Below are 60,948 nucleotides of genomic sequence, written 5' to 3'. Positions count from 1 at the left end.
TGTTACCTGATGCACTGAGAAGTACCTCGCTCTATTTCTCTAATATATTAATGTATAAATATATGCCAGTATTAATTTTACAATATTTAAATATCTAACTTATTTCTCCTTTTTTCCGCAGGTCTTCCTGATAAAGTGCAATTGTACATGTTGTTCTGTCTTTCCTGACGTCTCCACTCCAACCAGTCAAGGCAGATGGCTGCTCTCCCTGAGCCGGGTTCTGCCGGAAGTTTTCTTCCTGTTGAAGGGGAGTTTTTTCCTTCCCACTGTCGCCGCGTGCAGCTCAGGATGCGGGATTGGATCAAAGTCATGACTCGATGCAATCAGTTGGTTTCTATTATAGGATATGTATGAATTGGCTCGAAATGATGTGTATGTTGATTTGTGTATGTAAAGTGCCCTGTGACAACATTTTTGTGAAGTGGTGCTATACAAATAAAGCTGAATTGAATTGAATTAGGTTGTGATCTTGACTGATTGATTGACTGAAATAAACTCAACTCAGCTCAAGACCTCCGTCTTTTTTGACCAAAATATGCACATTACAATGTGGAGTCTTGACCACAGGAGCTGGCTGTTTTGTGTTGTGCCATGCGTTTATGAAGTGGTTGTGTCATTTCCCCTCTATGAAGGTCTGAACTTCTTGCTGAACTATATGGCACCACTCAGTTTGGATTAACCCAGCTTCCATCCAAGGTGTTGGGCTAGAAATAAATCTTTAAAGCTAAATTTGGAGAACATTGTTTATGTTTTTTTAAATATGTAACATAAGGTGTTGTGGATGTTGGGCTTGAAATGCACCAAAATGCATGTTTGTATAGCACTAATTCACAACAAAGTAATCTCAAGGCATTTTACTGACATAATCTAATTTAATCCAAATAAAGTGCTTGTCTTCTCCTGTCATATCGTATTGTATTGTATCACATCGCATCGTACTGTATTGTGTTGTATCACATTGTTTCGTATTAATTGCATGATATTGCATCATACCTTTTCTTATCTTATTATCTGTAAGAGGAAAAAAAGATCACTATTTAGGCATGTTAAAAATTATTTATTTAAGTAAAATATTTATCAAACATTTATTTCACACACTTTTTAATACAATAAGATCAAATTACGTCAGCCACATGTTTTTGTGAGATAAGGCAAATCAAAATCTAGAAGTACTTTTTTAGTCTTTTGGTCTCCACTATTATGATAAATGAAAGAATAAAGAAAGTATGAATCATTTTGCACCAAAAAGGCATCTGCAAACAGTCATGTTGAAAACATTTTTCTTTTCCTTTTTTGTGTGTTGAAAATGTCTAAAAATCTGAGTGAGAGTGAATCTTTATGGACATCATTGATCACATTTGGCACCTTCGAGTCTTTAAACAGTTGACCAAATTTCTTTTAATCAAAGTAGTTCAGACAAAATTTGTAAACTTTTGAATTCTTTATACTGTGCATCCATTGTTGTGTAGTGTAACACAGTAGTCAGTGATTGCTTATAGTTTGAAGAACAAAACTGAACACAAAAGTTTAAAAGTTACTTTAAAATACTAAAAATATTACATTCAAAATGTTTTCATAAGTTTCTCACATTTGCACCTCCATCTCAGCTGCACCACTTCCCTTGTAGTCATTGCCAGAAGGCGTGAGAGAGTTGTCCGGGTTCAAAGGGTACTGCTCAGGTTGCTTTGCTTTGTTGCTTGTCTTGTTTTCAGGGCGGCAAAGCTGCCTGAGTTTCTGTGGAAACAGGATCCGTTGAGTCCATTCACTCTAAAACTACATGCTTCCAAAACTAGTCAGAAACTAAACTTGAGTTAATTATATATTAATTAAATTATTAAACAATCCTTGATAGTAGGCCACTTATGCAAGTATAATACTCTTAGTGCACCATTATGTTTCTATTGCTCCACTTTCTTCATCCTTCCAACTTTGTGGATGTTTAAGTCCGCTCAAGTGGAATTATAATAACTTTTCTGATCCCTTGATTTTTCCATTATTCCTGAATGTTTTCTTAAAGATACTACCTAATCTTCTTAATTTTCTTTGACTTCTGACCTAAATTTTGGCAAATCTTATACAAAGGTGGATTTTTCATGGCCTTAGTATGTTTGTACAACACAGCTTATTTAAGATTAAACTAATCCACAATATGTTTACCAGATAAGCCAATGCAGTGTATAGCTGGATAAAGTTTTTGCAAAAGCTGAATTCAATTATTTTTCTCTTATCTCTGTGTTGGTAGCTGGTTGTAGCAACACAGCAGCCAGGTTAAGATAAAAGGGAAGGCTGGAGTTCATAGCACTGCTTCTGACAATCCTTGCAAATTCTCCAAACTAGTATGGATAAAGTGTATGCTTTAATTTAATAATGTCACAATCTTACTGCAAGTTGCGTATCAACAACTACTATAATATTTCTGACAATATCTTGGCCTAAGTATTGATTTTTTTGATTAATGAAAATTAATGTTTTTAGGAGCTTGGTATGCCGAGATTTGGAATGTACGTCCGTTCTCCTTCTCGCCAAGAAAACTGAACTAAAACCTCACAGGTCTAATAGAGAGTGAAAGAAAGAGAAAACAGAGTCACAATGTTCTAACTTTACAAAACAGCTCCAGTTCTGCAAAAGAAAAAATAAGCTGATACAGATAGATTTTTAAAGCATCTATTATCATTTTACCCTGCTGAGTCAGGTCACTGTAGGGGCTTCCAGATGCAACAGTGAGAGGTGTTGTTTTTAGCAGCAGTGTTTTAAGAGGGAAAGAGGTTGGAGGGTGGGAGGCAGGAACTATCAAAGCAACATGCTGGAGCAGACATTTTCAAGCAGAACATTGCAGTTTGACAGAATGATCAAAGTTTCTCACTTCACCTCTCAGGTGATAAATGTTATGTCTAATCAGGGAATGCATATGCACATGAAAAGAGCTTGATGGCTTATCTCACATTTTCAAAACTGATTAGTGTCAAGCTTGATTGAGCAAAGTGACATGAACAACTACATAAGCTTGCCCAGCATGCTTTCATAACTTCTTACCCTTGTGTTAAAACTATACATGTATTAGTGAGGACATCTGGATTGTGCTCACTGTTGGACTGTTGGACAGAATATTGGCTTTTTTTTCTAAGTGCATGACCATATACTTCTTATATGGCAGTGAATAGCCACTTTACATAATAATGTTAATTTAAAAAAGAGGATATTGGAAGTTTCTCATTTATTTTTGTTTTTTCTAACCAACATTTAAAATCGAAGTAAAATGCACAGCAAACTGGATCAATGTGTTGCAGAAAAAGTCTAATCAACAGTTATTTCTTCTAAATCCTGTTCAGAAAGTCAGAAATTACAGAAGGCAATGTATCAAGATGGCAATATAATGGCTGAGTGACTGGAAAAAACATATATTGAAACCCAAAAAAGTTTAAATAGTATGTGACGCAATCAAGTGCCTTTCCATAGAAAATGTTTCATATTCATCTGAACTGATCCATGTCTGTAAGTGCATTTGATTTTAATGTGTACATACCTGCCGTAATGTCCCATTCATCTGAGTGATTTTAAAGATAATCCACAGAGGAACCAAAAGAACACAGAACAGTCCCAGGAACCAGCCCAATGCATATGCCCAGGTTGGATAGATGTATGTTTTGTTGAACTTCAGAGGCTTGTATCTCACCACTGAAAAAATGAAAGTACCCTGAAAAATCAAACAGACAGAAAACAGAAATTCAAAAATTCTTTATAAATAGATAAATAAATACACATACATACTACATATATATGTATGTATATATATATATATATATATATATATATATAGCAACTATAACCCAATCACTGAGACTTCCCGATTACTGACAATCAGGAACGACACCTTTCCCACTCCCACTACGACCCTCTGAGCAGGGTTCTGGATCTTTTAAAATCCAAAATTTGACAGGTATGCTTTTGTGTACAAAACAATACAGGGCACATTCACATCAACCTTTTTTTTATTAGAATTTGAGTTTTTTGTTTAGAAAGTCCTCTTCATTTGGGGAAATGTGAATGCACCAAACGACTTCTGATTCAGACCAAAGAAGCTGACTCACACCGGCTACAAACACAGGTCTTGGCCAATTTCAAGCAGAGCAAATACAGAAAGCGGACTCCAAAAAAAAGTCACTTCCTGCATTTTACGTGGCATTGCATTGTGGGTAAATACATAGCAATTAAATTAAGGGTCCTCTGCCTCGTCTATTGTTCAAACTGTGGTCATTGTTGCAGTGTATTTCTGCAGTATACTTGCATAAAACAACATTAAAAAAAAAAACAAAATAGCGATAATTTCGTGCTCCATGTTTAATTCGCAACAGTGTTTTCTTCTTCACGTGGGTCTTGTTCTCTCTTTTGGTAATACTAGTGCAGCGCTACCTTAGGTGGGAATGGAATTATATTTTTGGAAATGTTTTGTGAAGTGCAACGTGAATGCAATCTTGGTCTAAATGGATACAACCCCCGACAACTGAGCCGAATCCCCAATCGGACCGAGTCTAACAAACGATCCTGATGTGAATGCACCCTCAAAGTACTCTAGATAAAACATTAAAAGGATTACAGATAGTATTAAAAAGCATAAAAGAAAACAATAAATAGCAAAGTTCACAATTCACTGAGAGTTTGCTTTATGTGATTGCAGCATAAGAGCTAAATGCTGCTTCTCCGTGTTTAGTCTTGACACTGGTCTGGACTAGTTGACCCAAGTTTTTGGATCTAAGAACCCATTTTTATTTTCAGCTTACATATCACCAGTATTCTGGGTCTAAACCATTCTGAGATTTGTAAACCATCAGTTGGCTTTTAAAATCTATTTTGTGATTGACTCGGAGCCAGTGAAAAGATTTTAAAATTGATGTGAAGTGTATAGATGTCTTAGTCCTAGTTAAAGCTCTAACAGTAGCATCTGGATGTGCAGGTGTTTCATGCTCTTTTTAGAAAGTCCTGTTAAAAGACCATTACAGTAATCCAGTCAACTGGAGATCAATGCATGGATGAGTTTGTCCTGGTCTTTATGGGACTAATTCTGTTGATGTTTCTGAGTTGGCAAAAAGCTGTCTTAGTGACAGCTATGATGTGGCTTCTGAGTCTCCAGGTGACAAATGCTGACCCTCATGAATATTCTCAGTAATATTTTTATTTCATTTTCTACTTAATTATTTAAGTAGAAAATTCTCTCTAATCCAATATTTGATCAAAAACACTGACACAGTAAGTCTATTGGACTGCAGTCATCTGGTGACAAAGACCTATAAAGTTGTGTATGGTCTGCATAACTATGATAATGGATGTTAGAGCTCTGTGTTATTTAACCCAACAGAGCATATAAAGGTTATACAGAAGAGGTAGAAGGAATGACCACTGATGTACTCTACAAGTCATGGCTACTTACTCAGATTCATAGCTGCCAATTGTAAAAAAAAAAAAAAAGAAATAACTCCAGCATTCTAAGTAGGACCTGAACCAGTTAAGGACCACTCCAGAAAGTCAACCCAGTTTTGCAGCCCAGTTTCCAACCCAGTTTTCCAGCCTGTGCAACAAGGTTACAGTTACACTCACAAGACAAACAGCAGGGGTTATGTAAAGCCAGCAAATCTTCATTAGAGGCCACGGACGGTAACCTGTCATGTCTTCAATATTGTCGTAGAGACGATCGGCACCTGTTCAGAAAAATGAAAAGTTTATTCAACGATGAAAAGTTATACCTAAACTTTTAGCAGAATTCAATTGTAGGTTGCTGCCAAAACGTATCCTTTTACAATAATGTATAAAAAATGTAGTACAAATGTCAAATACAGTGGCTTACTTACAGAGAAATAAGAACTAAATGAGTTCTAACAATAAATTAATTACCAATTGTAAATTATGGTTTAGAGATTTTCTTTTAAATTGATTATCATGATTAAGGAATACATTAATGTTGCAGAGGTGAGTTATAAAACATTTTCATCTTCTATTGTGATGATCATTATCACTTGAAGATGATATGATCATTATTATTATTATTAATTATTATTATTATTATTTATTATTATTATTATTAATAACAATAATAACAATAATAATAATAATAATAATAATATATGCACTGCTCAAAAAAATAAAGGGAACACTTAAACAACACAATATAACTCTAAGTCAACCACACGTGTGAAATTGAACTGTCCACTTAGGAAGCAACACTGATTGACAATCAATTTCACATGCTGTTGTGCAAATGGCATGGACAACAGGTGGAAATTGTATGCAATTGGCACACCCAATAAAGGAGTGGGTCTGCAGGTGGTGACCACAGACCTCTTCTCAGTTCCGGTGCTTTCTGGCTGATGTTTTGGTCACTTTTAATGCTGGCGGTGCTTTCACTCTAGTGGTAGCATGAGACGGAGTCTACAGTCAACACAAGTGGCTCAGGTAGTGCAGCTCATCCAGGATGGCACATCAATGTGAGCTTTGGCAAGAAGGTGTACTGTGTCTGTCAGCGTAGTGTCCAGAGCATGGAGGCACTACCAGGAGACAGGCCAGTACACCTGGAGGAGGCCGTGGGAAGGCAACAACCCAGCCACAGGACCCCTACCTCCTTTTTTGTGCAAGGAGTAACAGGAGGAGCACTGCCAGAGGAGCACTGGCAGAGTCCAATGCATGTGGCCTCAAGTCAAACTACGGCCCAGGGAGTCCTGATGCCAGGTGTTCATATGGACACTCTCATGTTGGAACATGGTATTCGTTTTGGACAATTCATGACGAGCACAGAAGTCCAATAACAATGGAGTCCCCGGAAGGATCACCCTCCAGCACTCCCTCCAAGGACTCCAGAAAGGGTGGATACTCTGAACTGCTGTTCAGTGCATAAGCACAGACAACAGTCAAAACCTGTCCCACCACCTGAAGGCAGAGGGAAACTACCCTTTCATCCACCAGGGTAAACCCCAATGTGCAGGCATCAAGCCGGGGGCTGATGAGAACGCCCACACCTGCTCGGTGCCTCTCACCTTGAGCAACTCCAGAGTCGAGGGTACTGGTTCCAGAGCCCAAGCCATGCGTCGAGGTGAGTCCAACTATATATAGCTGGAACTGCTCAACCTTGCGCACAAGCTCAGGCTCCTTCCCCACCAGAGAGGTGACATTCCACGTCCCTAGAGCCAGCATCTGCAGCCAGGGATCGGACCGCCAGGGTCCCCATCCCTTGCTGCCGCCCAGCTCACATTGCACCCGACCCCTACGGCTCCTCCCGCAGATGGTGAGCCCACAGGAGGTGGGGCCCATGTAACCCTTTTAGGCTGAGACTGACCGGGCCCCGTGGGAAAAGGCCCGGCCACCAGACGCTCGCTCTCATGCCCCAACCCCAGGCCTGGCTCCAGACTGTGGCCCCGGTAACCCGCGTCTGGGCAAGGGAACATTTATGCCCATGTTTGTCGTCATCATAGAGGTCTATGAGTCGTACTAGGTCTGGTCCCTTCCCTAGACAGCTGTTTGCCATGGGTGACCCCACCAGGGGCATAAAGCCCCCGACTACATTGCTGCTAGGATCTTCGGGACACACAAACCCCTCCACCACAATAAGATGACGGCTCAGGGAGGGGTTATATACCAATTTACACTTAAATGATTCATAGTTCAATGTTAAGTTACTGAACAAACAATCCAAAAAGAAAGAAACATGTTTCCTTAAATGATCAAGCAGGTAGACAGACTACACTGAAAAATGGACAACAAGACTGATTTGAGTCAGCAGGGTGTGTTGCAGCAAGAATGCTCTGAACACTTGCAAGAAGTTGCTCACCCCTGGGTTGTAATATGAAATCGAAGTATGACAAAGACTTTTACAATGCTTTAAACATTGTATTAATAAAAAATATATACCCTATATATATATTGTATGTATTACAATCCTTTAATAAGACTCATATAATATGTCCATCAAAAGCAGATTTATGTGATACTTTACTGGGGTATTATACACACCTAATAACAATGCTAAAGAGACAGTACATGAAGGATGTGGAATTTGTCCCTGGCTGGATTGAAATCAGTGCCAACAAATTTTTTTTTTTCTTTTTCTTTGTTAATCTCATTTTCCATATCACCAGCTACTGCTACCGATAAAAAAAAACACTTTATGTACCTTGCTGACTGGATATGTAACACAACATTCTGAAAGTACTTTTGTTTAGCATGGCATTGCCTGACTTAAAGTCAAATTTGAGAGCTAAATCTGCAAGGAATTTTTTAATAAAACTTACCATAAATCCATCCAATTGCTATAGACTGGCACACTGACAGAAGCAGAAGATTGTTGCCACTACAAACATAGTGATCAAAGAGTTGAAGGAAATATAAACCCCCCTGCAAGAGGACGGGAAGCTTAGAATTACAGCATATCCAAACTAAAAACAACAAATACACATGTACAGTCTTAGTTTGGCTAAACTAGATAAGAAGTAAATCTTTTCAACATTCAGAAAATCCGATTTAACGTGGAAAAGAAAAGTGATAAAAGTTATCTCTTTGTGTACACTAGTCAGAGCTCTCACCTCTGTGACAAGAAGAAGGCCAAGAAAAAAGCAAACAGTGCAGAGACAAAGCAGCAGCAACTCTCTGCGATAAGCTCTTCGAAACACAGAAGGGAACATGTCTGTGACTGAGGTCATCAAGCACTCCAGACTCACAAACTACAAACAGAGCGCAGAATTACTTTGGGTAATCAAACAAACAAACAAAATATATTCCTAGCCTGTTAATGCAGAGATGTCTTCTTATTTTACCTGTGTGTCTGCTCCCAACAAGATGACCATGATGAAGAAACATATAGCCCACAACTGAGGCAAAGGCATCATCGCTACTGCACGGGGATAGGCGATAAATGCCAAACCAGGTCCTGCATGTACAGTAATAAATGCATCAGAATTATTTAATGCAGATAGAAACATTTTAACAATGTGTGAATCAGAGTTAGGAAACACACTGAAACCCCCGCAGTACTTGAATCCCTTTAAATATGGAATCAACCACTTGTATCCTCGTTGTACTGAGCCCAAGAAGAACAATGACATGCTTGGTTTTTTAATTGCAGCACCTCTCATCAATGCAAACTTGGTGCCTAACGAATGCAAACTAAATAATGACGTCTGAGGAGTCCTGCTGAAAAATGATCACATTTCAGATCAGAAATTTCAGTTCACATCACAGAGAAATCACATAACAGATTTTTCTGTCAAAACTAAAATGCAAAAAAGACTTTTTTCCTGCATGAACATTCACTTTTAAAATGAGCACACATTTTCTCCCCATTTTTTTTTTTTTACATTAAGGAAAATTTTAAAAAGTGACTGGTAGAACGGTTTGTCTTACCAGACGCAGCTACTTGAGATATTGGCAGTCCCTGCTCGTAGGACATGAAGCCCAGAACGGAAAATATTGCAAATCCTGCAACAAAACTGGAGCCACCATTTACCAGACACAGAACAAATGTGTCCCTGGAAAACACACAAAAGCTGTTATTAAGCAGCTGAGCAAAAGTCATTTAAATAGCTAATGGGGCTGTTTCTAATATTTAAATGAAAAGAAGTTATTATATTTGGTACAAAGTAAATACAAAAACACATCCATGTAAATAGTTATTTTAAAACAAATATATTGCTAAAAAAAAAATAAAGGGAACACTTAAACAACACAATGTAACTCTAAGTCAACCACACTTGTGTGAAATCCAAATGTCCACTTAGGAAGCAACACTGATTGACAATCAATTTCACATGCTGTTGTGCAAATGGAATAGACAACAGGTGGAAATTATAGGTAATTGGCAAGACACACCCAATAAAGGAGTGGTTCTGCAGGTGGTGACCACAGACCTCTTCTCAGTTCCGATGCTTTCTGACTGATGTTTTGGTCACTTTTGAATGCTGGCGGTGCTTTCACTCTAGTGGTAGCATGAGACGGAGTCTACAGTCAACACAAGTGGATCAGGTAGTGCAGCTCATCCAGGATGGCACATCAGTGGGATCTGTGGCAAGAAGGTTTGCTGTGTCTGTCAACGTAGTGTCCAGAGCATGGAGGTGCTACCAGGAGACAGGCCAGTACATCAGGAGACGTGGAGGAGGCCGTGGGAGGGCAACAACCCAGCAGCTCGACCGCTACCTCCTTTATTGTGCAAGGAGGAACAGGAGGAGCACTGCCAGAGCCCTGCAAAATGAGCTCCAGCAGGCCACAAATGTGCATGTGTCTGCTCAAACAGTCAGAAACAGACTCCATGAGGGTGGTATGAGGGCCCGACGTCCACAGGTGGGGGTTGTGCTAACAGCCCAACACCGTGCAGGACGTTTGGCATTTTCCAGAAAACACCAAGATTGGCAAATTCACCACTGGCGCCCTGTGCCCTGTGACAGAGTCTGGAGACGCCGTAGAGACCATTCTGCTCCCTGCAATATCCTCCAGCATGACCGGTTTGGCAGTGGGTCAGTCATGGTGTGGGGTAGCATTTCTTTGGAAGGCCGCACAGCCCTCCATGTGCTCGCCAGAGGTAGCCTGACTACCATTAGGTACCGAGATGAGATCCTCAAACCCCTTGTGGGACCATATGCTGGTGCGGTTGGCTCTGTATTTTCCCTAATGGAAGACAATGCTAGACCTTGTGTGGCTGGAGTGTGTCAGCAGTTCCTGCAACATGAAGGCATTGATGTTATGGACTGGCCCGCCCGTTCGCCAGACCCGCATCCAATTGAGCACATCTGGGACATCATGTCTCGCTCCATCCACCAACGCCAAGTTGCACCACAGACTGTCCAGGAGTTGTCCGATGCTTTAGTCCAGGTCTGGGAGGAGATCCCTCAGGAGAACATCCGCCTCATCAGAAGCATGCCCAGGCATTGTAGGGAGGTCATACAGGCACGCAGAGGCCACACACACTAAGCCTCATTTTGATTTGTTTAAAGGACATTACATCAAAGTTGGATCACCCTGTAGTGTGTTTTTCCACTTTAATAATTGTTGTGTGATTTTGTTGTCAGCACATTCAACTATGGAAAGAGCAAAGTATTTAATAAAAATAATTCAGTCATTCAGATCTACAACATGTTACTTTAGTGTTCTTTTAATTTTTTTGAGCAGTGTATATCTGGGATTTATTTGTTATAGAATTTTATTTACTTTGCCTGAATACTCAGTGCTCTTGTTTCCTCCTACAGTCTGTTCTCATGCAGGCTGAGTTAGAGAGGATTCTTATTAGCTGTAAATACAGTATGATTAGGAGTGTGTGTGCATTAGTTGTTTGTATCATTAGCTCTTTGTTCGACTGGTGACCTTGCACCTTGTCTTTGCTCTTTTGGAACTTGAATATAATCTGGTCCCCAGTGACCTTGAACGGGATAAGTACAGATGGAACGTTCTCCCTAGTGATTGTACAATGCAGTACATTGTACATTGTAACCACATAGGCCAAAATGTATCAAACAATCAGTGCTGCAAATAACTGTTAGAGGAGTGACTAATTCGGAAGATTCTTTACACGTATGCCCACATGGGTAATGATGCTCTGGGAAGTATGTTTGTGGGCAAATCTTGGTCAAATTGTGGATGATTTTATCATTATCTGCTGAATATTTCGCTTCTCTTAGTTCTGTCTTTCGCTAGGCTGTAATTCAAGATTGTTAGCCACAATATTTGACCAGAACAGAATGCTTAAGACCATTACAAGCTAACTAATTTATGAAAACCAAAGGGAAACATTTTGCTTCTATTTAATTGTGTATTTAAATGAAATAATGTACTTACTTGTAACAGTCATTGTTATATTGATTGTAACTTCCCAAAGCAGTCAAACTCCCCTGACAAATCCCAAAAGAGAAAAGAACTTGTGCACCTGCGTCCATCCAAACCTATGTAGATGCAAACACAGTCGATATTAATTATTTTAACTGATTTGAAAGAGGAAAAAAAGGAATTGTACAATCTTCGAGTCTCAGTGGGAAAATATTCAGTTTATTATCTAGCACTTCTATGACTGTTGGCTTTTGTCACTTACTTGAGGGTCCACGAGCCTTGTGGGGTCAGGATACAAGTAGAAAGCTAAACCATCCATGGCTCCTGGCAAAGTGAGCCCACGAGCTAACAGGACAATCAGCATCACATAGGGAAATGTTGCTGTAAAATAAACTACCTGTCAACACAAAGTAAAGGTAGGTTGTGATGAAGAACACTAAAATCACAAAAAAACATTACATTAAAGACAAATCAGACTAGATATCCAAGTATCCAAAAACATTGTTGTGGTTGCTGCAAACACAAATTAACCTACAATTGATTTGCCAAATTGCACATACTTCATAGAAGTACATAAATATTTGATACACTGCAGCATGTACTTAATTCTGCTTGACTTAAAGGATTTGTCCTCAGCAGAGACCATTGTTTTGGATACCACAAAACATTTAGCTGTGAAAAAAACAATATAGCATTTATTTGGGGAAAAATGTTGTACAACCAAACCTGGCACAAAAACTGCTACAAATAGGCATAGGCCAAAAGTTTACATTTTTAGCAAAGACTAGTGTAAGACTAATCTTGCTCTTCTGTTTTCAACCCTTTAAGACCTGACCAAGAAAAAACAGACAGAAAGTTATTTTTTGATTAAAAAAAAAAAAAATCTTAAATCAATGCAAAATAAAATCAATGAATAAATAATTTGTGTATATTAACAGTAAATATTTTTAATGTCAAAATTATTGCAATGCAAGAAATATCCACGAGGCAGAAGCCAAATGTATAAACGGAATTTTGAGAAAAATTTTTGCCAAATGGTAATGCAAAAGATGTCCAAAACTATATACCAAATATAATGCATTATGTATTGAAATAGTTAAGGCATGGCAAGTTTATTTGTGTTGTGTTTTACACTATTATGCTGACACCAACCACCTTTGATGTTGTTGTCAATTAATGCTCTGTTATTTCAGCATGATGATGTTTTTCATTGGCTTTGAAACCTTCAACAGGATTTTAAAAGGGGTATAGTGCATGTTTTTCTAAGAAACAGTTTTTGTTGTCTAACTGCATTTTAACCCTTAAAAGAGAATTCTACCAGCAGAAGGCTGGGATTTTTAACATTTTGTTCCTAATACCCTCAAATTAAAGATGAGTCTGTGACTGAAAACTGTATATATGATATAACTGATCATTTAGAGTACCTAACACAGAATCACAGAATTTCATGTGACACACCCCCTATCCCTCCCCTCCTAAAGAAATTAATGTAAATGCCTAAAAATGTTTCTTTACCTTTCCAGTGGATCTCACTCCTTTCCAAACACAAAAGTAGCACAGGATCCATGCCAGCAAAAGGCATAAAGCCAATTCCCACCTCAAACTACCAATTTCCTCAATTCCCTGGGAAATGCCTAGAACTCGTCTCCTGAAAAGAAAAGTAAGATACTGGTAAAGCATGTTGACACATGTGGAAATGGGAAAACAATAGTTTGTAATATTATCCAGGCAGTTCATAGGTGTAAACCAGTTGCACTGTTTCATGGGTATGAGATTAAAAAAATAAGAAACCTGTTGACTGATGTGTGGGAAGGTCTGACATGTCATGACAAAATCAACATTCTGACATGGTGTAGTCTACATAAATGCTGTACCAATTACAGGTTATTTAAATTAACTACAATCTCCTTGGCAGTGTCCTTGTGCCCAATAAAATAATGTCTAATGGGAACATGCTTTGGTGGAAGCTCCAACAGCATCTCTAATAATACTGCATACATTTTACATTATTTTTGCAACTAGCTGCTGAAAACATTCAAGGAAGTTTACCTCATTATGTTATTTTTATTTATTTATTTATTTTTTATTTTTTTTACAAAAACTTGCAATATCCGTAGGTTTCAGTATGTTACTAATGCTGGTTGTTGTTCACAGAGAACATAAAAAGTAGTGCCTTTTTTTGCTTCATGCAGGAGGACTGTCAGGGAAAGGAGAATGCAACTTGTGACTCATAACAAACATGACACATCTTAACCATGTCGTATTGCCTGTTAATGCTAAGCAAATAACTGTGCCCCTGTTTAAACATCATCTGTGTGATACAGCAAAAACAACACATCACATTAGTTTTGTCTTTTCTGCTGAACTGAATGCAGCAGCCATTATTAAAGCTTATTCATTCTTATAATTTGTTTTGTAACTAGCCTAATTTAGTATGTTAGAATGCTACTATTTGCTAATTAGTTCATTTAATCCTTTTCTATACCACTTACTCCAATTCTGGGTCGTGGGGAATCTGGAGCTTATCCCAGCAATCATCAGGCAACAGGCAGGGTACTTCCTGGACCGGTTGCCAGTCCAACACAGAGGGACAAACAGCAATCCACACTCATATTCATTCCTGGGGACAATTTAGAGTGATCAATTAATCTAACACGAATGTCTTTGTATGATGGGAGGAAGCCAGAGTACCTGAAAATAACCCACGCATACAAGGGGAGAACATGCAAACTCCACACAGAAAGGCCACTGTTTAAACCTCCCCCCAGACAAGGCTCAGCTAATCAGTGATAGTGATATTTAACAAATAACTTTTTCCTTTTTTGATGTAAACCCTTTTTAAAAGTCAAGCTGGTAGCACTTGTGCCTTTCCTCTAGAAGGTTCCTTATCTGCACCGTTTTAATCTTCACAGTCCAAAGACAAGCATGTTAAATTAGTTGGTGATCCTGAATTGAATGTGGGATTGTGCATGGTTGGTTGTCTCAGTTACCTTGGTTGACCCTGTTAAAAAATTGGGACCTCTCCAGGGTGTGCCCTGCCTCATGCCTTGATAGCATTTGATATAGTCTGCAGCCCCTCACATCCCTGAATAGGATCATAGAAAATGGACATATTAATAGAAATGCCTATTATGTGGCAGTTGGTCACCCAGGGTGGAGATTGTAATGAAATAAGTGGAATTTATTTGCCAATCACCAAAAGGGTAAACCACCCAAAAATGTGACCTTGAACGTCTCAGTCTACCTTTTGTGCACATCCAGTGTGACCTGTTGATTTAAGAAAAGATAACCCAGGAAAAACACACACCAACCAAATAGGTTGTGAATTCTCCTATAAAAGGAGGCAGGTATGAGTTACACTTACTCCCAAAACTCTGTTGCAGGCGTTGTTGCATTTGCGGGTGCAGTCCAATTGGATGACACATTTGTTTTATCAAATTCAACACAGGACTCTAATTAAAATAAAAAAAAGAAACAAAAACAACAGGAGACAATTCATCACACTCTACGCAAATGAATGAGTCATTCACAGGCCCTGCGCAGCTGAAAGATAAGTTGATGAGTATAATTATTTTTATTAGGCGTGTTGGAGCAGAAAACTTTTATTTTTTTAAGATCCAGCTATAGTAGCAGTATTCTTACAATCATTGCTATTAGAAAAGGGAATATGGCCCAAAAAAGAAAGAAAAAACTTGTGAGGAATATTGTCTTCAAACTAAATTTCTGCATCCAACTGCATACCTGTGTTCCAGGGGTTCTGGCAGCTGGCCCAAGGAACCTCAGCACTGAAGGATGAGAAAAGGTAGAAGAAGGCCCATGCTTGGATAACAATGTATGACACAGCAGCGTATGCAATCACCACCTGAGTGGCATAGCCAATTCCTGAGGAGACATAAAATTGTCAGGATAAATTATCAAAAATTATAAAGAGAATTGTTTGGAGAAAATTCAGACACGTCCTCCATTACAAGGGATTTTGTTGTAGAATCTAATCAATTTATTTATTTGAATAACTTCGGTAAATTGGTTAAATTGAACTTTCCCTTCAATCTTTCTAAAGCTCCCATCACCTAATCTTTTCATAAAACCTGTCTTGACACTTTTCTAGTATTTCAAATGAAATTTTAAGAGTATTATTGAGCTAAAGATCTTTAGATAGAAGATCTTTATATCTTTATACCAACTGAGATTTGATTTAGTGTAAGAACTCCTGATCCAATAAATAAAATAGAAATCATACCACTTGACATGCAAACATTTTCTCTGCATTTACTCGATTCTTTATTATTTGTAAAAAAAAATAAATAAATAACCAAATAAAGGTTATTTATTACTGAGAAAAATCAACTCAATATCATTGTATGTATGTCTGTGTAATACATGGTTTGTAAGCTGTGTAAACTATATGTAATTTAGGGCACTTGTATGTGTAACATATGGATTTCAAAACTGTAAATTGTTTTGTGCGCAACTCAGAGTTCTTGCAAAAAAAGTCAATGTTCAAACACACATGAATATTTAGAAATTACATGCACAAAATAAATAAGAGCCTTTTTGAACATGCAATTTTAAGAATTATGAGCTTGAAAGCAAAGAAAAAAGTGTTTAGAATTGTAATGTTTGTGCATTTTTTTCAATTTGCGTATGTGTACAATTATTTTGTGTGCGTAATGTCTAGATATTTGTGTATGCATTTGACCCACGTATTGGTCAGTATCTAGTATTTAGGAGACGAGTATTTCCTGAGTTGGAGTCCAAATGTACAGGGCCCAACTGTCCAGATTATGCTATTATAGTTAGGGGTAGTTTAGCCATCCATTAGTTATGCAGCCATTGGGACATCACCTGATGCACTGAGTAGTACCTTGCTCCTTTTCCCTCCTGTCCTCTCCACCCCAACCTGTCGAGGCAGATGGCTGCCCTCCCACTTTCTGTTAAAAGGGAGTTTTCCTTCCCACTGTCGCCTCATGCATGCTCAGGATGGGAGATTGGATCAAAGTCAAGATTTGATGCCATCAGTTGGGTTCTATTAGCTGGGCTTTTTATGAATTGGCTTGAAATGATGTGTATGTAAAGTGCCCCGAGATAACATTGTTGTGAAGTGGCATTATACAAATAAAGCTGAAATGAATTGAACTGAAACAAAAAACTGAAAACTGCAATGAGATGAGTTTTACATGTAAACACAAAGTGCAGGGGAAAAAATCTCTGAAGCATTGAACCTTTAGTCACATCTAGACTACTAAAGAGCTGAGGATTGTGACTGGCATCTTTAGATGAGAAACGTCAACATTCTTCTTTTGTACATCAGTGAAAACACGGTAATGCAAATTATAATCACATTTCTCCCCCACATCTCTACGAACACTGAAACTTTGATTGTGCAAATCAGTTTACCAGAAATTTAAATGAAGTGCCATCTCACAAGCTGAATGCGATTGTGCTGTTTTGGTTATGTGACAGTTCAGTTCACGAAAGAGTGGACACCAAACGTAAAGCATGTTTTTGTGTGGTTTGACGCAAAGCTGTGGCAGCTGCAGCAGCTGATCTGTAGCAGGTGGATTAGCTTAGTGTAACATGGATCAATAGTCTGTCAATAATGACGCCAAGCATTTGTGTCCAATTTGCTGGATTGTAAGCCTGCAAAGACCACTTTGAACTGACAGCTTCAAGTTTCTGATTTTGAAACAGCTCTACATGGTGGAAGATAATGTCTGTTTTCAGTCATCCAAACCTGTTTCTTTATGTGAAATATAAGTCCCCATACTTTCCTATTTAGTTTATCAACAGATTCTTCTGGAAGACAAAACCCAATGGTCTCTTGATTACTGTAAAGATGTCAGCGTAAAAATGTAACTTATTTGTTATACAGTTAAGTTATATATGCTCTTGACATTTAGATATATGAACCTGTTACCAGCCTTCATTTTTTATAAAGCACAGTGACTGTGGGTGTCCACGCATTCTGCACTGCAGAGTCTGCAGGTGTGTTCACACACTACACACGACACACTTCTTTGACATTCAGCAAACATTCTTAAGTAAAAAAATAAAAAATTCTTCATCAAAAAACAAGAATTTAGTATATTTATACGTACCATCATCCAGTGTGCGTGACAAGGTGACTGCTTGCAACACGTCAGGAATTTGAATGAAGGGATATGGTTTCAGGCCCCCAGGAAATTTTTACGTGTCTGGCTGTGTTTTATTATTGCTTTCACACCTCTCCAACATTCACACCTCAATAAGTTATTTTTCATTTGGGGTATTTAGAAATATGCACTCTGGAAGCACTTTTCTCTGGTAAGGATAATTCCCTCATAATAATCTGTCATATGAGGTAGCAAAGCACTAACTAATTCATTCAATATTTTTGTTGGAACACTTTCCAGTCTATTTTCATTTAAAGGGGCTCTATTATGCTATCTCTAGTTTTCTGAGCTTTCTACAGTGTTATATTGTTTAATACTCATCAGACATATGAGCCGTTTTTTATTACCTAAATGCATGCTTGAGTTTTCCAACGCTCTCTACATTTGGTGTTCATGGCGACAGAAATAATTGGTTTTATAAATATTTTTCTTTTTCAAAATTTTAGTGGCATCCCGGGGGAGGGACTCAGTGATTGGTCATCTTCTCTAGGTTGTGCACGTTCACAAGAAGAAAACCACACCCACCTTCACTGCTCAGTATGCGCTTATTTTTGGCATAGACTGATCTGAGAGGATCAGTACAAAATGAATGAAGGGGTTTGTGAAAAATGCTTGAATATTTCTTGCCCTTCTGGACTTGCATATTAAAATAAATTAGACTGAAATGTGCATAATAGAACCACTTTAAGTCAGAGTTTCTGAACCCTGATCCTCAGAAACCACTTGCCCAACATGTTTTTGTTCTGACTAATTCCAGTACACCTTATATTGATTAACTGGAATGCTTGTCAACTTCTATGTAAGCCTGCAAATGAGTCATTCATCTGAGTCAGGCGTGTTTAAGTATGGACACCTTTAAAACATGCAGCGCAATGGTCCCTGAGGACCAGGACTGGGAAACATTGATGTAAATGATCAGAATGAAACTAAGACTTATTTTAGTCCAGTCCTTGAGAGCTACAATTCTGCAACTTTTAGATGCAACCCTTCTCCAACACATCTGAATCAAATGGATGTCTCTACCGGGCCTCTGCAGAGCTGTATGGCATGCGGATGGGTGATTTCAGCCAGTTTATTAAATTATGTTGGAGAAGGGATTAATCTAAAAGTTGCAGGAGAGTGGATCTCAAGGATTAGACCTAGGCACCCTTCTTTTGACCTTTTGACTTTGCTTAGCATTTAGGACGTTGAGGAATCTAGTCTGATTGGAAATTTAAGTATTTTCAAAGAAAACATATTCCATGCTGGAGTCTTTACAAATGATGATGAGCATGCATGTTACTTTATTTGATGATATGAAGTGAAAACTTCAGTGTGTGGACTTATGCAATGCTGACTCACTAGCTAAACTACACTACACCAGGGGTGGTCAACCCCAGTTCTCGAGAGCTGTATTCCTGCCGAAGTTAGGAGTCACCCTGCTACAACACACTTGATTCAAATCAATGGGTAATTATTAGACTTGTGCAGAGTTTGATGACGAGCACTGTACAAGTCTGCTAATTAAGTCTGATGTGTGTCAGGTGTGTTGCAGCTGGGAAACTCCCAAAACTTACAGGACTGCAACTGTTGAGGATTGGAGTTAGCTGTCCCTGCACCCTGTCACATTTCATTGATCTGACAGGTATAAACCTGTCCAATCATGTTGCTTCTGACCGCTGGGTGACAAAGACCTCAGGTTTTAGCTTCTAAATACAGCAGAACAGACATTATTCTTATTCTAGGTTAAATACCCACTTGTTCTTCAGTAGTTTTCATTTGAAGATTTTTTTAAAGTACAGTGTCTAACTCATTTGGCTTTTTATTAGCAAAAATCAATTATTGTTTTCATAAATACATATCTTACCTAAGTCTAATCTTAATTACATCCAAATGAAAGTGTTCCCATAACTTAGAAGTTATTTATAAATTCATAGGTGGCGGCACACTCAACAGAAGGATGCCATGTTGCACCACCATCTTTGATTAGAGTAGCCAAAAGGAGACAAACATAGTAGTGTTCATCAGCAGGCCATTATCACATTTTTTGGGAATGCTCCAGGATTGCCCCCTATTGGACAGAGGTGATTAGACAAATCAAGATGATTACAGGATTGCAACTGGAGGAGACCTTTTCAGTGTTCTACCTTGGAAATATACCAACTGGACTACGAAAAGAAGATAGATATCTTTTGCTTATTATGTTGGCTGCAAGTAAAAAAGCTATTACGCGGAAATGGCTGAAAATGGATCCACCGACTGCTAAAGAATGGACAGAAGTGATAAACGAAATACACACAATGGAGACTCTGACATTTTCACTGAGACATACTTCAGAAAAAGGGGAGCGTTTTTGGAGAAAATGGGCAAACTCATTAGAAACTGAAAATGTAAAAGAATAACTATGTAAGATAAGCTAAATGAAAGGGAAAACAAGGAAAAGGAGAAAAAAAACAAAAAAAAAACACTTAAAATATACATACTTAAATATACATGTGTAACCTGTGACAGTGTGCCCTAAAAACCTGTAAATTGGGGTTTGTATGTATCGGTCCATCTATTGTTCTGTTTCTTTTATGTTATGTCTGTATTATTTCTGTTTGAAAATTTGAAAATCTTTCAATAAAAACAAAGTTTAAAAAAAAAAAACATAGTAGTGTTATGCGTTTTATCGGTGAACACGTGTGTGTGTGTGTGTGTGTGTGTGTGTGTGTGTGTGTGTGTGTGTGTGTGTGTGTGTGTGTGTGTGTGTGTGTGTGTGTGTGTGTGTTGGGTGTGGGGGTAATTCAAGACAATCATGGATAATTTTACTTGCTCTTTGTAATTGAAATGGAGGTTTTTGTCCCACTCTTTGCCCCATGAGTGGGAGTAAAAAATAGGCAAGAAAAAACTAAGAAATTAAAACTGGGAGAAAACAAGAATTTATATCTGTGTAGCAATTACTTGCTAAGAGTCGGTTAAATTGTTACTTTGTCAACATAGGAAAAGTGCAGTTGCACATGTTTTCAGTTGCTTTTACGCTTCACAAAAGTAAGTGTCTTTTCTCTTGTTCATTATTTATTTCTGTTGATTTGTAAAGATGGGGTGGGAGTTGACGTCTTCTCACTAGTCACGCCATTTCACACAATGACATTAGCTATTAGCATAGTACCAAATGCATAGAGGGCATGCTTGCAATTCATGAGCGTCAATAATGAAGCAGAATTATGTATTCTTTTGTACCTCACCACCCGACAGGTCACTCCCACTTGAGCAAGGTGTTGACATTTTCTCATGTGTGACTCTCTGTGGCTTTGATAGTGGTATTAATGTGCCTAAGGATGCATTGTGAAACTTTCTGACTTTAAACTCCGCGTTCCAGATTTGTTTGATGACACAGTGGCATCTAACATGTGCATTTCTGGAGCCACTGTTGCCCAGCAACCTTTCAAGCAGTAGAAACCACATTGTACAACTTTTTCACCTGGGACGCTGCGTGACGTTGCTGCGCAGTTTCACTTCACACACTAGAAAAGTAATATAAACACATTGGCTGTTTTGAACATGCACCTGATTCAGTAAAGAAGTGCACCCAAGAACACTAAGGTTGGGTGATTTACCCCTTTGCCACACAGATTTTGGCTAGCAACTCATGCTATGTTAAGGTTGGGTTAAAAGAGAGAAAGGAACAAATCCAAAGTCACTTTAATGTTGTCTTTTGCTGACTGGAGAGAGTCAGTACAGGAAGAATGCAAAATGGATCCCGATATAGCCGTCAACAGGGTGCACATCACTGGAAAAATAGCAAAATTTTGTCTTTAATCAGCAAGGTGCCAGAAAGCACTACCTGGTTGTTTGCATGAAACTAACACACCACAAGATGTGAGTAATTCCCACAAACTGTAGTTTTGGGTTTATTTTAAGTCCAAATCTGTCAAGCTGGATTTCATCGTTATTTTAATAGTTTTTATCTAATGTTCTTTCCTTTTCCTTACTTTCTTGTTTTAGTATTAATTTTTTTTTTTTATTTTGTCATGTTTTATTGTCTCTGTAAAGCAACTTTGAATCACCCTGTTTTTGAATTTGTCTTGTCTTGCCTTACATTTGAGAGGATGACACATTTCTAGCTGTGAGTAGGGATTTGATTAACCCAAACCCTATCATTTTAGCCAGTAGGTAGATGCGTACCGAAGATTTCTGCAGGTAAAGTTGCATAACCATATCGCAACAACTGCCAACAATGCCAAATAAATCAAACCACTTTCCAGACAGTGTTCAACCTGTAATCAGAACAAGCATTGTGTGTACTTTAAAGCCTGGCAAAAGAGAAGATATATGTATGTCTCTAATGACCGGCAGGGGTTGATTCGTCTAATTTAAAAAATGAGACTGAATAGAAATATGAGAAAAGCCTCCAACATTTTTCATCCAACCCCACCCCCCTTCTCGGGTAAAAAAAATTCTCCCATGATGTTTATGGTCTCAGTTTCCAGGTTCAAGCTTCTTCAGCACTGAGTTGTGTTTATTTACTAAATTATGATCTCACTGAGTGTGATAAAAAAAAAAAAAAAAAAAAAAAAAAGGAGACAGCACACTTTAGAGTAGAGCTATCTTGAGATAAACAATGCCACTATTGTATGTTCGGCTCCACGGGTTCTTAGTCATGCTTTCCCTCACTCATGGCCAAAATCCTTTCTCTCTTTTGCTTTTGCTGATTTGTACTTATCCCAGTTTGGGGACTAATCTTTGTCCTCAATGACCATCCAACAATAAGAGTAAATCTGGTTTCTTAGATATGACACACTTCTTTGATAACAAAAAAAGAAGTTTTAAAGTATGCATCTTTAACATTGAGCCCATTTAAATTTAATTTACCCAAAATAATGACAAATTTTCCTTCTAATGAATTGCTGTAAACACAGTGCTCATATGATTAGAATAAAATGCAGTAGAATGAAGGAATGTAATCACACACTTCCATCATGTATTTTCATACCATAAAACAGTTCCTTGTAATAAACTGACCTTCAAACAGAGGGCAGAAGTGTCTCCAACAGGTGATACAACCCTGGGACGTGTATTGTCCCATGGCTGTTTCCAGGAGGAACATTGGGATGCCACACGCAAGCAAAAACAAGACGTATGGAATCAAAAATGCACCTGAAAGACACAAAATGATACTGAAACACTTCTGTAAGGACAAATATTAAGATGAACAAATGCACACTGATGCATCTTCATAGGTTGACAACCTTAATAAATGAAAGAAAGAATTCTTTACGACCACACAGTTGTGTACCCAGTACTTATTTATTGTTTATTTATTTGGACCCTGAAAATATTTTTGCTCAAGTTATCAGATTTATTTAAGTTTCATGAGAGAAAAAAGAAGGCCTGGGCAAAAACAATTTAAAAAGCAGTACAGTTTCATCATTATCATCATTATCTTCAGGGTCAATTTGTACTCAGTCAACACAATATTTTTTATAGGTACTGTTCATAGTTAGGGCATACATTTATATTATTTTCTTTCACTATAATTGTGCTTACCTCCTCCATTTTTGTAGCACAAATAGGGAAACCTCCAGAGGTTTCCCAGCCCAACCAGGGTCCCTGCAACAGCTAGCAGGAACTCCAGCTTGTTTGCCCATTGGCCACGATCCAACAGCTGAGTTTTCTTTACTAAGCTGTTTTCTTGACCGGCCACCTCAAGACCGTTTCCTTTCAGGAACTCCCTTGACATATTTAGCAGCAACAGAAGATACAGTCAATGAAGCCTTACCTAAATACCTCTCCAACTCCTTCACATTTATAGGGCTTTGGCTATCAAACTTTGGTTCCTCAGACAGAAGTACTCAGCTGATCATTTGGCACTGCAGAAAATCTTTATTAATTTACTTCATTGAACTCAAGCTTGCAGGATTATCAGGAACAGAAAGATTTTACTGCCAAGTGTTTATCAGAAAAGCTGCAAACTTATTAGAGCACATTTTAGGGTTAAAGCAACAAAAACGTAGCCAAAGCTTACCCCTCCATCACAAAGACCCCTCCCCTGCAGGGCTGCTTCCAGCAAAATGGCAAACTGATCATTATTCCTCTCAGCTGTGTACAGCGCAGGATCTCTACACAAACAGCATGTTATGAGCAGAACCAAAGCGAGAAACAATGTAGCTATGGTTTCCGTTGGTCCTCTATGACCTAATTGTTGTGGGACTGGTCTGCACAGTATGCTGGCTCACTTTGACATGTGTTTGGCTCTGAAAAGATCCGAGGTAATGCCACTTCTGTGCTGTACTTTTCCACTGTGACAGGACCTTGAGTCATTAAGATTAGTACAGTTGCTAACAAGTAAACCAAAGCAGCTGAGCCCTCTCTGCTGTGTCATTCACAGCAAACAAGCTGTAGCTACCTGCCAAATAGGAATTTGTAGCTTTTGGTTACAAATAAAGCAACACCAATGACAATAACCAGCTCTGTATGCAAATGGTAATTTTGTGTGAATAACTGAACCTAATAATCTGCTCCATTGTGTATTGTTTTTACACTGACTTATTTTTAATGGCATCATTATACTAAAAATTCTGTTTAATTTGCTTGAATTTTTTTCAAATGCTTTTTCTCTGTTAATTGTGTCTCTAAAGAAATTCTGCTGTTCACAAAGGAGCGTATTTTAGTCTTTCTGTTGCATTTACTTCTTTCTTTTTCATATATGTCAATAGTTTTAGTAACAACTGTCCCAAGTTTTTGTTATGGTAGTACAGGGTTAATAAAGTTAAACTTTTCTCAGATTTAGTGTTTGACTTTCAGTAAGGAGTCTGGAATGTGCTACCACTTTACAACTTATTAATAATAGTGAATTAATTATTATAATAATTAATACATTTTAAGAAATACGCTTTTTATCTAAAACTGAAACTAAAACAGTTTTGGTGTTTTATATTTAGAAGGCACTAAAAGATACACAAACTGTTTTTATTCACCTTGTATGGTGTTAAATCTGCCTGCGTAGGTAAAGCAGAGTTGGACTGAAGGCCAGGTAATGCTTTACCCAATTTACAAAGCTAAAGGGACAATGTTATTTGATTATAAATATAGAGGGGTTGTCACAAACAACACAAAACAGCCACCACCAGCTCATGATCATTTCTTCGTGATAAGCTAAGTAATTACTACATGATCAACTGAGACTGCAACTGGTCCAGCTGGAAATATTGGTTTCTTTTTGTTACAATAGTGATCCAGTCAGTAAGAAAAGTTTATTCATACAGCATTTTTCCCAGGATCACAAAGTGGTTCACAGTAAAATATAAAATAAAGTCAAGCAACATAGAAAAAATAGCACAAAGAGATTTTAGAGAATAGCACAAATTTTGACATTCAATTCAATTCAATTCAATTCAATTCAACTTTATTTATAGCGTCAAATCACGGCAATGCCATCTCAAGACGCTTTACAGACAGAGGGGAAAACATAATGAAGGCCAATTCATAATAGCCTATATAAGGAAACCAAAAGATTGAGTTGAGTCCAACTCTCAGTCTCCCATCCTGAGCAAGCACACTGGCAACAGTGGGAAGGAAAAAAACTCCCTTTTAACAGGAAGGAAACCTCCGGCCCAGGACAGGCAGCCACCTGCCTCTGCTGTGTGGGGGGAAGAGGACAGAAAGACAACAGACAACAGGAACTGCTACTCCCGGCCAGGAGACAGGAGACATACATTTTAATGATGCAACGCTGTTATTGGGGGGGGGAATAAAAGAGAGAGATAAAGACAAAAAGAAAGAAGCTCAGTGTATCAGGAAATGTCCCTCAGCAGTCTAAACCTATAGCAGCATAACTAAGGGATGCTAACCATCCCTAGCTATAGGACTTATCAAAAAGATAAGTCTTCAGCCTAGTCTTAAAGGCGGGGAGGGTGTCTGCTTCCCTAACACTAACTGGGAGCTTATTCCATAAGAGAGGAGCCTGATAACCAAAGGCTCTGCCTCCTGCTCGACTCTTTGAGACTCTAGGAACCACAAGTAAGCCTGCAGTCTGCGAACGAAGTACTCTGCTTGGTATATAAGGAACAACGAGGTCTTTGATATATAGTGGTGACTGGTTGTGGAGGGCTTTATATGTAAGGAGAAGGATTTTAAATTCTATTCTAGATTCAACAGGCAGCCAATGAAGAGAGGCTAAAACTGGAGAAATATGATCTCTCCTGCTGGTTCTGGTCAGGACTCTAGCTGCAGAATTCTGGATCAGCTGAAGGCTTTTCAGGGCATATTTAGGACAGCCCAGTAATAGAGAGTTACAGTAATCTAGTCTCGAAGTAACAAAAGCATGAACCAGTTTTTCTGCATCACTCTGAGACAGAATGTCCCTAATTTTGGCTATATTACGTAAATGAAAGAAGGCTGTTTTAGTAACCTGCTTAATATGTGGGCCAAAGGACCGGTCCGAGTCAAATATTACTCCAAGGTTTCTCACTGTAGCAGTGGAAGCTAAAGTAATGCCATCCAGGTTCATTACAAAACCGGAAAATTTAGCTCTGAGTTTTTCAGATCCAACGAGAATTACTTCAGTCTTATCTGAGTTTAAGAGGAGAAAATTTCTAGACATCCAAGTCTTTATGTCTATGAGACAATTTTGTAGCCTATTGGGCTGATTTGTTTCATCTGGTTTAAAGGATAAGTATAGTTGAGTATCATCTGCATAACAATGAAAGTTTATTCCATGCTGTCTAATAATTTTGCCTAAAGGGAGCATATATAGCGTGAAGAGTACTGGTCCAAGTACAGAACCTTGAGGAACTCCATGACTTACTGTAGTTTGGGAGGAGGACTTGTCATTTACATGAACGAACTGAAGTCTATCAAATAAATATGATTTAAACCAGCTTAACTCTGTACCTGTAATTCCAGTCACCTGTTCTAGTCTTTGTAACAGAATGTTATGATCGACTGTATAAAATGCAGCACTAAGATCAAGCAAGATAAGTACGGACAGAAATCCTTTTGTCTGAGGCCATAAGAAGGTCATTAGTAACTTTCACCAATGCCGTCTCAGTGCTATGATGAGCTCTAAATCCTGACTGAAACTCTTCGCATAAATTATTTCTGCTCAGGTGGGCATTTAGCTGAGCTGAAACTATTTTCTCCAGAATTTTGGACATAAACGGGAGGTTAGATATAGGTCTATAATTTGCTATCACCTCTGGATCCAGAGATTGCTTTTTAAGTAAAGCTTGATTACAGCAGTTTTAAATGATTGTGGTACATATCCTGTCACTAAAGACATATTGATAAGACTTAGTAGTGATGCATTAATTAAAGGGAAAATGTCCTTAAAGAGGCTCGTTGGGAGAGGGTCTAAGATACAGGTGGATGGTTTAGATGAAGCTATTATTTTAGTTAATTCAGAGGGTTGGACAGGACAGAAACTATTTAGACATAAGTCAGATGCTGGTTCTAAGGATGCTTCAGAGACCACAACAGGCTCAACATTATAGGTAGAAGGAAGAGTATTGTGAATTTGATCTCTAATAGTGTCAATTTTATTCCTGAAAAAATACATGAAATCATCACAGCTAAGTGAGAAAGGAATACATGGCTCCACAGCGCTCCGGCTCCTAGTAAGCCTAGCTACAGTGCTGAAAAGAAACCGAGGGTTGTTTTTGTTTTCCTCTATCAATGATGAATAATAAGCTGTTCTTGCCGTACGTAAGGCTTTTTTGTATACAATTAAACTTTCTTTCCAGGTTAAGTGAGACTCCTCTAGTCCTGATGAACGCCATCTGTTTTCCAAACGCCTTGACGCCTGTTTAGAGCTCGAAGCTGGGAATTAAACCAGGGAGCCTTCATAATTTTACCTAATTTCTTCTTCTTTAGGGGGGCAACATTATCCAAGGTTGTACGCATTGAAGCTGTTATAGTATCAGCATGTTCATCAATCTGAGCAGGAGTAAGGCTTAAAGGGGGACTCTCAGTCATGCTAACACATGGTAGATGTGAAAAGATTGATTCACTTGATTGTTTAAATTTTGTAATATTATTGTCTGATAAACATCTGCTATAGTATAATTTATTTTTGGTCAGTGAGCAATCAAATAAAGTGAATTCAAAGGTTAATAAGAAGTGATCAGACAATACAGGGTTTTGAGGAAATACTTTGAGCTTATCAGTCTCAATACCATATGTTAGAACAAGATCAAGAGTGTGACCATGACAGTGAGTGGCTCCATTGACATTATGTGAAAACCCAATTGAGTTTAGAATAGAGCTAAAGGAAATGTTTAAACTATCATTTTCATCGTCAACATGAATATTAAAATCACCTAGTACAATGACCTTATCAGTAGTCAGCACTAACTCAGACAAGAGATCAGAGAATTCGGTCAGAAACTCGGAGTAAGGTCCAGGTGGGCGATACACTAATGCTAAAAGGAGCGGTTTCTCTGAATTCCATTTTGGATGAGATAAATTTCATGTCAGGAATTCAAAGGATTTATAGTTAGTTTTGTGCTTATGTAGGTACCTGGGCTGAGCTGCTCTGCCTCTCTGCTGAGCCTGGTCACAGCTGCGGCCAATTGGTGATCAGGACCAGTGACACTATAAAAGACAGTCCTGCTTACCTGGAAAGGGCTGATCTGAGAGCAAGCAGGGTGGAAGTGACAAAGAGTGATAACGTATAAAGTTTTAATGGTCATTGTAATATTGACGTTTACTTTGGGTCCTTGATAAGACCATTAAACAAGAGCCACTCACCCTGGCTGCTCTTGGGGAGGTTTGTTTTATTGTACACTTGTTTTAGTGATTTGCACATTTTAACTGCTTTTATCTGTTCCCTTTTAGTGGTCTCCTGTCGTACAGAGTTGCTCCACCTGCCTGGTGGTCGGGGTATAATTTTAGATTGGATTATATTTCAATGGTTTTATTGCATGTGGTTTTAGTGTTTCACTTTCTTTATTAGGGTTGGTTGTGTTTTTACCAGTCTGGGATTAAAGCCCAGAACCACTGCAGGTGGTAGCTATGGACTACATTTTGTAATACACAGGAGACAATAAACCTCTTTAATCTATTTATCCTGTCTTGCTTGGCCTGCTGAGGTGCTCTGACCAGGGGTGTCCTTATAGGGGAAGCTTAAGGGGGACACAGCCCCTCTTCCCCTTTTTGTACGTGCTACACTTAGGATTAATTAAAAAATTCTGATTGAAAAATAGCTGCAACACCACCTCCTCTGCCTGTAGTTCTAGGAATGTGAAAGTTGAAATAGTATTAATGAAGCTACGCCAGCTAACATAATCCTTTTGCTGTAAAACAGAATAAATCAATGTGGTGATCACCTATCAAGTCATTGACTAAAGACTTATTTGGGAGGGATCTGATGTTCAGTAGGCCACACTTTATTGTCTTTTCAGATTTTATTAGATCCATTGTTTTTATTTTTGTTTTCACGATTAACCTCAGAAGTGTTTTTGTGTTTAATTCTTACTGCTGGGGATTTGTATAGGGTTGGAATGGGGTTTTGGGTGGGCGGCGGCAGGTGGGAAGCTGTAGAAAAGTGTGTAGGACTACAATTCTGCCTCCTGGTCCCAACCCTGAGTTGTCAATTTAGCTGACTAATAAGAGTCCATATTGCTAGATAAGAGCGGCTCCATCCAACGTGGGATGGATGCCATCTCTCCTAATAAGACCTGGCTTTCCCCAAAAAGACACAAAACTCAACTAATACAAAAAACCCACATCTGGCTAAAAGCCTGCGTGAAAAGTTTTTGTTTTTATAAAAAGAGATTAAAGAGTACAAAGATCGGGACAGAGCTCTAAAATCTGAGGGCCGAAGAAAGCAGTTTCCAATTAATCAATTTGAGCACCACCCAAGAACGATGCAGAGCTGAAAGATCACAAATATCTGTCTGAACAGATGAGCCTAGAATACAGAGATTGTGGGGACCCTGTTTTCAATAATCCAACACAGTAATTTGGATCGGCTAGATACTTTGTCTTGAAATCAAGTGTTGGGGGGGGCAGAATAAATACAATTTATAAAAAAAAATAAAAAATAAAAAAAAAAGCTTCTGTCACTGAAGATTTTCATCTAAGGTCAAATCCTTTTGTAGTTTGATGATGGTAGAAACTATTTTATTTAATGTTGGCGTAAGATAAGCCTCCTCTCGTGTCTCCAGTTTGACCACCATGCTGTAGCTCTTCTCTTCACACAAACATGAAAATGTGACCGCATCCCTTCCCTGGCTTTATGTACCATTTAAGACAGAGTTCCAGGTTTAATCTGTTTATAAACCACCTATTGAGCAAGCTTCTTCGTTCCTGATTAAACTTTTGCTACTGATTTATTTCTATTTGTACTTAGGCAGCTGCTTAGGCCACAGAAGAGGCTTCCAAAAAAATCACAATTTATTCATTTTAATCTTTTTTTTTTTTTTTTTTTTTTTTTTTTAAAGCCTTTGTCCTTCATTAATACGGTGGCAACCCTCATACTCACTGTACAGCACTTATTTCAATGGCAGATGTTTTGAAGTCATTAAAAAATCTGCTTATTCAGCGCTATCAGCGTATGAGTACTGAAGGTCTGAAATGAGTGGTTAGTCATTGTACTGGAATGTTCCTCCGATAAGATTTGGAGAACAAGGACATTTTGTGCAATTCTGCTTTAACCCCTTATGAGGCACCCACTGAAATACTTGGATGTTTGCATTCTCAACCATAGAAAAAAAGAGAGGTATTATCATATTGCTTAATATTAAGACTTAAAACTCAGATATAATTTTAATAACAGATGTTATACAGTAATAATTTTTCTTTTCATTTTATATGGACTAGCATGCAGAGGCATTTTATATGTCCAATGAAGTGACAAAATATGGTCATTTTCCACATAAATGACTATTTGAGTGCTTGGTATTACTAAACTTGAGTTTACTCTTTATAGCAATTCCCTATTTCTCAGTTTTAGGAGTTTTCCAAGAACTTTATTTTGCTATGATGGGTGAGAATGTCATGTTTTGACATTACACATCACCTAAAATGAGTAAAACTGGGAGGAAACCAGACACTAGAGAGACCAGCAGCCACCATACAAGCCAGAAATATTAGCTTTGTACTGCACAAGCAGATTCATATTGCACAACATCCAGCGCTACATCTGGATTTCTATTTATAACCCTACAGGAATGTGACTCTTTTCTTCTTGACCAAGATTTCTGAACTGTTGGAAGGATTTTCTGTATAAAGAGGATGGATTCTGTCTAACAGTGGGATACAACATTTTTGTTGGAATACGTTTGTCATGGCATTAATAGCTCACAGATGTCTCATTGAATCCGATTCCATTATATTCACTCTAGTGCCATCACTGACAGTTTCAGCTACTTGATCAGGATGACTTTTAACAAATCTAATACACTTTATCCCTGATTCAGATTTTATCTTGTCAAATCTTTTGACCACATAGCTGCTAACTGCCACTTTAATAAGCTTTTACTTTACAAACATTAGCATGGTATCAAGCCACCCTAAGATGGAGTTTTTAGTAAAAATGATTAAATAAACAAATATGCCACACACCAGCGTGGCTGTAGACTCAAAACATGCACCAGCTTGAAGTGACTTTTTAAATGACAATTTAAATGAGTAGTACTTAAGCAGCTGCTGCTTCCCAGCTGTTAGCTCCTGACTTAAATCCCTTCCCGTAGGAATGTCAGACGAGTGTTAAGGTAATTCTTCATTTCCTCCAGATTTTTGTGAGTGGATAAACTTTAATTCCATCTCTTCGGACTCCAAGTTGGCAGTCCTTGTTCAGATTTGTTTAGCTGTACATCCATGAGACATCAACCTACTACAGGTTAGCTGGATTTTTTCTCTAACTTGCAGTGTATCTTCTGGACGGCATAACCAGAAGTACCAAGCTGATACAGTTGAAAGGAAACTCATCCAACCTTTGAGGCATATATATTTATCAAACAAATTAAACAAGCAGATCAAAATAACAAAAAAAAAAAGCAAGTGGTAGATGCTCAACAGTGTTCTGTTGGTGCACTGTAAACTTCCATCACTTGTCCTTTAAAGGTGGAGTATGTAAGATTTTCAATATTTTAAAGATAAATTAACTAATAAAATAATTACAATCATAATTAGAAAGTTTTTTGAATGACAAATGACAAAAAGCCCTTTTTTTTTACTGGTAGGCAAACATTTAAGAAGGGTCTTTGTCATTAATTAAACTTGTAATTTAACAACACATCAAAGATGGACAAACTGGAACCTACATGTTTTTAAAAAAAAAAAAAACAATCTAATTGTGATTGTAGTTTTTTTTTTTTAGTTAATTTGTTTTGAAAATCTTACATACTCCACCTTTACGCACATGGCAGGGACTGTCAAAAACTTTCACTTAATCACTTTAAACTCCAACTGACAGGCCAATCTCTTCAAAGTATTTTTTGTCTTCATCCTCTTTATGAAGCCCAGTAGCAACGTTCTTTCACATCTTGTCCTATAGCTGTGCCATTGCTTGTTGCACAGCTGAAATGTTTGTGGTGAAATCTCAGGACAAACAGGACACTGTTTATAGATTTCAGCTCCTATAACATTCAAACAACCAAATTTAGCTCAAGTTTCAAAAGCTAGAGAACAAGACTCACCTATCCATGTGTGTATCACAAAATGAAATGTTCCAGATCGAACATTACTAATGCAAAGTAGATTAAAAACAGTTAAAGCTCTGTTTTATTTGTGAGGCCTCTACCCTAATACAGAATTCAGTATCTATAAAAAAGAAAAAAGAAAAAAGAAAAAGAAAAGGCAGACACACACAAGACAGCTGAAACATACATTTTTGTAGGCAGTAAGTCCCTGGAACTGACAAAGAACATATTCCCTCTGCACATCAAATTATTAAAACTACTTACACACAGGAAGATTCTAAGAACATTGCTCAAAGGAAAGTCATATTCAGCTGCAGAAACAACTGCCTAATAAACTCACTATTTAAAGTCTGGGTTGAGCAACAACCGGAAACTTGGGATAATGGGTTCTTTATCCTGTGGAGCCACAGTAGCTTTTCTGCTTCAAGTTTGGCTTCACTTGTATCCTCAGGACAGAGACATCTTTCAGACAGTGCATTAGTTCTCAGGAGCTGCGCCTGGGAATAAATGGTCACCCACGGTGTTTGGGGGGTTGTATTACACACGTAAACAGATCAGTGTCATGTTTGTCTTCTGTGTTTCTGAAGACCATACAGCATAGATCAGAGCAAACAAAGCCTTTCACCTCCACCACTGATTGGGTTTAATCCTCAACAACCCAAAAAGTGCACATTTTTGTTCCTTCTTGGAAAACAAAAAGTTAGCTGCAAAGTTTTGGTTTTTTACAAAATTATACAAACACCTTAAAAATATCTTTCCAATGGTGTTTAAGGTTAAATTGAACAAACTATGAAGAAAGATGGGATCAAGGAGAGGATAAGCTTTGTTCGCTTGAATATTTTTTTTTCATCTTTTTAATACTTGACCTGGGGGGGAAAAAAAAGACACTTCTCGGTAATGAGATATTTTCATAGATTCCTTTTAATATTAGACTTACATTTATTAATTTTTTTTTTTTTTTTTTTTTTTTTTTACATTTGGACAAATCCACACTCTATAATTGATAAAATCCAGGATAAAATTCACCAAATGTCAGGCTCACTGTGTTTTTGGGATGATGCAGAGTTCAGATAAACAACAGATCTCTGTGTGGAACGGTTAAAAAAAAAGACAATGACCCCAAATATTTTCTTCTTTTCTCTGAGAGTCCAAGAAATAAAGTAAATCCGCTTTTTATATTCACCTGTAATGGCAGCATGATAAGACCATCACTGACTGCATTTATAAGCCATGGATGGACACGGAAACATACAACAAATATCTGAAGAAACTTTTTCAAACAGACAAAAATCCTAAAGAAGTTTTTTCTGCTTCCAGCAAAAATATTGAGCATGAATAACCGTTCAGCTGTGCATTCAAGTCTACAACAGCAGTAAGTTACTCGAGTCTCACTTGATGAGTTAAGAGTACCTCCAGCTCCACTTACACACGGGATATTATCATGCTCAGGCATGTTTGGCACTCATTCAATTCATAAATTCATATAATAATCACAAAGTTTTATTCTCACCTGCATGTAAATACACAAATCTGTCACATAAAAATGTACAACTCAGACCCGTACATGTACATCACCCTCTGGTGGCGATTACAGCCTGGACCAGACAAAAACAAACCAGATAAAATGAAAAAAAAACACAGTAATAACATGAGATATTACAGTTTTCTGATACTTTCAGTATTTGACAGAGATTTATCTCACAGCATGAAGAGTTGAGGTTTTACAATATTCCACTGAAATTCTGATGTTCTATGGGAGATCTTCCTTGGTGAAAAGGATGCAGAGAACCACTGAAGTGATGGCGATGGAAGAAATCCACTGATGAGCACAAACTGTTGGCCTCATCTTTCTGCTCTCTTTGAATCCTTACTATCTGTTCTTACACGCCATCCCGCTGAAAATTCTGAATGATAGAAAAAAAGATTATTCCCACAATTTTTCACTCGAGGAAAACTTATCGCCGTTGTGAAATCCGATTGTCATGGAGTTTAACATGAACTGACATTTTAATGGCAGACAACATGCAGTTACCAGTCATGCTTCACACTTTTTGGAGTCTGACCTTTTCACAGTTGAACCCACTTTGAAGAGAATGTTCTGTCATCTGAAATCTCAAATTATTTATTCATTTAGTGTTTGGAGAAATGACTTGGAAGATTTGGAAAATGTGCTCATTTGCTTCCTTTTTAAGAGCTTGAGGAGTAAAATACCACTCTCAGGTCTGTACAAGGAAAATAAGTGGTGTATAATCTGATGGAAACAGCAAGGGTAGTGTTATGAGCCTGTATCCTTAAAGTTAACATTACAGAACCATAGTGGGACTTCACACTCTCCCAAAATGTAATTCTGATTTAATTCTAATTTAATTAAGACAAGTCGTGCTTATATGATGCATTATGAGACGAGTCACTTGCCTAAATAGAACAAAACTGAATAACCCAGAATTTCATTAAGCATTTCTGTGCTATTGGTAATTAATGGCAGCTGCTTTTAGCTCCTAAATGTGTGTTTTAACTTCCCCTGCTGTGAGTTAAAAACTAATATCCTGACTGGCCTGTTTCATCTGAACTGGACAGCACCTGGTACACAAGCAGTAGTTCACAAAAGTGGGCACTTGAGGACTGCCAGTGAGGGCATAGAGACAAACCCGTCTTATTTAGTGTGTGTTAACAGGTCAGCAGATCCGGTTATTATTTGGGAAAAAGTTACATAAACTGCTACTGGCTGGTTTACATGCACACACTGTTGGTTTTTAAACTGGAGAGCCAGGAATCTTCAATGGTGGGGGGGCATGGAGCCAATAACTAAGAGGGAAAATGCGGTTTGGATCAAAGCTGAGCGCATATTTTTCATGATATGAAGATAAAAAAAAAGAATTTGCAGATGCAATCATGTGAAGCATGATTTGACAAATATTTTGATTGGATTCCTTTCAAGTTGCTTTGAATTTTTTTTTTTTTTTTTAATGGGAGCTTTTGATGGTTTTTTTTTTTTTTTTTTATGCCAGAGGCAGTGTAAAGACCTTTGAAAAGCAAAGTAGAAACATGAGAGTGGTATCAATCTGCTCCTCCACCTCCAAGTGAAACAGCAAAAACACATGTATCAAAAGTGTCAAACTTTCTTTTGACATTTTTAGCCCAGTACGTATTAAAGTTGGCACATTTTCAGTTTACAACACAACTTCAGCCTTCAAACCTTCAACAGGCACTGATTTTTCATTTTGACAACAGGCTTCCCTCTCAAACAGCAGCGAAAATGTTTCCACAGCTTGAATTTGCAAGGCACAGTGAGAAATTTCTCCAAATGGGCAACATACACCATCGCATCTGAGCAGTGAACACAGAGCGAGCCCTTTTGTTGAACAACCCCTTCAGTATATTCAGCCTGGTGAAGTTAATGACAGGAGTTGTTATCTCTACTTGTGGATACTTGCCCTGCAGATTATATCAGCAGAACTAATCATACTCATAATCGGTGCTTAACAAGCTTCTCAGCACCTGTGTGAAACAGGCCTCGAGCATAAACACTGAAGGTTATGAAAATCGAATGCTTGAGGCAGCATGCTAATCTAGTCACAATGAGTACTGAGATGAGAGCTGGATTTCATTTGAACTTCAAGTGGAATAAGATCACACTACAGCTAAGAGCCGTATGATTTGAATAAAACAAAATAAATAAATAATTAGTGTATTGATTATTCTGATTATCAGTCAGTAAACAGAAAAGTAGCTGGCAATGATGCTGTGAAAACTGATTCACTTGGTGTGAGGTTACCATTTCATAACAAAGATAGTAAACACATTTTAAATGACCATAAAACCACATGTAACAATATTCGGAGAAATTACATGTACCACATACTGATCCCGGTACGATATATCGCCACAGCTCTGAAAAGATGTAATACAATAAAACCTTACAAAAGCACTGGCAATGGTTACCTATCGTATGGCACTGTCAATGCGAGTTCACTGACAATCAAGGAAACAACTTTTTTTCCCAGTACTTTCATAGTTAAATCCACTCCATGAAGGTTGAAAAGTAAATGTATCCAAAAAAAATAAGACTTTACAGAGAAACAGGTGATAAAATACATTAAGCCCATGGCTTTACCGACTAATTCTCAAATTTCACACTTCACAGATTGGTCCGTTTTAGATCAACATAACAATAGTTCATCCATTATTGCAAAAATGTAAACATCCCTCTGTCCAGCAATGTCTTACTCACAAATGGTAGCTGCAAGTTGGCCTTTTGATAACAAAAGAAAGTTTTATACTTATGCCATAGATTTTTTTTAGGCTTTTGTGCTGAGAATTTAATTGTAAATCAGATCCTTTAAAATTATAGTTATTATTTCATAAGCTTTACTGTAAAGATTAGTTAGACATTTGCTTAGTTATACAAATCATGGTTTGGAAACTGTTCAGCAGCCCATTGAGCAACCACGAGACTGCCTGGGGTACGCTTGGTCTCCCCCTGCCCCCTCTGGACGACATTTACAGTTCAGATAATCCAGGTGAGCAGGCAATATTGTGAAAGACATGCATCTTTTTCCCCTCTTGGTTGCTCTGCTGCACTCTGAAAAATGGTATTACTGAAGATTTGCACTGCCATATTCCAGAGCAGTTTCTATCCAACAGCCATCATCCATCTGGACTCTCATTCTGTGAATATTTTACATTTTAGACTTACTCTAAATGTAAAATCTTACTTATAACACCACAATTTGGGGAACTCATTGCAAATACAGATCAATCCTCCCAGAATCAGTACTTCATCAAGCTACACAGAAGCCAAAAAAAAACTTGTCAGAAGTAGAGAATTTACATTTATGTCATTTTAAGAAAAACAAAAATCAACTTGAGCCAAACACAAAAGGCATCTGCATTTGAAGGCCTGCATGTGTGTAAATCTATAACATCCTGCCCTCCTCGAGCACCTCTGCAGACCAAACTCATGTGAGTGCTCAGTTAAAAAGATGACGCCATCAGTGGGCCTGTGCTTCCATTACTCAGCCAACCAGTAAAGCAGGAAGAAAAAAGAAAACCACAATGGAGTGAAACTTTGATCCAATGAAACATTCTCTGAAATGGTACACAACATTTCTGCTGCTCAAAATTTAAAAAAATCAGAACAATGATACTACTCCTATTAGCAATATGGTAAAAGATCTGACATCACATCATTTTTCATTTTGACAAGTACCTGTAGCTAACATGGGCTACTGTTAGTATGTACACATAGCAGCATAAAACCACCTAAACAGTGATTATCAGACTACAAGATAAGATTCTTACATCTCCCTCCAAAATGGATGTCGATGTGGATGAGGTGGAATGTGCAGTCTTTATTATTCTTTTTCTTTATTATTTATAAAAAGCTGGACCTTTTTTTTTTTCTTTTAAGTTTCTCCCCCAAATCTTGCTCTCATCTTACACCTTTCCATCCATAACTTTTCCAGAAATCCTGATGGCACATTTGATTTTATTGGTCATACAGATGGCAATTACTTTTTGGCACTTAAAATATAAATACAGTCTCTTTTTTAAATAAATTTAAGCACAGTAATACACTGGTGTCCAGTGATAATTTGAGGTGAAACTTTGGTCTCCATATTACCAACTGGACTATAAAACGCTGGTCATTTATGGAGGATAACAAAACTAGCACAATTCTTTTTTTTTTTTTTTTTTTTTTAAAAAAAAAGATTGAATAAATAAACATGGAATAAATAAATAAATATTTGACAAAGACAACTGATAGCCTCTCAGCATGACTTTAAATCATGCTTGATTATTCTTTAAAAACAGACCATTTACACCTAATAACTGACAAATGATCAATTCTGCACAGATTATCACAGCGGTGTCCAAAGTAAGTCCTCAAAGGTTGCTGTCCTCCAGTAGGTTTTGGATGCTCCCTGTTACATGTGAATCAGACTGATGGGTCAACATGCGCAGGCAGAACTTGACAACAGCTGTTTAGGAAAGCCATTTAACTTGAATCTGGCAAACTGGATCAGGGAGACATTTAAAACATGCAGGAATGCAGCCCTTAAGGACTGGCGCGGGACACCCCTGGGTGATAACTTAATGCAACATTATATGTGTGGCCCTATTTATTTACTTGCTTATTTTGATTTTTTTTTTAAATTGGAACCTGTAGCTTCAGTGGCATGGGACTGGTGACGAAGAGCGTTCTAGTGGCCCAGGGTCAATAGTGCAATGTGATGAAACTGAACCCCCACCCCACCCCACCCCACCCCAGGAGGTATGATCGAAGATGATATGCTACTTTTTAAAATTCTGCATGGTGACACAAGAGAGCTGCAGCTCATTTATTTGTGCTACTTTTACCACCATTAATTCTTACGATTCTCCAAATATCTCAATCCAGTTTTCATTTTAACAACCCCAACCCTCCTTTTTCCCCCCCTCAGATTGGACGAAACAATTCCCAAAAATATGATTTAATACAATTCCATAGGATTGTGTGCAAAATGCTCTATAGACATACAGTAACAAATAATGGTCTCTTCAAATAGCCACAACATTAGACTTAAGTGCTTGTGATGAGGTATGAACACTGGTCAGTCCCTGGGAGGAACCATTAACCTTCCTTCATGCCAGCAACTACTTTTCAGTAAGGGCTGCTACTCTGACACTCAGAGTATTTAAGTTAACAAGAAAAGAAAAAAATGATTTAAAGTATATCAATGAAAGGAGTCACAATGTTAGCGTAGATGTAAGATGTTCTGGCTGAAAACTGAGGGGTTTTGTATAGCTAGAACTATACCCCAAAAAATAAACCCTGAAGAAAATGGATAAAATGGTAAATTCTTTTCAGAGATTTTTTCATTTTCTTTTATATGCACACTTCAGTTTCAGTAAGTTTCTATTTAGGTACCTGTACTGGGTTACTGAGCCCGACAGTTGAATGGGTGGGTTACAGTGAAGGGTCCAGTGTGCTAAGATGAGGATAAGCTTTCATCTGTCTTCATCGTTCCTCTTCCGTTTGAACTTTTACAGAGGCAGGTCTGTGCTGTTGTGGCGAGTCTTTCTGGAAGTTCCATCATCCCTGGGCAGCGCTTTCTGCAGGTTGGACATGGCAGCGGTCTTCTTCAGGTCAATTACTGCGTAGCATTCGCTGCGCCGTGGTACCTGTGGGCCGCATTTTTTGGGTGGTAGGCGCTGGTGTTGTGGTTGGGCACCCCCGCTGCTAAGAGCTTGGCACGGAGGTTCACCCTCCAGGTCCACCTGGATGTAATTCAGCTGCCGCGATGGAGGCATGTGACTATGCTCACAGCCTCCAACCCCTGAACGAGATCGTCTGCGGAAATCAAAGCTAAATATTCGCCCCCCTCTGTCAGGTTGACACGGCCGTGGATGGGGGGGACAGGCGTGTCGAAGCTGGGAAGGCTGCACCTGCTCTGTGTTGACATAGTTCTGAAGAGCATCCCTGTGGATACCTCGACTCTCCTGGTGGTACCCATTGGGAGTCCCAGGACCTTCTGAGAACTCATACTCATCAAAGTCATCCTCTTCCTCCTCATATTCCTCTTCATCCTGATCCTCGTCGTCTTCTTCCTGCTCATCATCTCGCTGCAGAGCGCTGTACTCCCACACCGGTGGCAGAGAGGGCAGGTTCTCGTAGTTCAGTAGAGCTGTCCGACGATGACCTCCACCCATGCCCCTTTCACAGGCGTATCCCTGTGGGGGGAGAGATGATGGGCCGTGGGCAAGTGGATGCAAGAGTGAATGCGAGTGGCTGTCTCCAGTGCTGCTGCTACTGCTTGAACCCACAGACTGCGACATGCTGCTGGGGCTCAGGCGCTGCTTGCGGGCGTTCCGCAGGCCATTGATGTTCTCATAAGTGAGCTCGTCACTCTGGCAGCTGTCTGGGTGCTCGTGACCCAGATGTCGGTGTGTGTGGTGATGGAAGTGGTGGTAGGAGTGAGAGTTGCACAGGTGCATAGAGGGCTCGTCTCCTTCTGTCTCTGAGCCTGTTGCACCCTCTACTGGCTGGAGGTTGTGAGGATTGTGCCCATGTCTCTCCCTCTCCAGCAGATGGCGCTGCACGGGAGTGGGGCCGAGCATGAACTTGGCCTCCTGTGAGGACGGCTGTAAGAACACCTGAGGGTCTTTATGCTCCTCAAGGGGACAGCATCGCAGATTGGATTGCGGGTTCCCTTGGCCCCCGACAGGCATGGCTCCCCTCGTTGTTTCAGGGAAAGTGCTGGGCCGCACCTCAGGCAGAGAGTGGACGCAGTGACGCATGGAGAGGTCCCCCTCCATACTCACAGTATTTACATAGGTGTGAGTCTGCGAGGTACAACAAAGATCGGTTCAAGCCGTGAACTAGGACATTTTAAGTCAGTTATGAAATGCATGAATGTGCGTTACCTGGTCTTCTAGACCCATGAGGCTATGTCCATGCTCATCGACAAGAGAGGGTTGTGAGGAATCACCTCTGACTGGGTAACCTGGGTATCCGTTGGGAAACGACTGAACAGGAAATGCTGGAGCTGCAAACATGACAATGTACACAGGAACAAAGCTGAGATTGCTCAAGAACATGATGATAAAAACCAAGTGAAAACTTTTTAGAGAACAATTCATAGTAAGGTATCTTGTTTCTCAGCAAAAGCCTCTTCTTAATCAAAATAATTAGCAGCTGTACTTTTTGTTATGATAGTACTAAAATTGAGTTCATCTAAATAAATCAAGGTTTAGGGTCATATACAGCAAATATGTATAGTTTAGTTATTATAGCCCATTCAAACTTAGTTTAACTGTGACAAGTGGAATGTTTTTTAGAGTAAACAACAATAAAAAGCTAATTTTGTCACTAAAATGCTACAGAAATACTCAAGACTACTGTCAACTTGTAATACTCATGTGTTTCTTTTAAATAAACTGAGATTATTTTTTTAAGTGAAAAGTAAAAATGCCAGCAAAATTGCCTCCTTAATCTTAATTATTATTGCTTTGTTCTTGCTGGAGTGGAGCACCAAGCATGAAGGGCAAAGTAATACAGTTATAATATATGGATTTAATGGTGGCACAGTGGTTAGCACTGTGGCCTCACAGCAAGAAGGTTGCTGGTTCAATCCTTGGCTGGGGAGGGGTTCATGTTTACAAAACGTCCAAAAACATGTATGTTAGGTTAATTGGTTATTCTAAATTGCCCCTAGGAGTTTCTCTCTGTCTCTGTGATGGAGGCAGGTGTACCCTGCCTGTTGCCCAAAGCCAGCTGGGATAGGCTCCAGCTTCCCCGACGTTTAGAAAATGAATGAATATGGATTTAACATAACTCTTGTTAATCTTCTGTCAATTGTGGAAATATTTCAATAGCAATAAATCAACAAGAATGTTGTGCAAAATAAAGACAGTCTTACAAACTGTGTTGGCCAAGACAACAGTAATGCAAACATGCTGCAGGAATAAAATCCACCTGCCACAGCTAGATGACATGACGTTGTGTTATTAAGGAGCAACTATCCAAAGGCTGCTGGAAAGAAGAGATTTCTGATTGCTTTTCCATGTTAAAGTTGTACATGACATGATAACTCAGTGCTCAAATTTGTTGCCTGTGAACCAGCATGAAGTGATTTTGCTTTACCACTTGGGGGCAGCAGAAACAAGTTTTAAGTTAATGTGACAAACATGTAAACAGTTTACACTTCCAGCTATCAAAATGATAACTTTATGCAACTGGGTGATTCCATTACTGAATTTAGCAGGTGCTGTTGGATGCGGCATGCTTGCAGAACTGGATCCCTGCTGGTCTTTGCAAAGACAAGCAAGAAAACTGATTTTTGTTTGAATGTACAATGGAGGAGTGACTCTCTCACTCAGAGAGTCACTGGACTGCAAAGATGTGTCTCATAATGCAGGCCAAGTGCCACCACTCAAAGTGCTGCAGCACATCAAAACACTCAAAATCTTGAACAGGATCGACATCCTAAACCCAGTTCTTGTCATTTCAGTTCATAACAAACCAGAACATCCTGAATGTATTTTGGTCCCAAAACATTCAGTGCTTCATAAACTAACTGCAGAAATTTAAATCAATTCTTTGAGAGACAGGAAGCCATTGTAACGACCTGAGGCCTAATGCTATACGCATGTTCTGCATTCTTGGTCTCATTAAAAGTAGTGTAATCTACTATAAGTATATGAACAGACATTCATTCAGTCATTTTTGACACTGTTTATATCAATGCAGGGTCAAGCTTGAGCCTCTTCCAGTAATTAGCAGGCGAGAGGCAGGCACACCCTGGACAGGTTGGCAGTCCATCACAGACCTATGCACAGACAAATTCTTCTAAATCCTGCTGAGTCATCTGTCCTTTAATGCTCAATTTGCTCTCCGATTAATAAAAGGCTGACTTCACAACTGTCTTAATGTAACCGCTGAAATTCAGGTCTGTGCGTGTGTGACTACTCCAAGACATCTGCTACTGCCTTGGTGTTGGTTTTTAACATCATTGTTTGAAGTTGAGAACTTATTTTGAAGCTTTCTTCCTTGGCTCCAAAAAAAAAAGATTTTTTGTCTTTGTTTAACTGAAGGAATTTCTGGAACATCCAAACTTTAATTTGATCAGAGTTTAGATGGGGCTATAGTCTCCTGGTGAACATGGTCATTTAGATTTGTATGTCATTAGCTTAATTATGGTTACATATTTAGCTGATTTTCATCATTTGAGTGAGTGGGAACATGTAAATGTTGAAAAGCAGCGTCCCTAAAACTAAGCCTATGTGTTTTTAGTTCTGAGATAGCTACTGACACAAAGTAGTCCCTATTATTAAACAGGGTTTGAGCCAGTTAATGGTGGTGCCAGAAAGTCCCACCTGAATTTTCAGTAACTCTAGTAAGATTTTATGGTCGACTATGTTGCATGCAGCACTGATCCAGTAGCACCAGGACTGAAATGTTGCTGCCATCTGTGCTCAAGCAGATGTCTTTTAACACCTTAACTTGAGCAGTCGCCACACTGTGGGCGAAAATCTGACTGCTAGACATCAAAACGATTTAACGCCAAGAAGTAGTGTAACTGCTGAAAGACATCTTTATGTATAACTTTACTAAGAAAAGGGAGGTTTGATATGAAACTATATCAGCTCATCAGTGATCAGCCCAAGTGGTTCTATTTCAGTTGTGATTTAATGACAGCTGTTTTCAAGGTCTGAGGGAAAACACTTGAATAGAGAGACATCCTTACAAACTGGAAAATATCTAAGGCTATGCATTCTTAAACAAAGACCGTGTTTGCAAGATATCAAAGCAGCAGGTGGTGGATTTCCAGTGGATTTCACTCATCTAGGGTTTTTAGGACTGATTTACCAGTTTTTCCTCTTTTTTGCTCCCTATGAAATCATGGATAATGTAAATATTGGTGTCTTTTAATAAGGAATATGAGGCCCTGGCTCATCCTACTGAAAGTCACGAGTAACTGCAGCCTGGACACAGCAGCTATCGGTTAGGACTTGCTTAACAGGCTGTTGAGACAGATGACAAATTCTGTGCTGGGGCTATAACTGTGTCAGAGCTCGCCAGGGAATTGCTTGGTAAGGATGAGGTGGGATGTTTCGGGGGGAAAAGATGGGACTGGGGCATGGGGCCAGTTTGGTAGCAACAGTGAACAAGTCCTTCATCTGGGCAGTGAGATTCAGGAGGGTGAAAAAGGTGAGCTGGAGTCTGGGGAGGAGGGCAACCTGACTGGAGTATGATGGGATGAAGGAGGTTGGGTTCTCACCAGCAGCTTTTAGGGTTTGCTGTATCTCATGGTTGGTTCAATTCAATTAAACTTTATTTGTATAGCGCCACTTCACAACAATGTTGTCACAGGGCACTTTACATACACAAATCAACATACACATCATTTCAAGCCAATTCTTACATATCCTATAATAGAAACCAACTGATTGCATCGAGTCATGACTTCGATCCAATCCCCCATCCTGAGCATGCACATGGCGACAGTGGGAAGAAAAAAACTCCCCTTTAACAGGAAGAAAACTTTCGGCACAACCCAGCACAGGGAGGGCAGCCATTTGCCTCAACTGGTTGGGGTGGAGAGGACAGGAAAGACAGATCAACATGTTGAGACGGTCTTAAGAAAGGGGCTGAAGTGGTTTTAGCTCAAGGCTTCAGCAAAGTTGTCTTATCCTGTTGTTTTGGTGTCTCTTGCCTGTCATCCTTGTCCGAGGGAACACAGTACTGTTGTACGTTTGCCACAAGTATCTCATGTTTTTCACACCAAAGTCACTAACAATCAGAGTCTGACTCCCAGATGTTAGCTTTCCTTGTAGCCTTTTACCTTCTGAATTGTTCTTGGTTCTTATCCTGTCATGTAGCGAGGAGATTTTATCCAGATCAGCAGATAGATCCTGCAGTAGTGGAACAAATCTGCCTCTCACTTAAAAGAGGTAAACCTGGATGATTGTGCAGACCAGCTGGTTAAACTGCTAACCTTAGCAAACTGGGCTCTGTCAGTTACCCACGCTTTACCTTTAACGCTTTTACTCTGAAAGGACTGGCTCTTTATCTTTGCACCCAGTGAATCCCAGGGAGAACCATCGGTTGAAAAGTTTTGACATTGTACACAATCATCTTCTTTCTTTCCAGTCATCTTTGCGCTAATTAGCTTCATGACAAGATCATAAAAGTGTTGAAATATAGTACCAGCTAACCAAATGTACCTCAAAGTACAGCCCCAGTGATTAAAGAGTACATCCAGCAGTCGTTGCTTATATATTTCTTTATATGAAAATATTGGCAGATAAATGCAAGCTGAGGGGGGAGTGAAGCAGCAAAGCCTCAGCAGGGAACAGAAGCAGGAAGGAAAGAATCCTAACTACTGAAAAAGGCTTCTTTTTCTTTGTTCTTGAAGATGTTTCACCTCCAAAAAAAGCTTTTTTTTTCCTTTTTAGTAAAAGTGGAAACGAAGTTTACTAGTCTCTCTCCACTGGCTCACATGGGTTAGAGGTTTCCCCGCTCCAACACACTTAACTTCAGACAAATGGATTTTGTTTTATCAACTTGTCATTATGTTCAGCAAAAAGCCTGTTGGTCACCTATTAATTTATTCCAAGTGTAATAAGATTTATAGGCTTAAGAACAGTGGGTTCTGAGGTCCAGGATGAGGAGACACTGGATCATAGGACAAAAATCTGTTGAAATGAACTTTCAGTTTTCTCTGCCTTTCCACAACATCCCATCTCTGACCAGCAGAGTCATCTGATAAAAGCAACAAAAAAAAATTTCCTGTATTCATAAGCACTCGTGCTTTACTGCTTTTACAAAAAGAATTGGTACTTTGGAGCATGGGCAGTGTACAAAGTCCATTTCAGTCTATCTGAGTGTTTCTCTGCAACAGGAATGCAGCCTCCAACCGCCTTTTGCAAGTGTGTTACACCAGCTTTCAGAGCTTCCATTCATATGATTGTTGTCAGCCCAAAATATTTAAAAGCATCTTTAATAGTCCAGGTATACTCAGACGTACACCTTCATTTATCCTACTCTAGTATCACGTAGACAAGCGTATAGTTTAGTTTATGTAATTATAATTAATAACAAACTCTGGCCATTTCTCATCTTTAACAAATCGTCTTTCTTCATGTATTACTCTGGACACACAAGAAACCACTAAATGAAAAGCAGAGAAGAGGAGCTGTGTGAGAAGCTGTAATATCAACAGAAAGATGCAGGATATAGTCAGGTGTGAGCTGGGCCTCCCTCTCTTAAACCTGTGTCTATTCATAATTTACTTCTGCTACATTCACTGCCTTACTGCTGCATATATGTTCTAAAATCACTCTCATATCAACAGTACCATTTAAGACTCATCTACTTGTGTTTACATGTGCGTTTGACTCACTGTTGGGAGTCTGTGGAGTGCGAGACATGTCCATCTCTGGTGTGTGGCCACTGCGACTCATCATCATTGACTCCTCCACCACGTTGATGCTGTTACATTGCATCAGCTCCTGCAGCAGGTTGAAAATCTCTTCTGCCCGGGAACACTTGAATGCAAAGATTCCTGAACGAATCCACAAAATATTTACATATTAATAACAATAACATCATAAGTATCAACTAAAACTTTAACACTAGAAACTTAAAATATTGGGAAAAACTCAGCAGCCTGCGAGTTGGGCATTTTACTTACAATCAAGTGATGCAAAGACCAGCTTTGCTACATCATAACACTGGCCTGTGATCTGTCAAATGTGAACAAAATAATTTCATGGCCCAACAGAGAATCAAAGAAAATGTTGGCTACCTTGTCCTGTTTGACAACGGCGGCCGCTCTCAAACGAGAACAGGTTGGAGTCGTAGCCATAACGACGCAGACAGAGATACGGCCACCGGATGGCATCTCTCTTGCGCGTATGAAGGATGAGCTCAGTCTGGGTGAGCTCCATGATCCCAGAGCCCAGCTCGTTGCCCTCATCATCCACATTGATGACCTAGAAGTAGGAGGAAAAAATATGTAAAGAGAAATTTGATTAAAGCAACAGCTTTGGACAGGAGCATATTTATCTCTGACCTCTTTTAACAAGCTGTTGTTTTACATCTGTTGAATCTGGTTGTAATAGCTTGCTGAAAGAGGCAAAGCTTTGCTTAAAAAAAAGATACCATATTAACTGAATCATGTTTAAATTTAAAATTAGTTATACCAAATCCACTGATACACCATCATTTTATTAAAAAAGAAAAAACAAACAAACAAAACCTTTCCACTTTGCTTCAGTTCATTTCTAAAAGATATCGTCAGCATTAAAATGATCATATATGTTTCATAAAGTTCCTCATTTTCAACATATTACATACAGTTTTTCTACTCTTTTGTTGTAAATCATTTGGAAACCCCAGACCTTAAATTTGGTGAGATGGTTGTCTCGGATGGGGTCTCTGTACAGACAGCTCCAGCAGCTCCCCATAGCTTCAGCAGGCCAGCTGAAACCTGCCAAGTGCAAAGTCAGGGCCATCACATACAGCTCTTCACTAAATAGCCAGTTTAAAGCAACATAATATGCTCCCAAACACCAGAAACGAAATACACTAAAATTCCATTTCCAAACATATATTTTACAATTTCTTACTCAGTCCAGGCCATCGGTGTGAAGGGATTCGCGGCTCAATCCCAGGATCTTCGACTGGGCAGCTGCATTACAAGCCAGTTAGTTTTCTGGACTGACATCTTCAGGAGAAGATTAATGGCATGCCCCCTGAAATCACAACACACAATCGGGTTAAGCCAGAAGTCTTAGACATTATTAAAGGAGTTGTACATAAATATCATTAAATGAGCCACTTGATAAGAGAGAAATGTTAAGATGTTCCATGTATGCTCTTTTGTCTATTTCCCCACCTAATTTCCCATCAGCTATATCATATATTGATAAAATAAGGTGAAAATAAACAGTCATGAGCAAAATAAAAAAAAATATATATATATGTAAACAAATAAATATTTGATTAAATCTGAACTATCAGAAATTAGGAGGGCAGCATTGCATTTTAGTTTTTCCACAGCGGTAAATTTAATGTTAATTTCGAACTATGTGATAAAGATTGTGATGAGTGCCAGCATCAATGCAGCCCCTGAAAAAATATTTGAACTCACCATACAATTAAACAATTAGTTATATTATTAAGAAAAATGTCCCCTCTGTTGGTAAATTCCATAGTGCAGGTTTGTAGCAGGCCACCACAGCAAATACTATGTTACCAAGTAAAAATAAGCAAACAAACCAGATTTTTTTGGCAGATGTCTAAAGTTAAAGTTTAGTAAATGCAAATCTGGTTAAAACTAAGAGAATCAAGTGATTAATATCCTGTTATTCCATATTAAAGCAAGAATAGTGGAGTTATTAGCTGAAGTCAGTCACCTCCATCTGTACATCCAAAGATCAGAGGTGAAAACAAACCCCACGAATCACCGAACATCCTCAGCTTTCCAATTCCTGCTTGTCGTGCAATCTGCTAACACGTTTCACCCCTACACCACCGCATTACATGTGCTCTAACCTGGGCCTCCACATCTGACTGGAGACACCGGGCTGAACACCAGTTCACAGCTGGCTTGGATCAGGGCGAGCAGGCTAAAGAGCTAAGCTACATCACACATTCATCTTACAGTCGGTCAATGGGATTTCCCTCCTTCTGAGCCACTACCAGCTGAAAATCTCTGCCTTTTTGCTCAGAGATCAAACCCGACTCAGTCCCCAAAACAAGCCGAACAGCGAGGCTTCGTGTGCCCCCCCCCCCCCCCCACCTAATGTGGACAGATTTGAACTCAGTCATGCAACCACGAAATCAGCACACTGACACCAAACGCACCACGACACGGTTCAATGACCATTTGTTCTCGCTGGTGAGAGGTTACAATAGCGTGACTACATATCAGTGGAGAACCACAGCGATGGTTTGCTACTCACATGTCTGGCACGGATTTTTTTTTCTTTTCTTTTCTTATATTTTGCCCTAATGCGAAATGAGCACTGAGACTGCGGTGAGGTATCGGCGGCTGCTGCTGGTAGCGGGATGTGGCACTTGTACGGCAGAGACGCGGATAAATGATGCAGTGAGAGCGGTAAAAAAAAAAAAATGTTATTTTTTTTCCTCCTAATACGCCCCCCTACTGCAGCACGGGCCTCTGCCTGTATGACATTTCCCAAGCAGCTGGGGTGAGAGTTCACAGCCAGACAACGAGGCTAAGAGGGGCGACAAGAAGGTAAGAAGCGCTGGAGGACCACAGAGGAAAGGTGTGTCTGCCTGGCCGACGGAGAGGAGGGGCCAAAAAACCCATGTAAAAGTGGGAGAATGGACACGTCTCACCCAAAGAACACAGTGAACTGGCAAAGAGGATTGTTATTATTGTTTTAAATGCAATGATAGACACTTACATGGGCTGCTTTTAATTTAAACTCCCTCTCACTTTAAAATTATTTTCATTTGCATAAAAAAAAAAAATTAAAAAAAACAACAACTGATGAATCAAAATCCAGAAATGCCTGTCTTGTAAAAAAGCTTGTGTTCATTTAAAGGGATTTTTGGTCATTTTTGGGATTTTTCTTGTTTGTTTGTTTGTTTTGTTGTGAGTGGGGTTATGTGATGTTCTTTTGAGTTAGTTTGTTCTCAAAGTCAAGGATAGGATCCTTCATTGCTGCTGTGTAGGGCAGGGGTGTACAAAAAGTCAGTCTTTGAGGGGCCGATGTCGTGGAGGTTTTCGATGCATCCCTGTTTTTCTTTTATTTTTTTTCACATTTTATTTAGCATCGAAACTTGTTTCATCAAAGAACAGCAAAGTTTAAACTGGCAGCTTTCAGGAATATAGTTAAAAGCTAGTTACAAGCCGTAATATATGATGTAATGTGGGCAGTGTGTAATCGATGGCTGGCCAGTTGCAATAACCTATGGCTGCTTGATAGAACAGTTGTATGTATAATGACTTATATTTTTATTTTTAAAACCAAGGAACATCTGTGTTGCTCACTTACATAGTTTAAAGCTCTGGTCAGAGTTTGGCCTGGTCTTTTATTTGGACCAATGTCCTTCTAGTAGAGTAGGAATAAGTCATTGACTGAAGTATGTATGAAGTAATGAAGCAGAACAATACACTGCAATGCCTTTAAGCTCCCATGAGTTGACATGGAGTATAATTAAGCTGATTTTTAGTCACAATGTCTGACAAGTTTTGCAGGCTCATAAAGAAAACAGAACTGTAGACAATGACACAGCTTTATATTATGAAGGGTTGTGAAATTTCTGTCACGCTGAATCAGAATTGAGGTGTGTGGGGTTAAAGTTTAGACTGGGTCATGGGAGTGTCTTAACTGGCTCTTTTTTTAAGTGTTTAAATATTACAACTGCATACCTCTCTTTACAACTACTCAGAAAAAAAACTGTCAAAACAAGCCATTAACTTGTTCATGAATCCACAATTTATGCAGTTTTAGTCAAAACATATGAGGTGGCACATGAAAATTTCTAAATGGCTTTTTTTTTTTTTTTTTTTTTTTTTAAATAACATGGGAATGTTATAGTAGGGGTGAACAAAGTGAGTTCTCAAGCGCTACGGTCCTGCAGGTTTTCAATGATTCACTGCATCAACACGCCTGACTCAAATGAAATGGATCCAACAGTCTATTAAGTTCTGCAAAATGATCCATTCATTTAAGTCAGGTATGTTTGAGCAGGGATACATGGAAAGCCTGCAGGATTTAGCTCTCAAGGACTGAAGCTGGACACACCCCTGTTGTGCAGGTTTCACTGCAGAGAAATCACGCTGACACACCTGGATCACATTAATCGGATCCAACAGCCAATAAAGTTCTGAACGGTGACTGATTCATTTAAATCAAGTGTGTTGGAATAGGGAGACATAGACGTGGCATTTGTCTGCGGGATTGTGGACATCGAGGACCGGAGCTGGAAGCCCTGGAGTAGAGATTTAGTCCGACTCCAAACTACATGTTAGACTGAACTGGAGCTCCAAACAGATCCCAGTTATCTGTATTTAGGAAAGCCAGAGGTGGTGAGACTCTTTTCCTCAGAGAAGAGAAAAACAAATCTGAAAGTCGATGCCCTTTGGACTGCATAAACTTAAAAAAAAATCATGTTTTAAATTTTTTCCCCAAATAAAAACATCAAACCTGGGCGAGAATCTTCTCATTTTAATGTAAATACAGTTATAAAAACAAACTTTAATATGTAACTTTTACATAAAGTGACCTCTGAAACTTTTGCCTCTTTCAGCTCTTTTCACCTCTGATAGAAAAGCAAAAGAAAACTATGAGCAGTTTTTCATTTGAACCTCCCCGAATGAATGAATGGGCTCTTTTGTGATGAACTGGGCCTCACCTTAAAATTAGACAAGAAAAGTCAGCAGCGGCAGGCAAAGACATAATGTTATCATAAATCTGGACCATTTCTAGCAGCCTGCAGACTGAACAGAAAGTCACAAATATGCTAAGATATAATTAAATTTACAAACCCATTTATCAGTTTTTACACAGACTGCAATTGTTTTTATAAAGGAAATCAACAGGGATCAGAAAATCTCCGCTCACCTCCTCATATTTCAACCAAGAATTCGCAAGAATCTCTGTGTAAGCACATCAGTTTATTAAAATTTGCTTCACCAACTTGTCCATCTCTAATGACACAAACAAATTGAAAAAATTTATTTGAAGTCAAATGCAAGAAAAATGCAAGTAATCATTCACTTCTGATGTACACAGTAAAGCAGTTGGGACTTCACAACAGTACAGATGGTATTTTAAAGAAAAACTACATCCCTCTTGGCCTATCAGATTATTTTTTATCTTGGTGTTTAATTGTTTTACTTGTCCAGTGTACAGAGGCTGAGAGCTGTAATTCTGCTGTTTCAGGAATAGTCCATTATTACATGCACAGTTTCTGACCAGACAATAATCAGCCACACAGCATTAAGACTGTAAATAGAATAAACCTTTGAATTAAGACAAATTTAGTCTAAACCAGTAATTGTCATTCCAGGTCCCCCGGACCCCCTGCCATGCGTGCTTTAGACATGTTCCTCCTCCAAAACACCTGAGACAGAACTTCATCAAATTCTTTGCAGCCTGTTAAGTCCTTTGTTTCATTCATCTGTGTTAAAGTAGGGTTGCCTATATACATGCAGAGCAGGGGTCATGGGGTCCTGGATTGAGAAACACTGATCTAAACTAACTACTTCAACAAACTCTGCAACTTGCAGACTGTAAAGAACAAAAATTGTAAAGTCTTGAATGAGTTTCAATAAAGCTGTTAAGCTGTTGCTAACTGTATCTTTCTTTCCAACAGTCTTTTTTTTTATCTGTGTGCATACATTTGGTCTGGGTCTGTAGATGTTCTTTTGCAGAGCTTAGACTTTGATGAAATTGCATAAGAAAAAATGCTGAAAAAAGAAATACCATATTTACATGATGAGAAAACATACATTGTGACACTGTTGACTGCAAAAGTACAAAAAAATTGCACTAGAGACGAAGATTATCTTAAGTACTTTATCATCTTTGTGCAAAATATGACAACAATGCGAGTTTTGGGGAGGAAGGTTTAGATAACTGGCAAATAATGTTGCTCAATTTTTTTTTGTACAGCTGTTTACATTTCTAGGCTGCAGTTCAGCCTTGAAGTGTGGGAGGAATGACTACTCCAATCTGTTGACCTGTCAGTCGCCTGTACACCACAGTCATAAGGTTTGACAGACCTTTAACTAATTATTTGAAAACAAACAAACATGTACACCCTAAATGATTTTATATGATTATTGTGCATGTTTAAATTCTCCTTGTTTAGATAATGTGACCCTTATCAGAGGCCTTGTCTTTAAAAGAGAAGCACAAAGACAACTTTTTTTCCTTTACAAAACAAAAGCTATTGAAAAAGAAAAGAAAAAAAAACTTTATGTATCAAATGTTGAAGAAAATCAGCAGCTGAAACAGATTTAAAAGAAATGTGCATAGACTTTAATTTAATCACAACACATACTGTCTTTCAACACATCTCTCAGACCACATGGCTGCTTTTGATGGGAAAGGGAGACCTGCGATGTGGAAGGGATTTAAGGTGGTTTAATAGGGTGCAAAGAGGTGAATAGGAAAATTATATTACAAAGTAAATACTAAGGAAATCCAGATAACATTTTAGCATGTCAATAAAGAGATTTCATATGCCATAACAGCTCACTGGTTTTCTTTACATGGTGTTATTGTATAAATTCACACACATTCATGATTCACTCAGAGGCTTGAAAAGTATTTACAATTTCTCTTACCTTCTAGAAATAATAGAAATGTTTCAATCACACGGTACCACAGCTATAAACTACTTAAATAAATGCACTGCGGTCTGCAGTGCAACTGTGTAGCTGAATAGACGTCTCCTTGCATTATTCAGACATTCCCCTTAAACTGTCAGCAGTCTATATTTGCTAAAAGAAAAATTTCAGTGACTGTTTATAACTAAGAAATTTCACAACAGCTGAAAAACATTTGGTAAAATTTTAATTCAGCTGCGTCTGACAAACTAGTTTTTTGTTGTTTTTTTTTGTTTGTTTGTTTTTTCTGTAGGTGGTGCTGTCAAGAACTCTTTTCTTAGTTTAAAACCAAACTACAAGAAAAGGGTGGGAACTATCTTGACAGTTTAGTAATCTTTACTGTCGTCGCGTTTCCGGTTTTGTGTGCGGGGACATTTTTTTATTTTTTAAAAACTAGCCATGCAGGAAGCAAATATATAGTTTGCTTTTGAAGTTATAGTTTATCGATTTATTTAACTTTAAACCGCCCGTTTGTATGTATATATTTTTTTTTAAATCTTTTTGTTGGCGACAAATCTTTGGTCACCACGCTGCGACGTCACGTTGCTTGGCTATGCTTTTGGGAGTGTCAGAGGAGTGACCACGCAGATAAGACAAGAGTTCCCGTCCGACAACATATCGCAGCATGCCAGAGAAATTAGTTGTTTGTGTGTAGCATTATTTTGCATTACAACGTACACCCTTTACTTGTGCACTAGGCTCAGAAGAGATGGTGAGTACTGTTTTTGACCTTCGCATAACTCAGACTCAGAGTCACACGAAAGTAATTGTGAATTTTTAACTACCTGCAAACAAAACCAAACAGACGTGCAGCATATCAGTAAGTCTTAAAATAGTCTTTTCACAACAGAGTGCTTGCGACAGAAACCAGAACGCGAGCTTATTTCAACATTAGCATATTGTGTCAGGACAATTAAACGGCTTTCTAAATTTTGACCAGAATAAACTACTAATTCAACGTTACTAAGCTGCACAATGTCCCAGATTAGAGTGGATTTTGACACTCCTCCGTATGCAGGTATTGGTTTTCTTTTTAGGTTATTATCTTAAGGAAACAGTGCTTTTATTAAAACTAATACTTGCATACCTGTTTTAATCATATTTCCTATAATATAAATAACTTGAAGCAGAAATATAATCTTACAGCTGTTTAAAAAAAAAATCACTACAGTTGAACCTGATTAGGCATCTGAACTATATTTATTATGGCTTATTGCTGTATTAATTGAGGACTGAGTTGCATTTTGCATATCTACTAGCAGAATGTGCTGGCCTCTGTGGAGTGTTTTAGGCTCTCTTGGCTCATAGTTACACAGTTTGGCTTGCAAATTGTAAAAAAAATGATCAGGATCAGCTGTGAAACAGGCTTGGAAATAAAAAAGCGTAAGTTATATGGCAGAATAATCTGGCCAATTATTTGATATGATATAGTCAGTGTTGAGTGATTATTTAAAGCCGTGAGCAGACATTTATTTGACAAAGCAGATGATTGCAGACATGTGAAGTGTAAGTCGACGAGACACTGACTGCTGTGGTACAAAATTCCTGGAGGGGGGATAATTGTTTTAAGAAGGGACACATGATGACCTTCAGTGGTGAAGTCTACACGTTAGGGAAACAAAAACCTTTTTTGTTTCTTATCTGTCTAACAAAAAGAGAGATGTTATGTCAGGTATGCCCACCTCTGGTCCTCGAGGCCCACAATCCTGCAGGTTTTCCATGTATCCCTGTTCCAAAACACCTGACTCAAACTGATCACTCACTGCAGAACTTCATTGGGTGTTGGATCCATTTAATCGAAACCAGGCGTGTTGGGACAGGGATACATCAAAAACCTGCAGGACAGCATCCCTCAAAGACCAACTTTGGACACCCCTGCTTTATGTTATCTCATTATGGAACATTTAAGGCAATGGTACCCAACTTCTGTCCTCTTGATCTGCTACCCTGCATTTGCATCCCTTCTTCAACAGACCTGAATCAAAGGAATGGCTGGTTAGAAGGCCTCCGCGAAGCTGAATGGCATGCGGATCAGGAAATTCCAGAGGTGTATAAGTAGAAGTAGAAAGTAGCTCTTACCAACCAATCAATAAACCAGGTGAATTTCATCAGCTCAGTTCCACAGTAAGATAGATGAGCCTGTTAGTGTAAACACCTGCTTTGAATGCATTGGTAGCTTGAAAAACATGGCAGGACTTCTACTTTATTTTTACTTTTACTTCTACTTTATACCCCTCCTGGGAAATTCAGTCATTTAATTCAGATGTGTTGCAGAAAGGATGCATCTCAAATTTGCGGGATGGTAGAGTTTTGAGTTTTAAAAGGTCCTTTATTTCAGCCTACACAAACAAAGGAGAATAATTTGGGATGGCTGTGGCTCAGGAGGAAGAGAAGTTGACCTTGGGCAAGACACTGAACCCCAAGTTGATGTAAGTCGCTTTGGATAAAAGCGTCGGTTAAATGAATAGAATAGGATAATTTACATGTACAACAACCAAAGGGGAGCGAACAAATATTGACAACCAGACAATTCATCGTAACTGAACACAGAACATTTTGCAGACCCAAAAAATCCACAAATTCCTCCAACCTGTTTGTGAGCTTAAAAAAAAATACCCTGAGCCGAGCCGCCAATAACCTGGAATGGGAGATATCGAGCACCGGACTTGCATAACCTGTGGAAACTGACTTAACCTGGTAAAAGTTTGGCAGATCAGTTGTTCTGTTCTGTCATGTCTGTGAAACACAATAGCATGTGGCCACAAAGCGCCACAGGAGTCAGATGCAGTTTGATGCCAGGCCATAACTTCGTTTTTGTAAATCCTTTCCTTCAGTGCTACGGGAGGATTTGGGACTTAAAAATTAAGTGTTTTTTCCAAGAATGATTATTCAGGAATATTCAGTCCTGGTCCTCGACGGCTGGTGTCCTGCAGGTTTTCCATGGGTCACTGCTAGAACACACCTGACTCAGGTTGTGTCTCAATTCGTTAGTGCAAAGGTTAAACAAAGGTAATGTGTCCTGTCCTCCTCTCAGGCCTCGTGGCTGCCTATGATTGGAATGACGGCCCTGCCACATGTTGGAGGGATCTATGGTGGTTTAATCACACGCAAACAGGTGAAGACCTGGTACCCAACCCTGAAGAAACCTTCATGGCGTCCGCCAAATGCAGCATTCCCCGTGGTGTGGACGTGTCTGTACACTGGAATGGGGTAAGTGTTGGTGCGACTGAGTCTTACTGTTTTCTGTGTTGGATGAGCTTATTTTTAATTCTCTATTGCAGTTATGGCTCCTACCTGGTGTGGAAAGAGCTTGGGGGTTTCAATGAGAATTCACTGGTTCCACTGGGACTTTATGGGCTGCAGCTTGCTCTGAACTGGACCTGGACTCCAATTTTCTTTGGTGCTCACAAGCTGAAATGGGTATGTTTGAACACATAAATGCAGCTGTGTGTTTTGATATGATAGTAAGTAGGAAGTGTTAACATGTGGTTATATAAACACTTAAATGCTTGTTGTCTGTATAATGCAGGCACTGATTGAGATTCTGCTTCTGACTGGGACTGTTGGAGCCACCATGGTGTCCTGGTATCCTATCAGTCGAACTGCCACACTGCTTCTGGCCCCCTATCTGTCCTGGCTGTGCCTTGCCACCTCCCTCAACTACTGCATATGGAGGGACAACCCTGAGAAGAAAGACGATTAGGGGAAATGCCTGAATGCTTCAGCTATGATTCACTACATTATGCTGTTCACAGATTCCAGTTCACTTTCACAATTAAGCTTGATTCAATAATTTAGCTGATAGCAGTCAACGTTATTATATTGACTCGTTGGGACCTGTCAGTGTCTGCATGTGGTGACCAATGTACCACAAGCTGTTAAGAAATATAATAAGGTTGTCTAATGGATACTTGAATTCAGTTGCAAGGCAACCTGTCTTTGATGCAAATTTTGGGGATTATTGCTTAAAAAATAGTTTTCAGAATTCTTACTAATTTTACACTTGTGATCAGAATTAATAAATATCCATTATTGGTACAAAAAAATGCAGAATTTACAAGGGTAATATATTAAACAGAAGTTCATTTAAAGTTTAAAGCTGTTTTCATGTGTTGCTTCCTACGTGATTAATACCCCAAATGTGAATTTATAAGTTTTGTTTTTAAAATTGTATTTTTCACTTTTCATTGTTTTTTCAAGAAAGCTTTAAAGAAAATAAAGTATAAATTGAAAGCAGAGCAAGATCAGCTGCTTACTGGTCTGTTATAAGCTGCCCTTCAGTCAAAGACCATGTGCTTTCATACCATACATTTTTTTTTTTTTTAATGCAAGACATTATACTATAATTTCTAACACTTTTTTTTTTTTTTTTTTAACAGGAAAATTAAAGTGTGGATAAGTCGATTATTATTAAAGTATTAAAGGGTTATTTGTACAATAAAGTAGTTGAACACAGAGTACAATTTATATACAGCTGAAGGAAATGAAGCATTGAAACTGAAATGCTGCAGTTTTGCAACCCATTGAATGTTTTAAATACTGAAGATTGAATTATTTTAAAATTTCACATGCATCAGCATCAATATGAACATTAATGGTGCATTTGTTGCTCCTTTCCATTTTTTTCTAAAAAAAAAAAAAAAAAAAAAAAAAAGTTAACCAAGAGAAAACATTACAACCTGTACTCACAATTCTTTTCATAAAGTTACCAAATATCTGAATTTCCACTGAAGATGCACCAATCTGATGGATTTTATTGTTAAGCTTATGTAGAGCCACAAGATACATATTCCATACCTGCAAATTTGGTAAAACTAAGAAATGATTAAAAACAATCTGTAAAGACAACAATCAGCTTTATTTCTATACAAGCAACATGAGAAGAAAAGGGGCAAAAAAGTTATTTTTCAGGAGTTTTTTCTGGAACGTCTTCTGGCGGTTTGGAGGAGAATCTTTCCATTAATGTTTTCCACAATCCCTTTTTTTCCTCATCCATGCTCTGTTGCATACTCCCTGAACAAATGAAAATACAGGAGGTAAAATTAGTTAAAAATAGCCAACTTTATTTTAGCTGGTAGAAAGTTGCAAACATGCATTAGTACTGAATCCATACCTGACAACAGCAGTCTACACTCCTCCACTGTGACTCCTGTAAAGCTTGTGTCTCTCACACGAGGAAACTGGACAAAAAAAAAAACATTTGCACTGACTACATTAACATTGATCTTTACATTTGAATAAACTCTTGCATTTTGCTTACATAGAATATGCTAAGTCATTGTCCCCCTCTCAAGTGCATTTATTCTGTACATAAAATTAAATGTTGTAGCATGGACAAATATAATAGGATATTTATTGGATTTTTTTTTCTATACACAGGACAAATACTGGCAACATAGTACATAAGCCATCAAGAGGGTGACATGACCATGTGCTGATCTTTGTGTGCCTAATTTGTGCCCTCAATAGTTAAAATTTAAAGTTGAACAATCTAAACATTAACCTGCTGTTCTTTACTAGCACAAGAAAGAGAAGGCCTTTGCTCTCTATATAAAGCATTTTATCATCTTACAAGAGAACAACAGCTGATTCAACAGATGCATTTTAAGTCCAAAGCAGTGGATGGGAAGATGTTGCAAACAGAGGGATTTTTCTTTCATCTCATGCATGTACTACCCCAAACAGGATTAGAGGGGACTGTTTGAATGCATAAAGGATGCACAGACAAACAGAAAAGCACATGTGAATGTTTACTTACTCGTTGTCTGTACAAATTGCCATTGATACGAGCCATACTTTCATACATCTGGTCACATTTCTCTGGATCTGCAATCTGGGGGGTAAATATGTTGAGTTTTTAAATATGAAAATATATGACATAAGACTGGTAGTAATAGGTTTTATATTAAACATTTCAGATGTCTCAGAATATTTTAATCTGATCTATAATCTCTGATCTTTCATTTTTAATGTGGGAACTATAATTTTTATAGTCAGTATTTATCTTTATTTAGCTTTTGTCAGTCATGAAGTTAGGTATAAACACAAACACTAAAAATGGAGCTCCAGGAGACAAACAAATACTAACTTTATTGTGAGTTACTCAGATACTAATGTAATACACGTGATGACTGCTGTCATTGTTTATCTGGCTGCTTAAGGTTATGTTATTAGGCAATCAAAGTAGCCACAATGTAAGGCTAGTTATCCCACAGCACTGGCATTTGCATTTACATTTGCAGTGTCCATAATAAAGACGCTTCACAAGAATAAACAAACCCTCCAAGGTCGACAGCTGTTAGCGCACTAATTCGCTGTTATCTCTGTAGCTTAGCTCGGTGTTCAGGGGCAGATTATTACTGGTGTAAGCAATAACCTGCGTGTTTTCGCCCTCACGGAACGCAGAGGCGACTCTCTGCCGGAGAAACGTCCCCAAATCACGGCTTTTCTTGGTCTCGTCTCTGGGCCATTCCTCACACAACTTCAAGAACCTACGGTACCTGGTCGCAGACATCTTTGGTCATGTAATATCTAAGTAAGCGATTACGCTTGAGGTTTGAGCCTTATCCCATGTCGTACTTGTGTAACGCCTAAACTCTTCCTCCTCTTCCGGTCCTCGTGCGTTTCCATTTAATCCTTGCTGCCATAGCCATCCTCCGCTTTAGCAAGATGAGCGGATCAAACGTGAAAAAGGGTTCTTCCTCCGGTGTAATGGATTGGATCAGCTCTGCTTGTCGGTTCGCAACAGACAGAAATGACTTTAGAAGGCAAGCTGATGGAGAACATTAAATTAGTTATCTGTGTGTTCTTGTTAGCAGCGCAGTTAGCCTTAGCATGCAGGGAGGATTTGTCCTTGCGTCTATGCTTCTAGTACGAGTTCATACCTTAAACATTAAGTAAATAATTTAACCATAAGTTAATTAAACAAAAAACAAGCAAACAAAAAAAAGAGTAATTCACAACATTGAATAATGCTTTCTTCTTAAATTGCTTGTGCTTGATTTATTGTAGAGAATACATCTGATTGAACAAGTGACTCCAGCATTAAACTGAGAGGATCTGCTGTAGTGTTTGTTGCTTTTCATGCTTCTGTTATCCTTTCATATTCCCGATCAGATTCATGTGCAGACAGTACAAATGGACTTGAGATTGTGTCTTTTCCTTCTCGTCTCGAGAGGGTCTCTTCTAGACACCAGTCTAGTTTTGCCTACCTACCCACATTATTTTTGCATATTGTATCTATTGAAGCTTATTAATGTATATTAAAATTAGGGCACATGCATATTCCTTAAATCATTAACTGCATTGTAGAAGAAGAAAAAGATGTGTTCCCCGATGGCAGAAAACATGGTTCACTTTTTAACTTGAGTCATAGTTTGTAGCAATTGTCCATCTTAAATAACCCTCATTAATATGTTTGAAGTCTTTAACATAATGTATTATCAACAACTATGTTCTCACATTGTAGTACATCTTGCTCAGGCTTTTTGAAAAATAAATAAATTGGTGAATATTTAACAGTTGTATAGAATATATGTAGACCTA

The 60,948-nt window shown here is 38.6% G+C and overlaps 5 protein-coding genes across 5 annotated transcripts in view; 2 read left to right on the top strand and 3 right to left on the bottom strand.

Moving 5' to 3' along the window:
- Window positions 1-1,584: 1,584 nt before the first annotated feature.
- On the bottom strand, window positions 1,585-23,643 carry LOC306757121 (sodium- and chloride-dependent GABA transporter 2-like; the record flags this gene model as incomplete). The annotated part of the gene is made up of 14 exons (XM_079242086.1): window positions 1,585-1,734; window positions 3,524-3,694; window positions 5,593-5,693; window positions 8,274-8,376; window positions 8,565-8,702; window positions 8,796-8,908; window positions 9,382-9,506; window positions 11,803-11,906; window positions 12,053-12,187; window positions 13,306-13,438; window positions 15,155-15,242; window positions 15,532-15,672; window positions 22,926-23,060; window positions 23,451-23,643. 14 exons carry the CDS (start codon window positions 23,641-23,643, stop codon window positions 1,585-1,587), a joined length of 1,830 nt encoding a protein of 609 aa, XP_079098212.1.
- A 15,456-nt stretch (window positions 23,644-39,099) lies between these two features.
- Window positions 39,100-49,052, bottom strand: frs3 (fibroblast growth factor receptor substrate 3). Its single transcript, XM_079241920.1, has 7 exons — window positions 48,998-49,052; window positions 47,660-47,785; window positions 47,432-47,520; window positions 46,837-47,023; window positions 46,432-46,593; window positions 40,952-41,073; window positions 39,100-40,870 (listed from the first exon to the last, which is right to left on the bottom strand). The coding sequence occupies exons 3-7, from the start codon at window positions 47,495-47,497 to the stop codon at window positions 39,572-39,574; spliced, it is 1,836 nt and encodes a 611-aa protein (XP_079098046.1). The 5' UTR covers window positions 47,498-47,520; window positions 47,660-47,785; window positions 48,998-49,052; the 3' UTR covers window positions 39,100-39,571.
- Window positions 49,053-53,850: 4,798 nt separating this feature from the next.
- Window positions 53,851-57,534, top strand: tspo (translocator protein). The gene is made up of 4 exons (XM_079241932.1): window positions 53,851-54,115; window positions 56,438-56,613; window positions 56,685-56,823; window positions 56,933-57,534. The coding sequence occupies exons 1-4, from the start codon at window positions 54,113-54,115 to the stop codon at window positions 57,104-57,106; spliced, it is 492 nt and encodes a 163-aa protein (XP_079098058.1). The 5' UTR covers window positions 53,851-54,112; the 3' UTR covers window positions 57,107-57,534.
- A 708-nt stretch (window positions 57,535-58,242) lies between these two features.
- On the bottom strand, window positions 58,243-59,933 carry uqcc2 (ubiquinol-cytochrome c reductase complex assembly factor 2). Its single transcript, XM_079241933.1, has 4 exons — window positions 59,780-59,933; window positions 59,162-59,236; window positions 58,517-58,583; window positions 58,243-58,416 (listed from the first exon to the last, which is right to left on the bottom strand). The coding sequence occupies exons 1-4, from the start codon at window positions 59,915-59,917 to the stop codon at window positions 58,304-58,306; spliced, it is 393 nt and encodes a 130-aa protein (XP_079098059.1). The 5' UTR covers window positions 59,918-59,933; the 3' UTR covers window positions 58,243-58,303.
- A 98-nt stretch (window positions 59,934-60,031) lies between these two features.
- Window positions 60,032-60,948, top strand: part of tomm6 (translocase of outer mitochondrial membrane 6 homolog (yeast)) — a 1,557-nt gene continuing 640 nt past the window's right edge. Inside the window, exon 1 of the mRNA XM_079241934.1 lies at window positions 60,032-60,170. Coding sequence (XP_079098060.1) covers window positions 60,073-60,170 — 98 coding nt within the window. The 5' untranslated portion in view covers window positions 60,032-60,072. The remainder of the gene's footprint in view (window positions 60,171-60,948) is intronic.

This window comes from Telmatherina bonti (assembly GCF_933228915.1).
Source record: "Telmatherina bonti genome assembly, chromosome: 6".
NCBI classification, from domain to species: Eukaryota; Metazoa; Chordata; class Actinopteri; order Atheriniformes; family Telmatherinidae; genus Telmatherina; species Telmatherina bonti.
This window is presented reverse-complemented; position numbering and strand designations above follow the sequence as displayed.

Excerpts from the sequence above, each read along its gene's own strand:
- frs3 (XM_079241920.1), bottom strand. The coding sequence starts at position 47,497 with ATGGGGAGCTGCTGGAGCTGTCTGTACAGAGACCCCATCCGAGACAAC. Across the intron at positions 47,024-47,431 it reads ACCATCTCACCAAATTTAAG|GTCATCAATGTGGATGATGA; the intron begins GTCTGGGGTTTC and ends TCCTACTTCTAG. Across the intron at positions 40,871-40,951 it reads TCATGGGTCTAGAAGACCAG|ACTCACACCTATGTAAATAC; the intron begins GTAACGCACATT and ends TGTACCTCGCAG.
- uqcc2 (XM_079241933.1), bottom strand. The coding sequence starts at position 59,917 with ATGTCTGCGACCAGGTACCGTAGGTTCTTGAAGTTGTGTGAGGAATGG. Across the intron at positions 59,237-59,779 it reads GTGAGGGCGAAAACACGCAG|ATTGCAGATCCAGAGAAATG; the intron begins GTTATTGCTTAC and ends TTTACCCCCCAG. Across the intron at positions 58,584-59,161 it reads GCAATTTGTACAGACAACGA|TTTCCTCGTGTGAGAGACAC; the intron begins GTAAGTAAACAT and ends TTTTTTGTCCAG.
- tspo (XM_079241932.1), top strand. Across the intron at positions 56,614-56,684 it reads TGTCTGTACACTGGAATGGG|TTATGGCTCCTACCTGGTGT; the intron begins GTAAGTGTTGGT and ends TCTCTATTGCAG. Across the intron at positions 56,824-56,932 it reads GTGCTCACAAGCTGAAATGG|GCACTGATTGAGATTCTGCT; the intron begins GTATGTTTGAAC and ends TGTATAATGCAG.